Source organism: Leptosomus discolor, chromosome 15 (assembly GCF_034619465.1).
Source record: "Leptosomus discolor isolate bLepDis1 chromosome 15, bLepDis1.hap2, whole genome shotgun sequence".
Taxonomy (NCBI): Eukaryota; Metazoa; Chordata; class Aves; order Leptosomiformes; family Leptosomidae; genus Leptosomus; species Leptosomus discolor.
In genome coordinates, this window is record NC_141405.1 from 10,387,502 (window position 1) to 10,458,636 (window position 71,135).

Sequence of the window (71,135 nt, forward strand, 5' to 3'; positions counted from 1 at the left end):
TCCCAGGCAGAGCCTGCCTGTCTCCGTGTGCCTCCCATCCATCGCCTTTTAAGCCTTCCCGTAGGAAACTGTGACTCCTTCGTCCTGCCCTTGTGTAGAGAGAGGCATTCTTTGTTGCAGAGGTGACTAAAATGAAAGAAACTCTCTTTCCCAAGGGTTTAATGATTTTAAAAATAAGGCAGTCTCTCTCAGCTCGCCTACACATGCAAAGTGATTAGGGTAGCCCAGGAGGAGCAATTAAACCTCTAGCCACGTGATCGCTTCTGTCGATGCTTTGTTCTAGAATAAAAGTGAGTTTATTTCATGCAAACATCCCATTTTTAAAGGAATAAAGTTGATTTCATGCTGTGACAAATAGGATTTAGCACATGCTTCAGGTCAAACTCCCCTCCCACCCAGGGATCTTGTTGTAGCACACCAGCGTCCCAATCTTTCACTGCGGCTCCGAGCCAGGCTGGGAGCAGTGGGGATGGGATGGTGTTAGGGGAAGGACACATCCCTGCAACACAGCACCTGGCTACAACAGCTATAGGGACTTATTCTGCCCGTGGGTGACACCTGTAACCATACAGAAACTTCACACCGAGCACAGCATACCCTCCTGAGTGTTTGTCCTTAGATGAGGTGTGTCAGGTACATTCGGTGGCCCCTCTGCATTATATTTCTGATAAAATTGACTGATAACCTTAATCTGAAAAGAGCAATGGCACCCACATGCCTTACACAGTTATTGGTAGCAAAATCTTCCTGTGTGACTCTTCCCCTTAGGGTTACTGCAAGGCTGGTGTTTACGAGCTGCTCTGAAAAGACTTTGTGGGATATCTCCTTTCCAAGTGCATTTGTTTTACAGCAGGTGAGCCAGAGATGTTTTTCTTCCTTTGCAAGTCCAGAGATGGCTGTTCTTTTTAGGTTGAAATGGGGGGGGGTGGGGTGGGGTGGGTGCAGGTGGGGGGTGAAATTTGGATATAGTCCAAATTTAAGCAAAGCTCAGCTCACCTGCGGACACCTCACTCAAGCTTTTACTGCAAGTGAAAATAGAGATGATGAGGATGGATTCCCTCACCCACAAACCGCGCTGGGTTGGTAGCAGCTGTGCATCCAAAGCTATCACGGCTGGTAATGGAACTTTTAAAGAGGAAATTACAGCAGGAATACTATAAGATCAGCAAAAACGCTGGCCAAAAGAAACAAATGAACATCAGAGAATCAGCAACTACAGTTTCATTGGACGGACAGACAAAATGAAGGCACAGTATCTGTCATTCTCCTTAGTAGCCATGATTTGTTTCTCTCTACATTCCAAGACCTGATGAGAGATACTGACAACAAAGTAAAATCCTTATATATAAAAATGCTTGGGATGCTGTCAGAAGGGATTTGCTTTCAAGAGTTTTAGGCCTGTCCAGGCGATGTGTGGGTGCTGTGTGCATCGCTCTTCGTATTTTAAGTTGCGTGTGTCACTGTAAGAAGTAGCGCAAGTGCAGGAGCTTACTGAGTGAGGTTGTCTTCTTCTGTCTCCTTTGTGCAGGACACATACCTGAATAGCGGCGTTCAAGAATGGAGCTGGTTGGATCTCCCTTAACTGCAACATATGCCCATCCAAGATCAACACCTACCAAGTTTCTGCCTGCCATCAGCACCATGGCTTCAAGCTATAAGAACCGTTTTCCTTACTACCCCTTGCCTCAGAGCTTCAGCCTCCCCCGGATGCCCAGAGCCTACTACAAAGCAGCTGCCATCAACCCAACTTTGGCTCCCTTTTCCAAAAGCTCCCAGGGGTTACCCCCAAGCAAGATGCTTCCTTTTGTTTCCAACAGAACAACCCTCTTCAGCCGGTACACCTCTGACGACTGGTACATGTCCAATCTGACCAACTACAAAGAGTCGGAGACTACCCGGCGCAATGCCGAGTGTCTGAGAGTCGATACCTCCCGTCTGATTCACGATAAATATCAGCAGACAAAGAAGACCCAAGTAGAAAGCACCAAAAACCTGGGAGATCGTGTCCAAGAGATAGAATTTTGGAAGTCAGAGCTCTGCCATGAGCTGGATGAGATGATCGGGGAAACGAACGCACTCACAGACTTGAAGAAAAGACTGGAGAGAGCCTTGGCTGAGACAGAGGCCCCTCTCCAGGTAAGCACCCTGTCCGGTGGGCTGCAAGCTGTAGCCTACTGCTGAAACATCTGCAGCCATTCAGACGCCCAATTAAGTTTCATTGCAGCTCCGTAACGTCTAGAAAGTTTTTATTAAGAGACCATTAGTTAAGTTAGTAATAAACAAATGCCTTGCCATCTGCTGCCTCCCCTATCAGTACGTACTGAGCCCATCAGAACAGTATTTGCTTAACCAAATATTTTTATAAGTGGTACATCCAAAATCCTGGTTTGGGAGACAAAAGCCCATGTCCTCCTACGAGGCTCTGGCGAGGTCAGCCTCAAGCCTGACACAGGTCCCTGCCTTCAGCTGTGGCTGCGCCAGGGACACGTGTGCTCCCCCACGTTGATTTAATGCTGATGTTGCAGCTCGGCTGCTCGTTGTCAGCTAAACCAGCTGCCCTGGGCACTTTTTTTCCCGTGCTGTCGTCTCTGTGCCCACCTACAATTTCATTTCTTACATTACTTGACATGGGGACCATCCCTGTAGGGATTTGCAACCAGCAGTGATGGCATGTCCCCAACAGGTCACTCAGGAGTGCTTGCTTCACCGGGAGAAGAGGATGGGCATTGACCTGGTCCATGATGATGTGGAGAAACAGCTCTTTGTGGTAAGTTTGTCAACACAGATCATGTGTTATTTTTACCTAAACTACTCTGAACAGGTTTTGCAGCCCTGTTCCCTCTCTGGCTCCTTAGTGCCTGTGAGGTGCTAAACTCTTCAAACCCCCAAAACCTGCAGGGCCAGGGGACGACGTTCCCCCACGCAGCAGCGTGCCCACACGGTGTGGGTAAGCCTTGCCCTGCCAGAGGCAGGAATAGCTGAAAACCAGCTGTGTGTTTGTGTAGCCTATCAGGGTCCTCTGTCCCTCTTCAAGGAGCTTGTGGGACTCTCCTGCCTTTCAGAGCCCTGCCGGCACAGGATCTATAAGTATCTGTCACATACATGTGATATATCTCTATATATCTGTGTCACATACATATATATTACGCACACATGCACACACACAGATATGGAGAAGGCAGTGTCTGCCCGACAGCTTGTCTGGTTTTCCCAACTATGTTACTTGGTCTAATAAAAGATATTACATCTACCCCCAGCTTTGCTTTGCTCAGAGCAGCGTGGCCGCAGTAAGACTGTGTGTGCTTAGGCAATGCATTTTATAGCAGTCCTAAAACCGCGCACTCCTGCCTGCCTTTATATAGGCTGCTTTAAATTATGAATAAAAAGCAAACACGATGAGAGCTGGCACAGAAGATGGGATCCTATCGCAGGGTACAACAAAATACAATCACTGCAAAGGCATCGCGAAACTGGGAAGGAAACTGCAGCCCCTGGGACTGTGAAGCCACTGCTCTGTTAGAAGATTTTTTCTTATGAGTCAGGCCCTAAAAAAATTGAAAGATTAGTTTAAGGGTCATGAGATTTTAAGAAAATAATTGGAGCTGGTTATCTCCACAATGGCATTTTGGATTTTAAGTGTTTAGGACATATTTAGGCCATGCTTTTCAGCTGGCTCCTGCAGACAGGAGGGCTTAAAAATTATGGTTTTGGAGCACTAATCACCTGCCTCCAGTAGCTGGGGCTTCACAAACGCGATAGATTTGTGCTGAAGTCAAGTGAGCTGAGAGCAGCACATGCCTTCCTCCGGTGGAGCTGGATGTTTCTTAGAAATGGCTTAGAAAGTTACACCAAACTCAAGTCCGTCTCCTCTTGTCCCAGATGGATGGGATTTCTCCTGGGGAAGAAAACATTTGGGGAGCAAAAAGGGCAGATGCTGATTGGGGATGGGGATGTGTAGCGCTGCTGGTCCAGAGAACCTCTATGCCTGTTCATATCAGGTCAGGATCTGTCCCTGTCTCCTATAGTGGAACTAATCATCACTTGACATTGATGTCAAGATGAGAAAACACTTGGCAACCCACCCTGAAAGTGAAGTGGGAGGCCATGGCTGTGGCCACAGCACCCTCCCATCCCCTCCTGGTCGCTGCGCCCAGGCTCAGCTGCACAAGTGAGCGCTCTGGGGTTGGGGGGCACTTTCTCCACTCCCTGCCAGTTTGCTTTGTCCTTGCTGTGTGCACGGTTGGAGAGGCCTGAGGGGATGAGTGTGACCAGGACAACTGAGCATGGATACTGATGGGGTCATGTTTTGCCTTTGCCCAGGAAGCCGACGTCATCAGATCCTGCCAGGAGAGGATGCAGCAGTACCTGGATAAGGCGAAAGCCCAGCTCGCGTAAGGAGGAGCTCCTTCTCTCATGCTGCATTTGCAGCTGCGATGTGAAACCCCGGCAGACCCCCACCTCTGCCCACACCCTACAGCCGTAAAACCTGGGCAGGCTCCATGGGAAGCGGGCAGTGGCGCCCACAGGAGCACGTAGCTGCCCAGGTGGGAGGAAACCATTCCACCCATACATCCCCACCCATGGCTCTTGTTTGTGTGTTGAAGGTCCAACAGGGCAGCCCAGCATGAGCTGGAGAGGGACCTGGCCAACAAGCAGACAGCCTACCGCATCGACGACAAGTGCCACCACCTGAGGAACACCTCCGATGGCATCAGCTACTTCCGAGGGGTGGAGCGGGTTGACGCCACGTGAGTGCACGCTGGGCAGCACGAGAGCACCGAGCTGTCCCTGGGATGCGCGGTGCCTCGCCCTGGCAGGGAACGGGTTGTCCCCAGCCCACTGTAAAGGCATGTGTCTCTGCATGGCACATCCATCCTGCCTGGAAACACCCATCTTGGAGGGGCCGTTTCTCCCTGCTCACCATAAAGGGAGAACAACCCTCTGCTTTCAGCTGGATGCTGAACACGCAGTGGGTGAAAGCGAGTCCCACCTAATTACACATTATATCAGGGTTCAGAGATCAGCCTGAAAATGAACTCAGCCCAACACCTCTGCACAGCTCATTAAGTTTATGCGTATTTTCAAAGATGTGTCAGTGCTTGCATGAGCGCTCTTGGTTGACGTGACGTCTGGGGGGTTCACCCCTGCATGGAGAGGGCCTGGCAGGGAGCCGAAATGACACAGAAGATAAAGAAATAGAGAGCATGGTCCTGGGATACGGTTCAGCTGCTTTTGGGTGCCAGGAATTCAGCTTCGGCTCTGCAGTAGATGAATGGTGACCTAAACCAGCACTCGCAGAGATATGCGCTAAGTGGCAAAGGGCTGAGGGAATATATCTGCTGCTCACAAGGACGCGTGCAGTTTATGGAGGGGCATAGATTGATTCAATCTTTCTAATATTTGAATAATTATTCACAGCTCAGACATATTGCAAATGAATTGCAAAGGATTGATGCTAAAATTCAGAGGGGGGCAAAATGTGCCGAGAACCAGCATGTTTTAAATGGGGCTTATGTGGTATTTAAGTCTTTTGTTGACCTTGTTCTGGCCTACTGCACAGGCGTGAACTTCATCGTGAATGCACAGACAGGGAAATGAATATTATCTAATGCTTGTTCAGTTTAGTATGAAACTGAGATAAGTTATGAGCAAAATTAATTGACTGCAATCTGCGCGTCGACGTGAAGCTGGGAATCACTTGGCACTTAGATGGCTCGAACGTGTAAATATGAGGTCTGACTAAAATCTTCATTTTTCTGGGGGAATCTTTGCTTTGTCTGGGCTTTCATAAGTACCACAGTTGTCTTCATGAACATGTCATCATTTCATAAGCATATCGAACAAATGGTGTCCAGGTGTTTTACCTTCATGTGGTCAAATTAAGAGCGTAGCTTTAACCTGCATTTAATCCACACTGCTCCCATGGCATGCCTGGCCATGGCCAGCTTCAGCAGCATGGGCTTACTGGAGGCCTCTCCTTCCTCCTCCCCAGGATCTCGGTGCCAGAGTCGTGGGCCAAGTTCTCGGACGACAACATTCTCCTCTCCCAGAGCGAACGGGCGGCCTCCGCCAAGCTGCGGGACAACCTCGAGAACCTGCTGGTGGTGACGGCCAACGAGATGTGGCGCCAGTTCAACAGGGTGAACGTCGCCTTTGCCAACCGCATCGCTGAGACAGCTGACGCCAAGAGCAAGATTCAGACCCACCTGGCCAAGGTAGCCTGAACCCCTCCCTTTCGGTGTGACACCGTCACTTCCCAGTGACACCACTCTCCACACAGACCTGGCCCAAGAAGAGGAACGGTTGCCACAAGGAGCTGGTTATAGTATCATTATCTGTTTGAAATTCCAAGTACTGGGGACATTCTCCTTGGAGCAGGACAAGTTGGCACTGTAACTTCCTCTCAAGGGACCCTTTATTTCCCTAGTGCCCAGCAGCAAAGGGATTTCAAGCAGAAGGTGGAAATGCTGTTTGCATCTCCTGGTAGTTACTTCAGAAGTGCTGGCTGCCCTGCAGAAAGTCTTTGCTGGGCCTCTACTGGGGTGCCTGCCGGGGGGTTTGCAGGCTCCCTTCTCCTCCAAGGACATGCTTTCAGGCTCAGTGCTCCAGGTTTGCTGCATGGTCAGCCGTGTGTTTCCCGCATGGCTCTGCCAAGCAGGGGAAGTGGAGATCAGTGATGGGCACCTGGCTCGGACTGCTGGGTCTCATGGAAAGCTTCCTGAAAAGAGCTTGACACGGTATCGATTAACTGAGCAGAGACTGGGCTTGCAGCTCTGCAGGCTGATGTCACGTCTTTAAATGAGGATCCATTAAAAACTTTCCCTCTATGAGTTGCTATTGATGGATGATCAATTCCTGCAAGCAGTAATTTTGGGTAGCTGGTAATTCAATAGATCCATCACTGCTCCAAAATCTCCTCCGATGTGACAGCAACAGCAAAGAGAGGCTTTTCCTTGAAAAGAAATCTGCTGGATCTGTGCCTTGGCATGTGTCAGAGCGACAGGGGTCTGAGCCCAGGGTCTGCTTATTCAACTTGGTTTTTTCTGCAGATGGACAGGAGAAAAGGGAAATGATGTGGTCACTTGAGAATATATCATTTAATTTATGAATGCGGTTTTTTCATGCCAGACACTGCAGGAAATCTTCCAGATCGAGATGAACATAGAAGCCATCCGAAAAGCCATTAGGGACAATGGGCTAGTGTTAAAAGTGGCTCAGACCCGGCTGGATGAGCGCACGCGGAGACCCAATGTGGAGCTGTGCCGGGACACTGCCCAGCTCCGGTAAGGCAGGACCCAGGGCTGGGAGGGTCCTTGAGGAGTGACTGGTCGTAGCGCTCAGGAGCATCACTGGATGACAAAATTAATCTTTTTTTTTTTTTTTTCCCCAAAGAGTCATTCCATAAGTGCACTGGTATAATCAAGAGCAATGATTAGGTATCCCGGCCTCGGGGTGGTAGAAGAGCTCTGCACCCACGAAGGAGGCTGTACGCCATGGCCGGGTACAGCCTGATACCACCCCGTGAAGGGATGGATTTTTCCCACTTGGGTAAACCTCACCTACTCTCCTGCCTGCTTCCCAGCTGTTGGATGGCTTAGTTTTGCAGTATAAGCCCTTTAATCTCTGACAGGCTTGTGTTGAGAGCACTTAGCTGCTTCCTTTTGGGTCACTGCAAGAAAGGATGCACCATGTGGAGAAGCAGTAAGGGCTGTCCTCACCTCCCCTGAGGACACTGGAAATCCTTTCAAGGACATAGTGAGCCCTTTGGGACTGCACCCCAAGGGGCCGTGGAGGAGCAGGCTGCCCTGAGTGCCCAACAGCACCCCATGTGAGGGGTGAGGCACCCCAAACCTCACCCCTCCTCCTAGGAGCCCTCTGGGAATGACTCCACGTGAAGCTTTTTAGAAGCCATATAAACCCAGCCCTTGCATGCCATTGGGTTTTTCCATCCTCCACTTGTTTCACATTCACTTTTAGCCTCTCCCAGCTCCCCCATTTTGCTGTGTGTGCATCCGTGGGTGTGGGGAGGAACGCTGCACAGGGAAATCCGGGTGGGTGAACCAACAAACCCGCAAAACCAAACAGGAACAGGAAACCACAGCTGCTCTTCCCTCTTCTCGGTGGCACAAGCTGCTCCAGGAGATGAGGCTGCACATCGCCGAAGCCTTAGAGCAAACTTAACCATGCCTGCCCACGGAGGTCTGGAGGAGCTCTGCCCTCGCCTTTCCCGTGCATCTGCCAGAAATGAGGGGTTGAGTTACTCCGAGCACACTGAAGGGGGAAATCCTGTCCCCAAGGGGCCCATCACCAACGCCGTGCTAGAAACCACCCCCGTGACGGGACTGTTAATGGGCATTTCTTGCTGTTTTCCAGCCTCGTCAATGAGGTCCATGAAATCAATGAGACGATCCAGAGCCTTCAGCAGCGGCTGAGAGACGCCGAGAACATACTGCAAATGCTGGTGCATGCCAAGTCGATCTTGGAGCATGACCTGGCCACCAAAGCCAACTCGCTGTTCATTGACCAGGAGAAGTGCATGGGGATGCGCAAGACCTTTCCCAACACTGCACGGCTGCTGGGTTACTTTTAGGCTGGGCTCAGCTGAACCCACGCTATCTGTTGCAGGAGTATTCCCAGTTTTGCTAGGACGCATTCCCAGTTTTGCTAAGATGCTTTGAAAATACATGATTAGACTTTCACTTCCTCATGAAAGCCCTGAGTAGAAATTAAACGATCACTTTGTGTGTTACATGGTCTACCAGGATTTTTTATTCCTTTGGTTTTTCACTTTCCGTTGCTTTTCCACAGTGTGCCAGAAAGTAGCTGAAAATATCCTGTATGTGACTGAGAGTAAATCCACCCACAGCGATTCATTCCTACCCTTTCAGTCTGTGATTTTAGGAGAAAAACTCTCATGTCCTCCTCGCTTTGAGCCTGTCTGATGCGGAAAAAGCACAAGGGGAAGTAAAGCTAGTTGTCAGAGTAATTAGCTGTTGACATCTTTAATGTATTTTTAATGGTTCAGGAGAAGAAACACAAACTATCTAGTAAAGCATTACAGTATGTTCTGTTCCTAAACAGAAAAACTTGCATTTTAAGCTGATGTCTAGTGATCATTTTCTTGCTTTTGAAAAATTTTAAATGTCATCTAAAATGTCAGTGCTGGGGTCTTAAAACAAAGAAGTGCTTTTGGCTAGCTAATTGAAGAAAATGCTGCGGTTTTAATCTTGGTGAGTATGGATTGGTTCCTAATTTAACCTCTTGCAAGTAGTTTGTTGGTGGAAGCACCAAAGCACTTTGAAGATAAAGGAACAAATCAGTCCTTAAGTCAGCCACCTCGACTGCCATAGTACCTGCTCTCTGGCTGTAAATTTTACCAAGTGTTTGAATTTTCAGAGGATAAGTCTTTAATCAATCTGAAGTTCAGTGTGACAGTCACTTTGCAAATTGTCCCGTCAGACTCACGTGTCAGACACTCTCGACTCTTTTAACCTAAGCAGAGCTGAGCTCAGCCTAAAGCCTGTAGGCACCAAGAATCCTAAAGGAGCAGAAGTTCAAGTCCCTTCTCTTCCCTCGGGAATCCAGGGCATGGACCTCCTGGCCCAGCGTGGGGACTCTCAGGAGCTGAGAGCATCTTCTCTCGTCTCATACCCCCAGATGACTCCAGCTCACAGCACAGGTCCAGACAGACCTGCCTGCCCTCCCTGCTCTCCCAGGGGCAGCCCCCGAGAGCTGTAACCTGTGCCAAGGTCCTGCCCTGGCCCCAGCATCTTGGCAGGATCTCTCTTCAGAGCTGCAGCCCTAAACAGGAAGCAATTGTCTATTTTTTTTTTTTCTTTCTTTTTTACTAGCACTTTTGTCTCACAGAGACTAAAGATAGGTTTCCTCTACTTTGTGTGTATCTTGGAGCCAGAGTCTGTCGGAGACAGCAGCCACCCTTTCTAAAGAGACGATATAACCGCAAGCAAGAAAAACTGTCCAGCTCATCGCACCTTCCCTTTCTGCACTTATCTCCCTCCCCAAAATAAGCCGATGGCATGCTGAACTCATAGGGACTTCCAGTTTTTGTTGGCACCCTCGCTAGCCTTTGTGCTGCTTTGAGCTGTTACTCTCCCTGTGTTCCTTTACTGAAAGCTTTCATAAACCCTGGTGATTTTGGCTGCTCGGCTGTTTTGAAGCCCCGCTCCAGATGGCTGGTTTTCAGGCAGAGCTGCCTGTTTTCTGTTTTGAGAATTGGGTCCCGTGAATTGTCTCGAGCTGAGCGCTGGGAAACGGAGGCACCCCAGTCCCTTTCTGAAAGACTCATGCTTTTAAGTGACTTGAGCGAAATCCTGGCATCAGCGACAGCTTCACATTCATTTCATTTCCACCTTCATTTTTGAGTCACATAAAAAGATACCTGAGCTCTGTTGTACTATGAGGGCACACCAATATCAGCACCCAAACTCTCCTATTTTCTCCAATTTTGCTTTCAGAGTCCCCCATCTTTCCCCCTAGCCCAACTCCTTTAAGGCTTTCTCCTAATTGACAGTGTTTATGTGGTGTTGCAATTATCCAGCTCTAAATTTTATCTTCCCGTCCTACCCTCTTGATGCTTCTTTACACAAGATAGGCTGTGGGAGCGTAGCTCGCTGAAAACAGGCATGGAATGCTAGAGGGCCTGCACAAGGAAAACTCTGTTGAACAGTTTGTCTAAGCTAACATAGTAGGCCTCAAGGACGCTTCGACCTTGAGGGTCAGAATAGAAGAATTAGAAGCTAACATCCATATGAGGCGGAACGCATTAGTATTAATAGTAAAGTGATAGGTAGAAGCAGATGACTGATGTATGTATAGCACAATTGGAGTTTATGAAAAACTGCAAGTCATGATGACTTTGGAAAATTATGCTATATAAGAAAGTGCATCTGCACAATAAAAGGAGTTTCCTGATATAACTCGTATTGAGTCTTTTGTGGATTCTCCAACTCCCGTCTCCGCAATTGGCAACGCATTTCTTTCCTCCATTTGAGCCATGACCAGAGGAATTTCAGTTGCAGCTTCTCTAATTTCTTTCACAAATACTTTCCCCTTTCCTGCAGCAGATTTCCCAGACATTAGAGAATTCCCAGGTCCCTTTGGGCTTTGATTCTCTCCATGCCAGTTTTCCGTAAGTTGACAATATTGATGTTACTTCTGGTAGCTGACACTCTAAAATCTCCCTCAAGCAATTTAGTCATCTAACCCTATGTGTGCTTCAGTTTGAGTCTGTTTTTTCCCCCTCTCACAGTGTGTCCTATGCCCATCCCATGGCAGGAGCCAGCCCTGCCACAAAACTCCTGTAAAATGGGTCTCTAGGGAGAGGGTTTGGGGTGAAATTCTAACAGACACATGGCTTGTGGCAGGGTCTCCTGCACAGGGATGGATTTTCCTCCCATGACTGAGCTGCTGGTGAGTAAAGCTGCTCGGTTCAGTCACTGCAGGGTTGGTTTTGGGGTTGTAGCCAAGCAGCCTTTATCTTTGACGTACACCAGGTGCATTAAACCACTGTCCTGCCTTCCTGCTTCTGATGCATGAGATGCTTTTGCTTTCGTATCATTAAATGATTTGCTTTCATAGATCACTTCTATATAGCATCCCCGGCTGCCTCAGCTGCCTTTCTGCACTGATGTGATGTTTCCTTTCTTTAAATGCCTTCAGTCCGAAGAACGACGTGCCCGCTTTTATCGCTCTTTATTGCTGCTTTATTGCTGGCTTTATCAGCCAAGTTGCTAGGAAAGTTAGTTTGTGGAAATTCCTTTGCCTCCCACAGCTATATTCCCACCCTCCTGCATCATTCCAACAGACCCTGCAAAGCTGGGCTTGTAAACTAATTGTTTACTGACTGGAGGAAAGAAAATAAATTAATAAAATCAGGACAGCGTTGCTTCATGCAAGGGAAGCTTCATGTTGGTGCAGGACCCAGTTGAACAGTTGAGGCCAGTCCATCAAGAGGCTATTTAGAAAAGAGGCTTGGGTGCTCTGTTGTCCAAGAAGGGAAAAATCATTGAATGTCCTGCAGAATTCTGATAGGAATTTGGGTGAAATGAATGCTTGCCAAAAACCATGTTAACAGTGTATTGCATAACTAATGCAGATTATTATGCTCGAGGGAAACAGACTTCCCAAAACGGCATCAGCAGTCAGAAAAAAAACCAAAACAAACTCATTGCGATTATTTAAAAAAAAAAAAAAAAAAAAGGAGAGAGAGAAAACTGGCAAAATTCTGAGGAAAATTTTGGCAGTATAGGACCATAGAAATGGCTGTGCTGGCTCAGATCAAAGTCCAGAAAGCTCCAGATTCAGCCTCTGACAGAGCCAACAGGAGACGCTTAGATAAAAGCACCAGAGCAAGGCAAGCACCCTGTGATACTTTCCCAGTCTACTTTCCCAGCTTCCAGCAATTAGTATCTCAAGGACTTCCTGAGCTGACAGGGCTGTCTTTGAATTTAATATCCCCCGATGGATTTGTTTCACAGGGTCTTGTTCCAGTTGTTCTTCGAGCCCGTGCAGACTTGCAGCATCCACTGTGTCCCTCAGTGGGGAGCTGCAGGGGATGGAGTATCATCACCCTCGGGGCATCGGCAGCCGCTTTTGGCACCCTGGAGGAGATTAAAAAAGGGCTCAGGCCTTGGACCGCTGAAGCCAAAAGTGTAAAACTCAATAGCTCGGACAAAAATGTGGCTCAAAGCTGTTTTAGATCTGTGTCCTCTGTAGGTTCAACACAGGAGATCACAGCGGGTTGGCTCCTCTTATATGCTGTCAGCATGCAGGAGATGAGCGCGAATCACAATTTCTGAAAGTATCTGAATATGTTCTGACACAGTCATGTCCCCGCCAGGAAGCTTGGTTGGGATTTTTTTGGTTTTGGAGTCAGTGGGTGAATGTTGGTTTCGTTGAAGCCAGTGGGCTTTTCTCCAGTGCTTTCAGTCTGACTCTATCAGTGACGACAACTGGCTTAGAGTCGAAAGTAAAAAGTTGGATGAAGTCGGGTTTTGGGCATGAACGCAGACAGGACTAAAATATTTTAGAAATTTTTCTTGGTTTGGTGGAAAAGAAATGGCAGGAAAAGTAAGTCAATGTCTCCAAGATGTATTAGACCTCTTGTTTTAGAAGTTTGCTGAAGTTAAATGTCTCCCCTTCTGTTTTTCTTCTGCTTGAAATGGCTTTTCAGATAGCCATTCCACCAGTTTTATCAGAAAAGGTACAAGACCACTCTTTCAGTGCATTTTGATCCAAACGGCGTTTTACGCTGGAGAAAAGGCCCATTCCTCTCACAGCCCTGCTGCGTGGTAGCCGTGAGGCTCAGTAACCCGCAGCAGCACCCCTTCCTGGGGCATGCGTCTGCCTCCTCCCCGGCCGCCTGGCTGAGACCCAGCCGCGCTCGGTGCACATCCCTCCGTGTGCTGGGGAAAGGGCAAGAGCCTGGCAGCCCTCTGAGCTCTGCTCTCGCTGCCAGCTGGGGGCCAGCTCTCAAAGTGGAGAGCATTCCCCCAGCCCTTCAGCTGGAAATACTTATTTAGTAGTTATTTTCTCTCTGGGTGTGTGTATTTTTATATATTTTTATTTGTTTGTTTGTTTGTTTGGAGGAGCATTATAGGTTCTCCATAAAATGTGAGTCAAACCATATATTGCTCTCCTTACTTCCCTAGTCGCACAGTTGTCTGAAACGAGGATTTTTTTCCCCGTTGTTCTGTCCCCAGCCCCACGTGAGCTGCGGGCTCGCTGATGGCAACGCAGGTTTCTGCCCCTTCCCCTTTGCATTTCAAATCCTCCATTGCTAGTGGTCTGAATCAACAGGGTAGGGAAGAGGACGGAAATCCCTAAAATTGTGATGACAGAGCAAAGTCTTGGGGTTAAACAAGTTCATCCCCAAGAAAATCTTGTCTTTTTGTGTAGTTTGAAAATGCTTTTTTGAAGAGTGGTTTCATTCACCCGGCCCGGGGAAGGGGATGGTGTAGTGTATGCTGGACCGATGGTGGCAGAGCCCGTGATGGGCTGGTTCAGGTGATGCCGCAGACACAGGTAAATGAGGCTTAGACCCTTCTCAGCAAAGTCATCAAAGTCCACCACTGCCTTGTCAGACTAGCATCTGAGCTAAAGTGATATAAACCCCACTTTCCCTCCTGAATTATCATTATTTTATTCTAGAAATTCAAGCTGAAGCATTGTAAGAGTTTTAAGTTATCCCACGGAATAGATTCAAAGTGAGAAATCCACATTTTTTTACCCAGTGTTTACACAACCTGTCAATCTTACAGTATTCTCAGCACAGCCTGTGGCAAATCTTGTTTGTACACAAAATATTTTTCAAATTTATCGTGGCGCCTGCTTTTATTTAGGCGGTGATGACCACTGCCAGCCACACTCGTATGGAGGCTGAGCTGGGGCAGCTGGGCAGCTTTCGAGCCCCTTGATGGGGAGCACTGTGCAATTCCCTGGCCTGTGCCGGGTCGGGCGGCAGCGACGTCTCTCCAGCAAAACCCCAAGGGCTCTGCTGTGGCCATCCTCACTTTCTCCTCTCCTGGCCCGGACAGTCGCCATCCGGCACCTCCTGCTTTCCCTGCAGTGCTCTCACGTGAGCTCCCTGGAGCAGCACGGCCCCCTGTCCCGAGAGCTGCCATGAGAGCACGTGCTCAGCAGATGTTTTTCCAAGGCCCTGCTCTGTTAAGTTGATGCACCTTTCCAAGAAAAGAAGTGTCTGAGGAGCACGGGAGTGATGTGCTCTTCTCCCTGGGTTTCCTCCACAGTTTCTAATCCACAACTCTCAGCCAAAATAGGCTTTGTTACCCGCAGGCTACTCTTTTCCCTGATTTGAGTTTCAGATATTTCTCTGGTGCTTAAAAAGCTGCTTTTGGCACCCTTTTCAGAACTGGAGCCGAGGTGGTTTTGCTCTCCCACCTTCACGGAGGAGCTCGGGTGCAGTTATGTGACCCCCACGCCTCCCGCCTGCCTTTCACCACTGTGCATCTCCCCGCTCTGCTTTTGGGGAACGGGTCAGGTAATTTGTCCAGAGACACAGCAGCCCAGATCACAGACCTACAAACCCGAATCAGAAGATCGCCTCTAACGGCAGGCTAGATCGCAGCCCTTGGGGACAAGACCCTTCTCGCTCTGTGTTTGCACAGCCCAGAGCGTGACGCCATCAGCACTACCAGGGTCCTCCCGTTTCAGTGCCTGTTCTCAGGCTAAAGCCTGAAATAACTGGGGAAGGACCCTCTCCAGGAATCATCCCTGATGTCGCTGCGTGACTGGTGTGTGATGCCCTGATGCTGCATGAGGCTGTGTCATGGTGGAGCTCCTGGGGACACTGTGCATCTTCTCACCTGGGGTGCCAGCGCCTGGTGCACCCACCCGCCCCAGTGGAGCCTCTGCTGGGCCACGGGCTGGCCCAGGAACACCAGTGCAGGCACTGGGTTGCCCATGAGGGCACTACTTTGCCCATCAGGAGCACTGGGTGGCACACGGTTGCCCATGGGTGGCACTAGGATGCCCAACGGCTGTACTGGGTTGCCCGTTGATGGCACCGGGGGTTGTCCAGGGACAGGATCAGGTTGTCCAGCAAAGGCAGTAGGTTGCACAGAGTCTGCACTAAGTTGCCCAGGAGTGGCACTGGGTTGCCCACTGAGGGCAGTGAGTTCATAGGATCATAGAATCACAGAATGGTTTGGGTTGGAAGGGACCTCAAAGATCATCTTGTTCCAACCCCCCTGCCATGGGCAGGGACACCTCCCACCAGACCAGGTTGCTCAAGGCTCCATCCAGCCTGGCCTTGAGCACTGCCAGGGATGGAGGATCATAGAATATCTCAAGTTAGAAGGGACCCATAAGGATCAGCGAGTCCAACTCCCTGCTCCTTGCAGGACTACCTAAAACTAAACCCCATGACTGAGAGCATTGTCCAGCTGCTCAACACTTGCCCAACAGCTGCACCTGCTTGCCCAGGGGCTGCACAAAGCTGCCCAGCGAGAGCGGTAGGTTGCCCAGGGCAGGAACTAGGGTGCCATACGAGGGTATTTTCTTGCCCAGGGCTGGCCCTGGGTTGCCCATCGAGAGCGCTGTGTTGCCCGAGGGCTGCATCAGGTTGCCATGGCAGCTGCAGGGAGTCGGCCCGGGCAACACCCGGTCACCCGCTTCTTATGTCACTGACGGCACCGGGGACGCTGCAGTGCCTGGCAGAGCTGCCACCGAGCCTGGCAGCACAGCAGTGAGCAGCAGCCCCCGGGGCACCCTCAAGCCTCCGCAGTGCACCCCGCATCCAAGCAGCTAAGGGTGAGCAAGGGGAGGACTAAAAAAGCAGAGATATTTCTCCTGATCTTCTGCATTATCTCTTATGTCGCCTAAGTGTACCCCAGCTAGGTGGTTGGAGGCTCCCGTGGTGTGTCTGTGTTCAGGGGTGGCAGAAAGTAGCACCCTGGGATGACTTATCCCAAGAGGGTGCAGGGACATTTATTTCAGCTGGAAATGCAGGGGAAAGTAACCCTGGTCCATTCCCAAGTTCTTAAATATGTGTCTGTCAGTGGCTGAAAGGGAATAATTTATTTGCAGGGGTAGGAGCCAGGGAAGCAGTCTCCCACTCTCGGAATGCTGTTTCTCACGTATAAATAAGTGGCACGGAGTTAAGGAAAGTGCAGTCGCCTGTCCCTAGCAGGGACAAAAGGGCTGAAGTGACTGGTTTGTGGGAACCGACACACACAGTGGTTTTTGTTGGACCTGAGCACAGACGTTTCATCCTCAGCTCTGCCAAACTGGCTCGGAGGGTTGTGTTTGTGAAAGTTTTTCTGCTAAATTTGAGGGTGTGAGTTTCCCGCTGCCTATCCCACAGCCTCTTCAGCCAGGCTGGATCCTGGGGCGAGACTCGGTGCCCACAGCTATGCTGCTCTCAAGTCAGGTACTGGGGCAGCCCATGCCAGCATGGCCAAAATTGCTCAAGGCTTGCAAATACTGTCCTCAAAGTTCAGTGATTTCCCAGCTGCGGGCTGTACACTTTTGCCCTCTGACTCATCCCTATTTTTCTCCGATTTGCCCGAACTGAAGGTCCTGTTATTCTCCGGTATTCGCCGTTCTCTAATTTAATAGCTGCATTCTGAGACATTGTTCATCTGAATGCACCAAACTGCTACAGGCACAGGTGACGCAAGAAGTCTCTTAGGTCACCTGTCCCCATAGCTAGATGTTGGAAAACGTGCAGTTTAATGAGTCAATGGGCTGCGAGCGTCCGGCATGAAGGAGGGTTACCCTCGGTGTACAGCAACAGCAGCTCCCAGGCAGAGCCTGCCTGTCTCCGTGTGCCTCCCATCCATCGCCTTTTAAGCCTTTAGGAAGGAAAGTAGGAAACTGTGACTCCTTCGTCCTGCCCTTGTGTAGAGAGAGGCATTCTTTGTTGCAGAGGTGACTAAAATGAAAGAAACTCTCTTTCCCAAGGGTTTAATGATTTTAAAAATAAGGCAGTCTCTCTCAGCTCGCCTACACATGCAAAGTGATTAGGGTAGCCCAGGAGGAGCAATTAAACCTCTAGCCACGTGATCGCTTCTGTCGATGCTTTGTTCTAGAATAAAAGTGAGTTTATTTCATGCAAACATCCCATTTTTAAAGGAATAAAGTTGATTTCATGCTGTGACAAATAGGATTTAGCACATGCTTCAGGTCAATCTCCCCTCCCACCCAGGGATCTTGTTGTAGCACACCAGCGTCCCAATCTTTCACTGCGGCTCCGAGCCAGGCTGGGAGCAGTGGGGATGGGATGGTGTTAGGGGAAGGACACATCCCTGCAACACAGCACCTGGCTACAACAGCTATAGGGACTTATTCTGCCCGTGGGTGACACCTGTAACCATACAGAAACTTCACACCGAGCACAGCATACCCTCCTGAGTGTTTGTCCTTAGATGAGGTGTGTCAGGTACATTCGGTGGCCCCTCTGCATTATATTTCTGATAAAATTGACTGATAACCTTAATCTGAAAAGAGCAATGGCACCCACATGCCTTACACAGTTATTGGTAGCAAAATCTTCCTGTGTGACTCTTCCCCTTAGGGTTACTGCAAGGCTGGTGTTTACGAGCTGCTCTGAAAAGACTTTGTGGGATATCTCCTTTCCAAGTGCATTTGTTTTACAGCAGGTGAGCCAGAGATGTTTTTCTTCCTTTGCAAGTCCAGAGATGGCTGTTCTTTTTAGGTTGAAATGGGGGGGGGTGGGGTGGGGTGGGTGCAGGGGTGGGGTGAAATTTGGATATAGTCCAAATTTAAGCAAAGCTCAGCTCACCTGCGGACACCTCACTCAAGCTTTTACTGCAAGTGAAAATAGAGATGATGAGGATGGATTCCCTCACCCACAAACCGCGCTGGGTTGGTAGCAGCTGTGCATCCAAAGCTATCACGGCTGGTAATGGAACTTTTAAAGAGGAAATTACAGCAGGAATACTATAAGATCAGCAAAAACGCTGGCCAAAAGAAACAAATGAACATCAGAGAATCAGCAACTACAGTTTCATTGGACGGACAGACAAAATGAAGGCACAGTATCTGTCATTCTCCTTAGTAGCCATGATTTGTTTCTCTCTACATTCCAAGACCTGATGAGAGATACTGACAACAAAGTAAAATCCTTATATATAAAAATGCTTGGGATGCTGTCAGAAGGGATTTGCTTTCAAGAGTTTTAGGCCTGTCCAGGCGATGTGTGGGTGCTGTGTGCATCGCTCTTCGTATTTTAAGTTGCGTGTGTCGCTGTAAGAAGTAGCGCAAGTGCAGGAGCTTACTGAGTGAGGTTGTCTTCTTCTGTCTCCTTTGTGCAGGACACATACCTGAATAGCGGCGTTCAAGAATGGAGCTGGTTGGATCTCCCTTAACTGCAACATATGCCCATCCAAGATCAACACCTACCAAGTTTCTGCCTGCCATCAGCACCATGGCTTCAAGCTATAAGAACCGTTTTCCTTACTACCCCTTGCCTCAGAGCTTCAGCCTCCCCCGGATGCCCAGAGCCTACTACAAAGCAGCTGCCATCAACCCAACTTTGGCTCCCTTTTCCAAAAGCTCCCAGGGGTTACCCCCAAGCAAGATGCTTCCTTTTGTTTCCAACAGAACAACCCTCTTCAGCCGGTACACCTCTGACGACTGGTACATGTCCAATCTGACCAACTACAAAGAGTCGGAGACTACCCGGCGCAATGCCGAGTGTCTGAGAGTCGATACCTCCCGTCTGATTCACGATAAATATCAGCAGACAAAGAAGACCCAAGTAGAAAGCACCAAAAACCTGGGAGATCGTGTCCAAGAGATAGAATTTTGGAAGTCAGAGCTCTGCCATGAGCTGGATGAGATGATCGGGGAAACGAACGCACTCACAGACTTGAAGAAAAGACTGGAGAGAGCCTTGGCTGAGACAGAGGCCCCTCTCCAGGTAAGCACCCTGTCCGGTGGGCTGCAAGCTGTAGCCTACTGCTGAAACATCTGCAGCCATTCAGACGCCCAATTAAGTTTCATTGCAGCTCCGTAACGTCTAGAAAGTTTTTATTAAGAGACCATTAGTTAAGTTAGTAATAAACAAATGCCTTGCCATCTGCTGCCTCCCCTATCAGTACGTACTGAGCCCATCAGAACAGTATTTGCTTAACCAAATATTTTTATAAGTGGTACATCCAAAATCCTGGTTTGGGAGACAAAAGCCCATGTCCTCCTACGAGGCTCTGGCGAGGTCAGCCTCAAGCCTGACACAGGTCCCTGCCTTCAGCTGTGGCTGCGCCAGGGACACGTGTGCTCCCCCACGTTGATTTAATGCTGATGTTGCAGCTCGGCTGCTCGTTGTCAGCTAAACCAGCTGCCCTGGGCACTTTTTTTCCCGTGCTGTCGTCTCTGTGCCCACCTACAATTTCATTTCTTACATTACTTGACATGGGGACCATCCCTGTAGGGATTTGCAACCAGCAGTGATGGCATGTCCCCAACAGGTCACTCAGGAGTGCTTGCTTCACCGGGAGAAGAGGATGGGCATTGACCTGGTCCATGATGATGTGGAGAAACAGCTCTTTGTGGTAAGTTTGTCAACACAGATCATGTGTTATTTTTACCTAAACTACTCTGAACAGGTTTTGCAGCCCTGTTCCCTCTCTGGCTCCTTAGTGCCTGTGAGGTGCTAAACTCTTCAAACCCCCAAAACCTGCAGGGCCAGGGGACGACGTTCCCCCACGCAGCAGCGTGCCCACACGGTGTGGGTAAGACTTGCCCTGCCAGAGGCAGGAATAGCTGAAAACCAGCTGTGTGTTTGTGTAGCCTATCAGGGTCCTCTGTCCCTCTTCAAGGAGCTTGTGGGACTCTCCTGCCTTTCAGAGCCCTGCCGGCACAGGATCTATAAGTATCTGTCACATACATGTGATATATCTCTATATATCTGTGTCACATACATATATATTACGCACACATGCACACACACAGATATGGAGAAGGCAGTGTCTGCCCGACAGCTTGTCTGGTTTTCCCAACTATGTTACTTGGTCTAATAAAAGATATTACATCTACCCCCAGCTTTGCTTTGCTCAGAGCAGCGTGGCCGCAGTAAGACTGTGTGTGCTTAGGCAATGCATTTTATAGCAGTCCTAAAACCGCGCACTCCTGCCTGCCTTTATATAGGCTGCTTTAAATTATGAATAAAAAGCAAACACGATGAGAGCTGGCACAGAAGATGGGATCCTATCGCAGGGTACAACAAAATACAATCACTGCAAAGGCATCGCGAAACTGGGAAGGAAACTGCAGCCCCTGGGACTGTGAAGCCACTGCTCTGTTAGAAGATTTTTTCTTATGAGTCAGGCCCTAAAAAAATTGAAAGATTAGTTTAAGGGTCATGAGATTTTAAGAAAATAATTGGAGCTGGTTATCTCCATAATGGCATTTTGGATTTTAAGTGTTTCGGACATATTTAGGCCATGCTTTTCAGCTGGCTCCTGCAGACAGGAGGGCTTAAAAATTATGGTTTTGGAGCACTAATCACCTGCCTCCAGTAGCTGGGGCTTCACAAACGCGATAGATTTGTGCTGAAGTCAAGTGAGCTGAGAGCAGCACATGCCTTCCTCCGGTGGAGCTGGATGTTTCTTAGAAATGGCTTAGAAAGTTACACCAAACTCAAGTCCGTCTCCTCTTGTCCCAGATGGATGGGATTTCTCCTGGGGAAGAAAACATTTGGGGAGCAAAAAGGGCAGATGCTGATTGGGGATGGGGATGTGTAGCGCTGCTGGTCCAGAGAACCTCTATGCCTGTTCATATCAGGTCAGGATCTGTCCCTGTCTCCTATAGTGGAACTAATCATCACTTGACATTGATGTCAAGATGAGAAAACACTTGGCAACCCACCCTGAAAGTGAAGTGGGAGGCCATGGCTGTGGCCACAGCACCCTCCCATCCCCTCCTGGTCGCTGCGCCCAGGCTCAGCTGCACAAGTGAGCGCTCTGGGGTTGGGGGGCACTTTCTCCACTCCCTGCCAGTTTGCTTTGTCCTTGCTGTGTGCACGGTTGGAGAGGCCTGAGGGGATGAGTGTGACCAGGACAACTGAGCATGGATACTGATGGGGTCATGTTTTGCCTTTGCCCAGGAAGCCGACGTCATCAGATCCTGCCAGGAGAGGATGCAGCAGTACCTGGATAAGGCGAAAGCCCAGCTCGCGTAAGGAGGAGCTCCTTCTCTCATGCTGCATTTGCAGCTGCGATGTGAAACCCCGGCAGACCCCCACCTCTGCCCACACCCTACAGCCGTAAAACCTGGGCAGGCTCCATGGGAAGCGGGCAGTGGCGCCCACAGGAGCACGTAGCTGCCCAGGTGGGAGGAAACCATTCCACCCATACATCCCCACCCATGGCTCTTGTTTGTGTGTTGAAGGTCCAACAGGGCAGCCCAGCATGAGCTGGAGAGGGACCTGGCCAACAAGCAGACAGCCTACCGCATCGACGACAAGTGCCACCACCTGAGGAACACCTCCGATGGCATCAGCTACTTCCGAGGGGTGGAGCGGGTTGACGCCACGTGAGTGCACGCTGGGCAGCACGAGAGCACCGAGCTGTCCCTGGGATGCGCGGTGCCTCGCCCTGGCAGGGAACGGGTTGTCCCCAGCCCACTGTAAAGGCATGTGTCTCTGCATGGCACATCCATCCTGCCTGGAAACACCCATCTTGGAGGGGCCGTTTCTCCCTGCTCACCATAAAGGGAGAACAACCCTCTGCTTTCAGCTGGATGCTGAACACGCAGTGGGTGAAAGTGAGTCCCACCTAATTACACATTATATCAGGGTTCAGAGATCAGCCTGAAAATGAACTCAGCCCAACACCTCTGCACAGCTCATTAAGTTTATGCGTATTTTCAAAGATGTGTCAGTGCTTGCATGAGCGCTCTTGGTTGACGTGACGTCTGGGGGGTTCACCCCTGCATGGAGAGGGCCTGGCAGGGAGCCGAAATGACACAGAAGATAAAGAAATAGAGAGCATGGTCCTGGGATACGGTTCAGCTGCTTTTGGGTGCCAGGAATTCAGCTTCGGCTCTGCAGTAGATGAATGGTGACCTAAACCAGCACTCGCAGAGATATGCGCTAAGTGGCAAAGGGCTGAGGGAATATATCTGCTGCTCACAAGGACGCGTGCAGTTTATGGAGGGGCATAGATTGATTCAATCTTTCTAATATTTGAATAATTATTCACAGCTCAGACATATTGCAAATGAATTGCAAAGGATTGATGCTAAAATTCAGAGGGGGGCAAAATGTGCCGAGAACCAGCATGTTTTAAATGGGGCTTATGTGGTATTTAAGTCTTTTGTTGACCTTGTTCTGGCCTACTGCACAGGCGTGAACTTCATCGTGAATGCACAGACAGGGAAATGAATATTATCTAATGCTTGTTCAGTTTAGTATGAAACTGAGATAAGTTATGAGCAAAATTAATTGACTGCAATCTGCGCGTCGACGTGAAGCTGGGAATCACTTGGCACTTAGATGGCTCGAACGTGTAAATATGAGGTCTGACTAAAATCTTCATTTTTCTGGGGGAATCTTTGCTTTGTCTGGGCTTTCATAAGTACCACAGTTGTCTTCATGAACATGTCATCATTTCATAAGCATATCGAACAAATGGTGTCCAGGTGTTTTACCTTCATGTGGTCAAATTAAGAGCGTAGCTTTAACCTGCATTTAATCCACACCGCTCCCATGGCATGCCTGGCCATGGCCAGCTTCAGCAGCATGGGCTTACTGGAGGCCTCTCCTTCCTCCTCCCCAGGATCTCGGTGCCAGAGTCGTGGGCCAAGTTCTCGGACGACAACATTCTCCTCTCCCAGAGCGAACGGGCGGCCTCCGCCAAGCTGCGGGACAACCTCGAGAACCTGCTGGTGGTGACGGCCAACGAGATGTGGCGCCAGTTCAACAGGGTGAACGTCGCCTTTGCCAACCGCATCGCTGAGACAGCTGACGCCAAGAGCAAGATTCAGACCCACCTGGCCAAGGTAGCCTGAACCCCTCCCTTTCGGTGTGACACCGTCACTTCCCAGTGACACCACTCTCCACACAGACCTGGCCCAAGAAGAGGAATGGTTGCTACAAGGAGCTGGTTATAGTATCATTATCTGTTTGAAATTCCAAGTACTGGGGACATTCTCCTTGGAGCAGGACAAGTTGGCACTGTAACTTCCTCTCAAGGGACCCTTTATTTCCCTAGTGCCCAGCAGCAAAGGGATTTCAAGCAGAAGGTGGAAATGCTGTTTGCATCTCCTGGTAGTTACTTCAGAAGTGCTGGCTGCCCTGCAGAAAGTCTTTGCTGGGCCTCTACTGGGGTGCCTGCCGGGGGGTTTGCAGGCTCCCTTCTCCTCCAAGGACATGCTTTCAGGCTCAGTGCTCCAGGTTTGCTGCATGGTCAGCCGTGTGTTTCCCGCATGGCTCTGCCAAGCAGGGTAAGTGGAGATCAGTGATGGGCACCTGGCTCGGACTGCTGGGTCTCATGGAAAGCTTCCTGAAAAGAGCTTGACACGGTATCGATTAACTGAGCAGAGACTGGGCTTGCAGCTCTGCAGGCTGATGTCACGTCTTTAAATGAGGATCCATTAAAAACTTTCCCTCTATGAGTTGCTATTGATGGATGATCAATTCCTGCAAGCAGTAATTTTGGGTAGCTGGTAATTCAATAGATCCATCACTGCTCCAAAATCTCCTCCGATGTGACAGTAACAGCAAAGAGAGGCTTTTCCTTGAAAAGAAATCTGCTGGATCTGTGCCTTGGCATGTGTCAGAGCGACAGGGGTCTGAGCCCAGGGTCTGCTTATTCAACTTGGTTTTTTCTGCAGATGGACAGGAGAAAAGGGAAATGATGTGGTCACTTGAGAATATATCATTTAATTTATGAATGCGGTTTTTTCATGCCAGACACTGCAGGAAATCTTCCAGATCGAGATGAACATAGAAGCCATCCGAAAAGCCATTAGGGACAATGGGCTAGTGTTAAAAGTGGCTCAGACCCGGCTGGATGAGCGCACGCGGAGACCCAATGTGGAGCTGTGCCGGGACACTGCCCAGCTCCGGTAAGGCAGGACCCAGGGCTGGGAGGGTCCTTGAGGAGTGACTGGTCGTAGCGCTCAGGAGCATCACTGGATGACAAAATTAATCTTTTTTTTTTTTTTTTCCCCAAAGAGTCATTCCATAAGTGCACTGGTATAATCAAGAGCAATGATTAGGTATCCCGGCCTCGGGGTGGTAGAAGAGCTCTGCACCCACGAAGGAGGCTGTACGCCATGGCCGGGTACAGCCTGATACCACCCTGTGAAGGGATGGATTTTTCCCACTTGGGTAAACCTCACCTACTCTCCTGCCTGCTTCCCAGCTGTTGGATGGCTTAGTTTTGCAGTATAAGCCCTTTAATCTCTGACAGGCTTGTGTTGAGAGCACTTAGCTGCTTCCTTTTGGGTCACTGCAAGAAAGGATGCACCATGTGGAGAAGCAGTAAGGGCTGTCCTCACCTCCCCTGAGGACACTGGAAATCCTTTCAAGGACATAGTGAGCCCTTTGGGACTGCACCCCAAGGGGCCGTGGAGGAGCAGGCTGCCCTGAGTGCCCAACAGCACCCCATGTGAGGGGTGAGGCACCCCAAACCTCACCCCTCCTCCTAGGAGCCCTCTGGGAATGACTCCACGTGAAGCTTTTTAGAAGCCATATAAACCCAGCCCTTGCATGCCATTGGGTTTTTCCATCCTCCACTTGTTTCACATTCACTTTTAGCCTCTCCCAGCTCCCCCATTTTGCTGTGTGTGCATCCGTGGGTGTGGGGAGGAACGCTGCACAGGGAAATCCGGGTGGGTGAACCAACAAACCCGCAAAACCAAACAGGAACAGGAAACCACAGCTGCTCTTCCCTCTTCTCGGTGGCACAAGCTGCTCCAGGAGATGAGGCTGCACATCGCCGAAGCCTTAGAGCAAACTTAACCATGCCTGCCCACGGAGGTCTGGAGGAGCTCTGCCCTCGCCTTTCCCGTGCATCTGCCAGAAATGAGGGGTTGAGTTACTCCGAGCACACTGAAGGGGGAAATCCTGTCCCCAAGGGGCCCATCACCAACGCCGTGCTAGAAACCACCCCCGTGACGGGACTGTTAATGGGCATTTCTTGCTGTTTTCCAGCCTCGTCAATGAGGTCCATGAAATCAATGAGACGATCCAGAGCCTTCAGCAGCGGCTGAGAGACGCCGAGAACATACTGCAAATGCTGGTGCATGCCAAGTCGATCTTGGAGCATGACCTGGCCACCAAAGCCAACTCGCTGTTCATTGACCAGGAGAAGTGCATGGGGATGCGCAAGACCTTTCCCAACACTGCACGGCTGCTGGGTTACTTTTAGGCTGGGCTCAGCTGAACCCACGCTATCTGTTGCAGGAGTATTCCCAGTTTTGCTAGGACGCATTCCCAGTTTTGCTAAGATGCTTTGAAAATACATGATTAGACTTTCACTTCCTCATGAAAGCCCTGAGTAGAAATTAAACGATCACTTTGTGTGTTACATGGTCTACCAGGATTTTTTATTCCTTTGGTTTTTCACTTTCCGTTGCTTTTCCACAGTGTGCCAGAAAGTAGCTGAAAATATCCTGTATGTGACTGAGAGTAAATCCACCCACAGCGATTCATTCCTACCCTTTCAGTCTGTGATTTTAGGAGAAAAACTCTCATGTCCTCCTCGCTTTGAGCCTGTCTGATGCGGAAAAAGCACAAGGGGAAGTAAAGCTAGTTGTCAGAGTAATTAGCTGTTGACATCTTTAATGTATTTTTAATGGTTCAGGAGAAGAAACACAAACTATCTAGTAAAGCATTACAGTATGTTCTGTTCCTAAACAGAAAAACTTGCATTTTAAGCTGATGTCTAGTGATCATTTTCTTGCTTTTGAAAAATTTTAAATGTCATCTAAAATGTCAGTGCTGGGGTCTTAAAACAAAGAAGTGCTTTTGGCTAGCTAATTGAAGAAAATGCTGCGGTTTTAATCTTGGTGCGTATGGATTGGTTCCTAATTTAACCTCTTGCAAGTAGTTTGTTGGTGGAAGCACCAAAGCACTTTGAAGATAAAGGAACAAATCAGTCCTTAAGTCAGCCACCTCGACTGCCATAGTACCTGCTCTCTGGCTGTAAATTTTACCAAGTGTTTGAATTTTCAGAGGATAAGTCTTTAATCAATCTGAAGTTCAGTGTGAAAGTCACTTTGCAAATTGTCCCGTCAGACTCACGTGTCAGACACTCTCGACTCTTTTAACCTAAGCAGAGCTGAGCTCAGCCTAAAGCCTGTAGGCACCAAGAATCCTAAAGGAGCAGAAGTTCAAGTCCCTTCTCTTCCCTCGGGAATCCAGGGCATGGACCTCCTGGCCCAGCGTGGGGACTCTCAGGAGCTGAGAGCATCTTCTCTCGTCTCGTACCCCCAGATGACTCCAGCTCACAGCACAGGTCCAGACAGACCTGCCTGCCCTCCCTGCTCTCCCAGGGGCAGCCCCCGAGAGCTGTAACCTGTGCCAAGGTCCTGCCCTGGCCCCAGCATCTTGGCAGGATCTCTCTTCAGAGCTGCAGCCCTAAACAGGAAGCAATTGTCTATTTTTTTTTTTTTCTTTCTTTTTTACTGGCACTTTTGTCTCACGGAGACTAAAAATAGGTTTCCTCTACTTTGTGTGTATCTTGGAGCCAGAGTCTGTCGGAGACAGCAGCCACCCTTTCTAAAGAGACGATATAACCGCAAGCAAGAAAAACTGTCCAGCTCATCGCACCTTCCCTTTCTGCACTTATCTCCCTCCCCAAAATAAGCCGATGGCATGCTGAACTCATAGGGACTTCCAGTTTTTGTTGGCACCCTCGCTAGCCTTTGTGCTGCTTTGAGCTGTTACTCTCCCTGTGTTCCTTTACTGAAAGCTTTCATAAACCCTGGTGATTTTGGCTGCTCGGCTGTTTTGAAGCCCCGCTCCAGATGGCTGGTTTTCAGGCAGAGCTGCCTGTTTTCTGTTTTGAGAATTGGGTCCCGTGAATTGTCTCGAGCTGAGCGCTGGGAAACGGAGGCACCCCAGTCCCTTTCTGAAAGACTCATGCTTTTAAGTGACTTGAGCGAAATCCTGGCATCAGCGACAGCTTCACATTCATTTCATTTCCACCTTCATTTTTGAGTCACATAAAAAGATACCTGAGCTCTGTTGTACTATGAGGGCACACCAATATCAGCACCCAAACTCTCCTATTTTCTCCAATTTTGCTTTCAGAGTCCCCCATCTTTCCCCCTAGCCCAACTCCTTTAAGGCTTTCTCCTAATTGACAGTGTTTATGTGGTGTTGCAATTATCCAGCTCTAAATTTTATCTTCCCGTCCTACCCTCTTGATGCTTCTTTACACAAGATAGGCTGTGGGAGCGTAGCTCGCTGAAAACAGGCATGGAATGCTAGAGGGCCTGCACAAGGAAAACTCTGTTGAACAGTTTGTCTAAGCTAACATAGTAGGCCTCAAGGACGCTTCGACCTTGAGGGTCAGAATAGAAGAATTAGAAGCTAACATCCATATGAGGCGGAACGCATTAGTATTAATAGTAAAGTGATAGGTAGAAGCAGATGACTGATGTATGTATAGCACAATTGGAGTTTATGAAAAACTGCAAGTCATGATGACTTTGGAAAATTATGCTATTTAAGAAAGTGCATCTGCACAATAAAAGGAGTTTCCTGATATAACTCGTATTGAGTCTTTTGTGGATTCTCCAACTCCCGTCTCCGCAACTCTCAGCCAGTCGCACACTTGATCTATACTCCTCTATGTGTACATGACAGCCCTTGTAACGACCTTCCCTTTGTATCGCCATATCTCTACATTAGGTGGGGGAAAAAAAAAAAAAAAAAAAGCTTTCCAAACTACTAGCTATTAACTGGAGCTATTTAAGATGACCCAGCCAAATCAAGGAAAAAAGGTTTACCATAGGGAGCCATTCTGAAGTCATCCCACTTCATGGGGAGAATTATGTAGGTCACCAAAAAGCCTTTCATTCCTGACCTGCTGGTGCAGCAGTGGCACAGCGAGTACAGAGTAAAGGAAAAGTAACAGCAGTCACCAGTGAAGGCTGAAATCCCAGCACTCGCACAACTCCAATTCCAGGCACTTCAGTGGAACAGATTTCACTCACATGCATCTCAGCTGAGAAGGTAAAAAAGGGACAGCAGACTCAATACTGCAAGTTTGTGACTCAGAGATAAAAAGGGAAACGAAATGCTACCGTCGGAGCCTGCCTGCTGCTCCCAGCCACACCTGCTGAGGCATAAAAAAGCAAACAAAAAGCTTACCACGCCTCCAGCACCAAGAGTCCAACCACAACACCTGCTTTAGAAATTCTTTGTGCCATATGTCCCTCCGTCCCAAGGATGACGTGAACAACCTTTCACATCAGTTAATTGCAGTGCTCGTGCAGTAGGTAACACTTTTATGGCTTTTTATTTCCAACATCCTGCAGCTGTGGTCCGATAGCGCTCACGGTACCAGATCCCTAAATAGCAGCAGCCAAAAAATCCCAGGAACCTGCTTTCACAGCTGAATTGCAAAGTCTTTTCTTAACAGGACAGACACCAGAGCACACACCTCAGCCACTCTGACACTGAATTAGTCTGCTTTTCACCCTGCCACAGGCAGGACTCTGCCCCCCCCGCCCGCCCTTTTCTTGCCTGCTGGACAGAGAAAGCAATGCTCTGCCCCATTCCAGCTCTCCAGTTCTACGCCAACCACACTGCGAGACGTACAGAATAAACCCAGATATTCAACAAATCCAACGCAGGGTCAGAGAAGCAGCTTTCAGAGACTTTGCTGCTTTCAGCCAAGTTATCATCAGAATGAGACTGAGCTCCTCTAAGCCTACAAACTTAAAGGAGGCTTCTACAGAAGAAGCAGCAAGCCCTGAGCTGTCCTGGTCTCAACATTTCTACTCTTTTCTCATGAAAGATCTTTCATTTTTATTACTTCCTATGCAGAGTGGCAATTAAGAACATAATACCTTTGCACGACAAGCTCCCAGCCTGAGAACTGAAAAGCGGGGCAGACCTCAGAGAGGAAGAAGCAGAGTTATTTTACAGAGCGTCAGCAACACAGCGAGCAAAATATCCCATGTAATCCCTGCCCTGGAGCACCTGAAGGCCATACATAAGCAATTGCTGGGGGTCCCGACCATCCACCTTCAGGTCTCTGCTGATAACAGCAAAGGAAGAGGTAGATACTGGGGCAATTTGAGAGAGGACCCCCTCCCCAAAAGTAAGGCAATCCTAAATAGACCCCAAGCTTTAGGGAGCCAGCCCAGAACAGCAGGAAATAAAGTTAAAATGAACTATCTTGCATTCCAGAAGCCCCCAGCCGGCAGCACACCAACCGCCTCGGGGCTCCGGTGGGAAGGGAAGACAAAGAGCGGGATAAAAGAAAATGGATGCATCCCCGGGGTGCTGGGCAGCATCCCGGGGGCCTCGTCCCCGCAGCTCCCCCCGCCCGGACTCCAGCCCTCGGCGCCGATACCCGCTGCCCTGCACCAGGGCTGGCGCAGCCAGGGCGGCCGGGACACCGTGGGCCTCCCCCGGGCCCGGCGGGCTGAGGTAGTGTGGGCCGAGCGCCCCCCCCACAGTCCTCCCCATCTCCACGAGCTGAGGTGGTGTGGCCCGCGTTCCCCCCCCCCCCCCCCGCCTCCCCACGGGCTGAGGTGTTGCGGCCCGGAGCGCTCACGTGACCGGGTGTTGATGTGTCGCCTGGCAACGGGAACATGGCGCAGACAGCAGCGGGTGACTGTGGGGCTGGGCCGCGGCCGGGCCTTGAACCGCCCGGCCCTCGGCCGCCCGGCCTCCCCGGCCCCGCGGGTGCCCGTGCCCAGCCCTGCGGCGGCCTGCAGCTGGCGGGCCCCGGGGAGCTGGGCTGGTTCTCACTCTTCCCTCCGCTCTGGTTGCAGGCACAGGCCATCCCCAGCCCAGCAATATGGAGGAGGCCGCCGGTGCCGCAGCAGAGGGCTCTGGGGTGGAATCCGGCTCCGCTACGCAGGATATCGGCCGAGTTCCGTCGTATCTTGCTATGGAGGTGATTTCCTTCAGAACGTTCGCGGGGCAGCATGGTGTTCCTACGCTCTCCTTGCAGAGTGATGGCTTCGTGAAAGCAGTTTCAATAGGGAGAAGTAAAACAAGGGAGCGGTTGTTGAAGTCTTGCCCTGCCTATTAAAAAAACAAAGTTAAATGTCGTTGTAGTTCTGTGTGTCAGCAGCGTCCTGAAGCATGTGCTTCTCACTCAGCTCCCAGATGGCTGTAGGCATGTTAAACGGGAGCTTGCCCCCATCTCACAGACACACGTACGGGGGCTGTGTTCGAGGTTGGTGGTGATAAGTTTTTTCTGTCTGTTCGTACTGCACGATATTTGAATTTGGCAAATGATGGCACGGGATAAAACAGTGTCTCTTTAAAAAGAAGATAATAGTTTGGCTACCTGTAGCACCAGCTGGAGGACTACAATCCCTAAGGGCATTTTTTTAAAAAATAGATGTGAGCCAGAAACACATCTGAAATTAAAAGTGGTGTGTAGAATTTTTGTCAGGATCTTTACCGTCTTCATGCTGCCTGGGTGACTTTTTTTGTGAACGAGATTAAATTTCAGAATTAAACTCCCATGACAAAAAGCAGTTGTTACAGCACCGTAGCATGAGCATTAAATAAAATGCACAACCTGCTGTAACGCTGCTATTCTGCTTTTTGCCTGTGTGCGTGCTAGGCAGTAGAGGCGGAGAATGGGAGCGACAATGAAGAAGCAGGGTCCGTTCCTCCGCAGGACCAAAAAGAGACATTGCCACCAGCAGAAAGAGGAGCTACAGAGCTGTTTGTTAGTTCTGCAGAGGTGAGACACTAATAACACACACAATCTTATGCACAGAAGGCATGGCCGGTATTTGTAAATTCAAATTCTCCTGGGGCGGTTTTGTTGCTGCCAACACAAACCCGACCAGAACCGAACAGAGAGAAGCTAACTGGTCAGGCACAAAGTCTACAAAAGCTGTGACAGAGCTGGAGAGGTTCCTCTGTTGTGCTGCATGTGGGTAAAGGTGGCTTTTGAATCGGCAGAGGCACAGCTTTGCCAGTGTATCTGTGGGCTGAGTTTAGAACAAGGCCCTCTTGCCGATTCTGTGTCTGCATCGTTCTTGTCTCGTGATGACAGAAATAAGCAGATTGTCAGGGCAGACTGAAAAGCTGTTTCAGGTGGTGGATTTTACGTTTCAGAAAAAATCCCCTGAGACTTTCTTGGACAAAGTCAAATTAGACAGTTGTCCTCCTGCGTTGGGTGACATGGAGAAGCCAGTAACTGAGAGAGAAAACCCTCCCCTTCCTTCAGGAGCTCCTCAGCAGGTGTCTGCGTGGTCAGCCTTTATCTTTGACGTACACCAGGTGCATTAAACCTCTGTCCTGCCTTCCTGCTTCTGATGCATGAGATGCTTTTGCTTTCGTATCATTAAATGATTTGCTTTCATAGATCACTTCTATATAGCATCCCCGGCTGCCTCAGCTGCCTTTCTGCACTGATGTGATGTTTCCTTTCTTTAAATGCCTTCAGTCCGAAGAACGACGTGCCCGCTTTTATCGCTCTTTATTGCTGCTTTATTGCTGGCTTTATCAGCCAAGTTGCTAGGAAAGTTAGTTTGTGGAAATTCCTTTGCCTCCCACAGCTATATTCCCACCCTCCTGCATCATTCCAACAGACCCTGCAAAGCTGGGCTTGTAAACTAATTGTTTACTGACTGGAGGAAAGAAAATAAATTAATAAAATCAGGACAGCGTTGCTTCATGCAAGGGAAGCTTCATGTTGGTGCAGGACCCAGTTGAACAGTTGAGGCCAGTCCATCAAGAGGCTATTTAGAAAAGAGGCTTGGGTGCTCTGTTGTCCAAGAAGGGAAAAATCATTGAATGTCCTGCAGAATTCTGATAGGAATTTGGGTGAAATGAATGCTTGCCAAAAACCATGTTAACAGTGTATTGCATAACTAATGCAGATTATTATGCTCGAGGGAAACAGACTTCCCAAAACGGCATCAGCAGTCAGAAAAAAAAAAACCCAAACTCATTCAAACTCATTGCTATTATTAAAAAAAAAAAAAAAAAAAAAAAGGAGAGAGAGAAAACTGGCAAAATTCTGAGGAAAATTTTGGCAGTATAGGACCATAGAAATGGCTGTGCTGGCTCAGATCAAAGTCCAGAAAGCTCCAGATTCAGCCTCTGACAGAGCCAACAGGAGACGCTTAGATAAAAGCACCAGAGCAAGGCAAGCACCCTGTGATACTTTCCCAGTCTACTTTCCCAGCTTCCAGCAATTAGTATCTCAAGGACTTCCTGAGCTGACAGGGCTGTCTTTGAATTTAATATCCCCCGATGGATTTGTTTCACAGGGTCTTGTTCCAGTTGTTCTTCGAGCCCGTGCAGACTTGCAGCATCCACTGTGTCCCTCAGTGGGGAGCTGCAGGGGATGGAGTATCATCACCCTCGGGGCATCGGCAGCCGCTTTTGGCACCCTGGAGGAGATTAAAAAAGGGCTCAGGCCTTGGACCGCTGAAGCCAAAAGTGTAAAACTCAATAGCTTGGACAAAAATGTGGCTCAAAGCTGTTTTAGATCTGTGTCCTCTGTAGGTTCAACACAGGAGATCACAGCGGGTTGGCTCCTCTTATATGCTGTCAGCATGCAGGAGATGAGCGCGAATCACAATTTCTGAAAGTATCTGAATATGTTCTGACACAGTCATGTCCCCGCCAGGAAGCTTGGTTGGGATTTTTTTGGTTTTGGAGTCAGTGGGTGAATGTTGGTTTCGTTGAAGCCAGTGGGCTTTTCTCCAGTGCTTTCAGTCTGACTCTATCAGTGACGACAACTGGCTTAGAGTCGAAAGTAAAAAGTTGGATGAAGTCGGGTTTTGGGCATGAACGCAGACAGGACTAAAATATTTTAGAAATTTTTCTTGGTTTGGTGGAAAAGAAATGGCAGGAAAAGTAAGTCAATGTCTCCAAGATGTATTAGACCTCTTGTTTTAGAAGTTTGCTGAAGTTAAATGTCTCCCCTTCTGTTTTTCTTCTGCTTGAAATGGCTTTTCAGATAGCCATTCCACCAGTTTTATCAGAAAAGGTACAAGACCACTCTTTCAGTGCATTTTGATCCAAACGGCGTTTTACGCTGGAGAAAAGGCCCATTCCTCTCACAGCCCTGCTGCGTGGTAGCCGTGAGGCTCAGTAACCCGCAGCAGCACCCCTTCCTGGGGCATGCGTCTGCCTCCTCCCCGGCCGCCTGGCTGAGACCCAGCCGCGCTCGGTGCACATCCCTCCGTGTGCTGGGGAAAGGGCAAGAGCCTGGCAGCCCTCTGAGCTCTGCTCTCGCTGCCAGCTGGGGGCCAGCTCTCAAAGTGGAGAGCATTCCCCCAGCCCTTCAGCTGGAAATACTTATTTAGTAGTTATTTTCTCTCTGGGTGTGTGTATTTTTATATATTTTTATTTGTTTGTTTGTTTGTTTGGAGGAGCATTATAGGTTCTCCATAAAATGTGAGTCAAACCATATATTGCTCTCCTTACTTCCCTAGTCGCACAGTTGTCTGAAACGAGGATTTTTTTCCCCGTTGTTCTGTCCCCAGCCCCACGTGAGCTGCGGGCTCGCTGATGGCAACGCAGGTTTCTGCCCCTTCCCCTTTGCATTTCAAATCCTCCGTTGCTAGTGGTCTGAATCAACAGGGTAGGGAAGAGGACGGAAATCCCTAAAATTGTGATGACAGAGCAAAGTCTTGGGGTTAAACAAGTTCATCCCCAAGAAAATCTTGTCTTTTTGTGTAGTTTGAAAATGCTTTTTTGAAGAGTGGTTTCATTCACCCGGCCCGGGGAAGGGGATGGTGTAGTGTATGCTGGACCGATGGTGGCAGAGCCCGTGATGGGCTGGTTCAGGTGATGCCGCAGACACAGGTAAATGAGGCTTAGACCCTTCTCAGCAAAGTCATCAAAGTCCACCACTGCCTTGTCAGACTAGCATCTGAGCTAAAGTGATATAAACCCCACTTTCCCTCCTGAATTATCATTATTTTATTCTAGAAATTCAAGCTGAAGCATTGTAAGAGTTTTAAGTTATCCCACGGAATAGATTCAAAGTGAGAAATCCACATTTTTTTACCCAGTGTTTACACAACCTGTCAATCTTACAGTATTCTCAGCACAGCCTGTGGCAAATCTTGTTTGTACACAAAATATTTTTCAAATTTATCGTGGCGCCTGCTTTTATTTAGGCGGTGATGACCACTGCCAGCCACACTCGTATGGAGGCTGAGCTGGGGCAGCTGGGCAGCTTTCGAGCCCCTTGATGGGGAGCACTGTGCAATTCCCTGGCCTGTGCCGGGTCGGGCGGCAGTGACGTCTCTCCAGCAAAACCCCAAGGGCTCTGCTGTGGCCATCCTCACTTTCTCCTCTCCTGGCCCGGACAGTCGCCATCCGGCACCTCCTGCTTTCCCTGCAGTGCTCTCACGTGAGCTCCCTGGAGCAGCACGGCCCCCTGTCCCGAGAGCTGCCATGAGAGCACGTGCTCAGCAGATGTTTTTCCAAGGCCCTGCTCTGTTAAGTTGATGCACCTTTCCAAGAAAAGAAGTGTCTGAGGAGCACGGGAGTGATGTGCTCTTCTCCCTGGGTTTCCTCCACAGTTTCTAATCCACAACTCTCAGCCAAAATAGGCTTTGTTACCCGCAGGCTACTCTTTTCCCTGATTTGAGTTTCAGATATTTCTCTGGTGCTTAAAAAGCTGCTTTTGGCACCCTTTTCAGAACTGGAGCCGAGGTGGTTTTGCTCTCCCACCTTCACGGAGGAGCTCGGGTGCAGTTATGTGACCCCCACGCCTCCCGCCTGCCTTTCACCACTGTGCATCTCCCCGCTCTGCTTTTGGGGAACGGGTCAGGTAATTTGTCCAGAGACACAGCAGCCCAGATCACAGACCTACAAACCCGAATCAGAAGATCGCCTCTAACGGCAGGCTAGATCGCAGCCCTTGGGGACAAGACCCTTCTCGCTCTGTGTTTGCACAGCCCAGAGCGTGACGCCATCAGCACTACCAGGGTCCTCCCGTTTCAGTGCCTGTTCTCAGGCTAAAGCCTGAAATAACTGGGGAAGGACCCTCTCCAGGAAACATCCCTGATGTCGCTGCGTGACTGGTGTGTGATGCCCTGATGCTGCATGAGGCTGTGTCATGGTGGAGCTCCTGGGGACACTGTGCATCTTCTCACCTGGGGTGCCAGCGCCTGGTGCACCCACCCGCCCCAGTGGAGCCTCTGCTGGGCCACGGGCTGGCCCAGGAACACCAGTGCAGGCACTGGGTTGCCCATGAGGGCACTACTTTGCCCATCAGGAGCACTGGGTGGCACACGGTTGCCCATGGGTGGCACTAGGATGCCCAACGGCTGTACTGGGTTGCCCGTTGATGGCACCGGGGGTTGTCCAGGGACAGGATCAGGTTGTCCAGCAAAGGCAGTAGGTTGCACAGAGTCTGCACTAAGTTGCCCAGGAGTGGCACTGGGTTGCCCACTGAGGGCACTGAGTTCATAGGATCATAGAATCACAGAATGGTTTGGGTTGGAAGGGACCTCAAAGATCATCTTGTTCCAACCCCCCTGCCATGGGCAGGGACACCTCCCACCAGACCAGGTTGCTCAAGGCTCCATCCAGCCTGGCCTTGAGCACTGCCAGGGATGGAGGATCATAGAATATCTCAAGTTAGAAGGGACCCATAAGGATCAGCGAGTCCAACTCCCTGCTCCTTGCAGGACTACCTAAAACTAAACCCCATGACTGAGAGCATTGTCCAGCTGCTCAACACTTGCCCAACAGCTGCACCTGCTTGCCCAGGGGCTGCACAAAGCTGCCCAGCGAGAGCGGTAGGTTGCCCAGGGCAGGAACTAGGGTGCCATACGAGGGTATTTTCTTGCCCAGGGCTGGCCCTGGGTTGCCCATCGAGAGCGTTGTGTTGCCCGAGGGCTGCATCAGGTTGCCATGGCAGCTGCAGGGAGTCGGCCCGGGCAACACCCGGTCACCCGCTTCTTATGTCACTGACGGCACCGGGGACGCTGCAGTGCCTGGCAGAGCTGCCACCGAGCCTGGCAGCACAGCAGTGAGCAGCAGCCCCCGGGGCACCCTCAAGCCTCCGCAGTGCACCCCGCATCCAAGCAGCTAAGGGTGAGCAAGGGGAGGACTAAAAAAGCAGAGATATTTCTCCTGATCTTCTGCATTATCTCTTATGTCGCCTAAGTGTACCCCAGCTAGGTGGTTGGGGGCTCCCGTGGTGTGTCTGTGTTCAGGGGTGGCAGAAAGTAGCACCCTGGGATGACTTATCCCAAGAGGGTGCAGGGACATTTATTTCAGCTGGAAATGCAGGGAAAAGTAACCCTGGTCCATTCCCAAGTTCTTAAATATGTGTCTGTCAGTGGCTGAAAGGGAATAATTTATTTGCAGGGGTAGGAGCCAGGGAAGCAGTCTCCCACTCTCGGAATGCTGTTTCTCACGTATAAATAAGTGGCACGGAGTTAAGGAAAGTGCAGTCGCCTGTCCCTAGCAGGGACAAAAGGGCTGAAGTGACTGGTTTGTGGGAACCGACACACACAGTGGTTTTTGTTGGACCTGAGCACAGACGTTTCATCCTCAGCTCTGCCAAACTGGCTCGGAGGGTTGTGTTTGTGAAAGTTTTTCTGCTAAATTTGAGGGTGTGAGTTTCCCGCTGCCTATCCCACAGCCTCTTCAGCCAGGCTGGATCCTGGGGCGAGACTCGGTGCCCACAGCTATGCTGCTCTCAAGTCAGGTACTGGGGCAGCCCATGCCAGCATGGCCAAAATTGCTCAAGGCTTGCAAATACTGTCCTCAAAGTTCAGTGATTTCCCAGCTGCGGGCTGTACACTTTTGCCCTCTAACTCATCCCTATTTTTCTCCGATTTGCCCGAACTGAAGGTCCTGTTATTCTCCTGTATTCGCCGTTCTCTAATTTAATAGCTGCATTCTGAGACATTGTTCATCTGAATGCACCAAACTGCTACAGGCACAGGTGACGCAAGAAGTCTCTTAGGTCACCTGTCCCCATAGCTAGATGTTGGAAAACGTGCAGTTTAATGAGTCAATGGGTCAATGGGCTGCGAGCGTCCGGCATGAAGGAGGGTTACCCTCGGTGTACAGCAACAGCAGCTCCCAGGCAGAGCCTGCCTGTCTCCGTGTGCCTCCCATCCATCGCCTTTTAAGCCTTTAGGAAGGAAAGTAGGAAACTGTGACTCCTTCGTCCTGCCCTTGTGTAGAGAGAGGCATTCTTTGTTGCAGAGGTGACTAAAATGAAAGAAACTCTCTTTCCCAAGGGTTTAATGATTTTAAAAATAAGGCAGTCTCTCTCAGCTCGCCTACACATGCAAAGTGATTAGGGTAGCCCAGGAGGAGCAATTAAACCTCTAGCCACGTGATCGCTTCTGTCGATGCTTTGTTCTAGAATAAAAGTGAGTTTATTTCATGCAAACATCCCATTTTTAAAGGAATAAAGTTGATTTCATGCTGTGACAAATAGGATTTAGCACATGCTTCAGGTCAAACTCCCCTCCCACCCAGGGATCTTGTTGTAGCACACCAGCGTCCCAATCTTTCACTGCGGCTCCGAGCCAGGCTGGGAGCAGTGGGGATGGGATGGTGTTAGGGGAAGGACACATCCCTGCAACACAGCACCTGGCTACAACAGCTATAGGGACTTATTCTGCCCGTGGGTGACACCTGTAACCATACAGAAACTTCACACCGAGCACAGCATACCCTCCTGAGTGTTTGTCCTTAGATGAGGTGTGTCAGGTACATTCGGTGGCCCCTCTGCATTATATTTCTGATAAAATTGACTGATAACCTTAATCTGAAAAGAGCAATGGCACCCACATGCCTTACACAGTTATTGGTAGCAAAATCTTCCTGTGTGACTCTTCCCCTTAGGGTTACTGCAAGGCTGGTGTTTACGAGCTGCTCTGAAAAGACTTTGTGGGATATCTCCTTTCCAAGTGCATTTGTTTTACAGCAGGTGAGCCAGAGATGTTTTTCTTCCTTTGCAAGTCCAGAGATGGCTGTTCTTTTTAGGTTGAAATGGGGGGGGGGGGGGGGTGCAGGGGTGGGGTGAAATTTGGATATAGTCCAAATTTAAGCAAAGCTCAGCTCACCTGCGGACACCTCACTCAAGCTTTTACTGCAAGTGAAAATAGAGATGATGAGGATGGATTCCCTCACCCACAAACCACGCTGGGTTGGTAGCAGCTGTGCATCCAAAGCTATCACGGCTGGTAATGGAACTTTTAAAGAGGAAATTACAGCAGGAATACTATAAGATCAGCAAAAACGCTGGCCAAAAGAAACAAATGAACATCAGAGAATCAGCAACTACAGTTTCATTGGACGGACAGACAAAATGAAGGCACAGTATCTGTCATTCTCCTTAGTAGCCATGATTTGTTTCTCTCTACATTCCAAGACCTGATGAGAGATACTGACAACAAAGTAAAATCCTTATATATAAAAATGCTTGGGATGCTGTCAGAAGGGATTTGCTTTCAAGAGTTTTAGGCCTGTCCAGGCGATGTGTGGGTGCTGTGTGCATCGCTCTTCGTATTTTAAGTTGCGTGTGTCGCTGTAAGAAGTAGCGCAAGTGCAGGAGCTTACTGAGTGAGGTTGTCTTCTTCTGTCTCCTTTGTGCAGGACACATACCTGAATAGCGGCGTTCAAGAATGGAGCTGGTTGGATCTCCCTTAACTGCAACATATGCCCATCCAAGATCAACACCTACCAAGTTTCTGCCTGCCATCAGCACCATGGCTTCAAGCTATAAGAACCGTTTTCCTTACTACCCCTTGCCTCAGAGCTTCAGCCTCCCCCAGATGCCCAGAGCCTACTACAAAGCAGCTGCCATCAACCCAACTTTGGCTCCCTTTTCCAAAAGCTCCCAGGGGTTACCCCCAAGCAAGATGCTTCCTTTTGTTTCCAACAGAACAACCCTCTTCAGCCGGTACACCTCTGACGACTGGTACATGTCCAATCTGACCAACTACAAAGAGTCGGAGACTACCCGGCGCAATGCCGAGTGTCTGAGAGTCGATACCTCCCGTCTGATTCACGATAAATATCAGCAGACAAAGAAGACCCAAGTAGAAAGCACCAAAAACCTGGGAGATCGTGTCCAAGAGATAGAATTTTGGAAGTCAGAGCTCTGCCATGAGCTGGATGAGATGATCGGGGAAACGAACGCACTCACAGACTTGAAGAAAAGACTGGAGAGAGCCTTGGCTGAGACAGAGGCCCCTCTCCAGGTAAGCACCCTGTCCGGTGGGCTGCAAGCTGTAGCCTACTGCTGAAACATCTGCAGCCATTCAGACGCCCAATTAAGTTTCATTGCAGCTCCGTAACGTCTAGAAAGTTTTTATTAAGAGACCATTAGTTAAGTTAGTAATAAACAAATGCCTTGCCATCTGCTGCCTCCCCTATCAGTACGTACTGAGCACATCAGAACAGTATTTGCTTAACCAAATATTTTTATAAGTGGTACATCCAAAATCCTGGTTTGGGAGACAAAAGCCCATGTCCTCCTACGAGGCTCTGGCGAGGTCAGCCTCAAGCCTGACACAGGTCCCTGCCTTCAGCTGTGGCTGCGCCAGGGACACGTGTGCTCCCCCACGTTGATTTAATGCTGATGTTGCAGCTCGGCTGCTCGTTGTCAGCTAAACCAGCTGCCCTGGGCACTTTTTTTCCCGTGCTGTCGTCTCTGTGCCCACCTACAATTTCATTTCTTACATTACTTGACATGGGGACCATCCCTGTAGGGATTTGCAACCAGCAGTGATGGCATGTCCCCAACAGGTCACTCAGGAGTGCTTGCTTCACCGGGAGAAGAGGATGGGCATTGACCTGGTCCATGATGATGTGGAGAAACAGCTCTTTGTGGTAAGTTTGTCAACACAGATCATGTGTTATTTTTACCTAAACTACTCTGAACAGGTTTTGCAGCCCTGTTCCCTCTCTGGCTCCTTAGTGCCTGTGAGGTGCTAAACTCTTCAAACCCCCAAAACCTGCAGGGCCAGGGGACGACGTTCCCCCACGCAGCAGCGTGCCCACACGGTGTGGGTAAGACTTGCCCTGCCAGAGGCAGGAATAGCTGAAAACCAGCTGTGTGTTTGTGTAGCCTATCAGGGTCCTCTGTCCCTCTTCAAGGAGCTTGTGGGACTCTCCTGCCTTTCAGAGCCCTGCCGGCACAGGATCTATAAGTATCTGTCACATACATGTGATATATCTCTATATATCTGTGTCACATACATATATATTACGCACACATGCACACACACAGATATGGAGAAGGCAGTGTCTGCCCGACAGCTTGTCTGGTTTTCCCAACTATGTTACTTGGTCTAATAAAAGATATTACATCTACCCCCAGCTTTGCTTTGCTCAGAGCAGCGTGGCCGCAGTAAGACTGTGTGTGCTTAGGCAATGCATTTTATAGCAGTCCTAAAACCGCGCACTCCTGCCTGCCTTTATATAGGCTGCTTTAAATTATGAATAAAAAGCAAACACGATGAGAGCTGGCACAGAAGATGGGATCCTATCGCAGGGTACAACAAAATACAATCACTGCAAAGGCATCGCGAAACTGGGAAGGAAACTGCAGCCCCTGGGACTGTGAAGCCACTGCTCTGTTAGAAGATATTTTCTTATGAGTCAGGCCCTAAAAAAATTGAAAGATTAGTTTAAGGGTCATGAGATTTTAAGAAAATAATTGGAGCTGGTTATCTCCACAATGGCATTTTGGATTTTAAGTGTTTCGGACATATTTAGGCCATGCTTTTCAGCTGGCTCCTGCAGACAGGAGGGCTTAAAAATTATGGTTTTGGAGCACTAATCACCTGCCTCCAGTAGCTGGGGCTTCACAAACGCGATAGATTTGTGCTGAAGTCAAGTGAGCTGAGAGCAGCACATGCCTTCCTCCGGTGGAGCTGGATGTTTCTTAGAAATGGCTTAGAAAGTTACACCAAACTCAAGTCCGTCTCCTCTTGTCCCAGATGGATGGGATTTCTCCTGGGGAAGAAAACATTTGGGGAGCAAAAAGGGCAGATGCTGATTGGGGATGGGGATGTGTAGCGCTGCTGGTCCAGAGAACCTCTATGCCTGTTCATATCAGGTCAGGATCTGTCCCTGTCTCCTATAGTGGAACTAATCATCACTTGACATTGATGTCAAGATGAGAAAACACTTGGCAACCCACCCTGAAAGTGAAGTGGGAGGCCATGGCTGTGGCCACAGCACCCTCCCATCCCCTCCTGGTCGCTGCGCCCAGGCTCAGCTGCACAAGTGAGCGCTCTGGGGTTGGGGGGCACTTTCTCCACTCCCTGCCAGTTTGCTTTGTCCTTGCTGTGTGCACGGTTGGAGAGGCCTGAGGGGATGAGTGTGACCAGGACAACTGAGCATGGATACTGATGGGGTCATGTTTTGCCTTTGCCCAGGAAGCCGACGTCATCAGATCCTGCCAGGAGAGGATGCAGCAGTACCTGGATAAGGCGAAAGCCCAGCTCGCGTAAGGAGGAGCTCCTTCTCTCATGCTGCATTTGCAGCTGCGATGTGAAACCCCGGCCGACCCCCACCTCTGCCCACACCCTACAGCCGTAAAACCTGGGCAGGCTCCATGGGAAGCGGGCAGTGGCGCCCACAGGAGCACGTAGCTGCCCAGGTGGGAGGAAACCATTCCACCCATACATCCCCACCCATGGCTCTTGTTTGTGTGTTGAAGGTCCAACAGGGCAGCCCAGCATGAGCTGGAGAGGGACCTGGCCAACAAGCAGACAGCCTACCGCATCGACGACAAGTGCCACCACCTGAGGAACACCTCCGATGGCATCAGCTACTTCCGAGGGTTGGAGCGGGTTGACGCCACGTGAGTGCACGCTGGGCAGCACGAGAGCACCGAGCTGTCCCTGGGATGCGCGGTGCCTCGCCCTGGCAGGGAACGGGTTGTCCCCAGCCCACTGTAAAGGCATGTGTCTCTGCATGGCACATCCATCCTGCCTGGAAACACCCATCTTGGAGGGGCCGTTTCTCCCTGCTCACCATAAAGGGAGAACAACCCTCTGCTTTCAGCTGGATGCTGAACACGCAGTGGGTGAAAGCGAGTCCCACCTAATTACACATTATATCAGGGTTCAGAGATCAGCCTGAAAATGAACTCAGCCCAACACCTCTGCACAGCTCATTAAGTTTATGCGTATTTTCAAAGATGTGTCAGTGCTTGCATGAGCGCTCTTGGTTGACGTGACGACTGGGGGGTTCACCCCTGCATGGAGAGGGCCTGGCAGGGAGCCGAAATGACACAGAAGATAAAGAAATAGAGAGCATGGTCCTGGGATACGGTTCAGCTGCTTTTGGGTGCCAGGAATTCAGCTTCGGCTCTGCAGTAGATGAATGGTGACCTAAACCAGCACTCGCAGAGATATGCGCTAAGTGGCAAAGGGCTGAGGGAATATATCTGCTGCTCACAAGGACGCGTGCAGTTTATGGAGGGGCATAGATTGATTCAATCTTTCTAATATTTGAATAATTATTCACAGCTCAGACATATTGCAAATGAATTGCAAAGGATTGATGCTAAAATTCAGAGGGGGGCAAAATGTGCCGAGAACCAGCATGTTTTAAATGGGGCTTATGTGGTATTTAAGTCTTTTGTTGACCTTGTTCTGGCCTACTGCACAGGCGTGAACTTCATCGTGAATGCACAGACAGGGAAATGAATATTATCTAATGCTTGTTCAGTTTAGTATGAAACTGAGATAAGTTATGAGCAAAATTAATTGACTGCAATCTGCGCGTCGACGTGAAGCTGGGAATCACTTGGCACTTAGATGGCTCGAACGTGTAAATATGAGGTCTGACTAAAATCTTCATTTTTCTGGGGGAATCTTTGCTTTGTCTGGGCTTTCATAAGTACCACAGTTGTCTTCATGAACATGTCATCATTTCATAAGCATATCGAACAAATGGTGTCCAGGTGTTTTACCTTCATGTGGTCAAATTAAGAGCGTAGCTTTAACCTGCATTTAATCCACACTGCTCCCATGGCATGCCTGGCCATGGCCAGCTTCAGCAGCATGGGCTTACTGGAGGCCTCTCCTTCCTCCTCCCCAGGATCTCGGTGCCAGAGTCGTGGGCCAAGTTCTCGGACGACAACATTCTCCTCTCCCAGAGCGAACGGGCGGCCTCCGCCAAGCTGCGGGACAACCTCGAGAACCTGCTGGTGGTGACGGCCAACGAGATGTGGCGCCAGTTCAACAGGGTGAACGTCGCCTTTGCCAACCGCATCGCTGAGACAGCTGACGCCAAGAGCAAGATTCAGACCCACCTGGCCAAGGTAGCCTGAACCCCTCCCTTTCGGTGTGACACCGTCACTTCCCAGTGACACACAGACCTGGCCCAAGAAGAGGAACGGTTGCCACAAGGAGCTGGTTATAGTATCATTATCTGTTTGAAATTCCAAGTACTGGGGACATTCTCCTTGGAGCAGGACAAGTTGGCACTGTAACTTCCTCTCAAGGGATCCTTTATTTCCCTAGTGCCCAGCAGCAAAGGGATTTCAAGCAGAAGGTGGAAATGCTGTTTGCATCTCCTGGTAGTTACTTCAGAAGTGCTGGCTGCCCTGCAGAAAGTCTTTGCTGGGCCTCTACTGGGGTGCCTGCCGGGGGGTTTGCAGGCTCCCTTCTCCTCCAAGGACATGCTTTCAGGCTCAGTGCTCCAGGTTTGCTGCATGGTCAGCCGTGTGTTTCCCGCATGGCTCTGCCAAGCAGGGGAAGTGGAGATCAGTGATGGGCACCTGGCTCGGACTGCTGGGTCTCATGGAAAGCTTCCTGAAAAGAGCTTGACACGGTATCGATTAACTGAGCAGAGACTGGGCTTGCAGCTCTGCAGGCTGATGTCACGTCTTTAAATGAGGATCCATTAAAAACTTTCCCTCTATGAGTTGCTATTGATGGATGATCAATTCCTGCAAGCAGTAATTTTGGGTAGCTGGTAATTCAATAGATCCATCACTGCTCCAAAATCTCCTCCGATGTGACAGTAACAGCAAAGAGAGGCTTTTCCTTGAAAAGAAATCTGCTGGATCTGTGCCTTGGCATGTGTCAGAGCGACAGGGGTCTGAGCCCAGGGTCTGCTTATTCAACTTGGTTTTTTCTGCAGATGGACAGGAGAAAAGGGAAATGATGTGGTCACTTGAGAATATATCATTTAATTTATGAATGCGTTTTTTTCATGCCAGACACTGCAGGAAATCTTCCAGATCGAGATGAACATAGAAGCCATCCGAAAAGCCATTAGGGACAATGGGCTAGTGTTAAAAGTGGCTCAGACCCGGCTGGATGAGCGCACGCGGAGACCCAATGTGGAGCTGTGCCGGGACACTGCCCAGCTCCGGTAAGGCAGGACCCAGGGCTGGGAGGGTCCTTGAGGAGTGACTGGTCGTAGCGCTCAGGAGCATCACTGGATGACAAAATTAATCTTTTTTTTTTTTTTTTCCCCAAAGAGTCATTCCATAAGTGCACTGGTATAATCAAGAGCAATGATTAGGTATCCCGGCCTCGGGGTGGTAGAAGAGCTCTGCACCCACGAAGGAGGCTGTACGCCATGGCCGGGTACAGCCTGATACCACCCCGTGAAGGGATGGATTTTTCCCACTTGGGTAAACCTCACCTACTCTCCTGCCTGCTTCCCAGCTGTTGGATGGCTTAGTTTTGCAGTATAAGCCCTTTAATCTCTGACAGGCTTGTGTTGAGAGCACTTAGCTGCTTCCTTTTGGGTCACTGCAAGAAAGGATGCACCATGTGGAGAAGCAGTAAGGGCTGTCCTCACCTCCCCTGAGGACACTGGAAATCCTTTCAAGGACATAGTGAGCCCTTTGGGACTGCACCCCAAGGGGCCGTGGAGGAGCAGGCTGCCCTGAGTGCCCAACAGCACCCCATGTGAGGGGTGAGGCACCCCAAACCTCACCCCTCCTCCTAGGAGCCCTCTGGGAATGACTCCACGTGAAGCTTTTTAGAAGCCATATAAACCCAGCCCTTGCATGCCATTGGGTTTTTCCATCCTCCACTTGTTTCACATTCACTTTTAGCCTCTCCCAGCTCCCCCATTTTGCTGTGTGTGCATCCGTGGGTGTGGGGAGGAACGCTGCACAGGGAGATCCGGGTGGGTGAACCAACAAACCCGCAAAACCAAACAGGAACAGGAAACCACAGCTGCTCATCCCTCTTCTCGGTGGCACAAGCTGCTCCAGGAGATGAGGCTGCACATCGCCGAAGCCTTAGAGCAAACTTAACCATGCCTGCCCACGGAGGTCTGGAGGAGCTCTGCCCTCGCCTTTCCCGTGCATCTGCCAGAAATGAGGGGTTGAGTTACTCCGAGCACACTGAAGGGGGAAATCCTGTCCCCAAGGGGCCCATCACCAACGCCGTGCTAGAAACCACCCCCGTGACGGGACTGTTAATGGGCATTTCTTGCTGTTTTCCAGCCTCGTCAATGAGGTCCATGAAATCAATGAGACGATCCAGAGCCTTCAGCAGCGGCTGAGAGACGCCGAGAACATACTGCAAATGCTGGTGCATGCCAAGTCGATCTTGGAGCATGACCTGGCCACCAAAGCCAACTCGCTGTTCATTGACCAGGAGAAGTGCATGGGGATGCGCAAGACCTTTCCCAACACTGCACGGCTGCTGGGTTACTTTTAGGCTGGGCTCAGCTGAACCCACGCTATCTGTTGCAGGAGTATTCCCAGTTTTGCTAGGACGCATTCCCAGTTTTGCTAAGATGCTTTGAAAATACATGATTAGACTTTCACTTCCTCATGAAAGCCCTGAGTAGAAATTAAACGATCACTTTGTGTGTTACATGGTCTACCAGGATTTTTTATTCCTTTGGTTTTTCACTTTCCGTTGCTTTTCCACAGTGTGCCAGAAAGTAGCTGAAAATATCCTGTATGTGACTGAGAGTAAATCCACCCACAGCGATTCATTCCTACCCTTTCAGTCTGTGATTTTAGGAGAAAAACTCTCATGTCCTCCTCGCTTTGAGCCTGTCTGATGCGGAAAAAGCACAAGGGGAAGTAAAGCTAGTTGTCAGAGTAATTAGCTGTTGACATCTTTAATGTATTTTTAATGGTTCAGGAGAAGAAACACAAACTATCTAGTAAAGCATTACAGTATGTTCTGTTCCTAAACAGAAAAACTTGCATTTTAAGCTGATGTCTAGTGATCATTTTCTTGCTTTTGAAAAATTTTAAATGTCATCTAAAATGTCAGTGCTGGGGTCTTAAAACAAAGAAGTGCTTTTGGCTAGCTAATTGAAGAAAATGCTGCGGTTTTAATCTTGGTGAGTATGGATTGGTTCCTAATTTAACCTCTTGCAAGTAGTTTGTTGGTGGAAGCACCAAAGCACTTTGAAGATAAAGGAACAAATCAGTCCTTAAGTCAGCCACCTCGACTGCCATAGTACCTGCTCTCTGGCTGTAAATTTTACCAAGTGTTTGAATTTTCAGAGGATAAGTCTTTAATCAATCTGAAGTTCAGTGTGACAGTCACTTTGCAAATTGTCCCGTCAGACTCACGTGTCAGACACTCTCGACTCTTTTAACCTAAGCAGAGCTGAGCTCAGCCTAAAGCCTGTAGGCACCAAGAATCCTAAAGGAGCAGAAGTTCAAGTCCCTTCTCTTCCCTCGGGAATCCAGGGCATGGACCTCCTGGCCCAGCGTGGGGACTCTCAGGAGCTGAGAGCATCTTCTCTCGTCTCGTACCCCCAGATGACTCCAGCTCACAGCACAGGTCCAGACAGACCTGCCTGCCCTCCCTGCTCTCCCAGGGGCAGCCCCCGAGAGCTGTAACCTGTGCCAAGGTCCTGCCCTGGCCCCAGCATCTTGGCAGGATCTCTCTTCAGAGCTGCAGCCCTAAACAGGAAGCAATTGTCTATTTTTTTTTTTTCTTTCTTTTTTACTAGCACTTTTGTCTCACAGAGACTAAAGATAGGTTTCCTCTACTTTGTGTGTATCTTGGAGCCAGAGTCTGTCGGAGACAGCAGCCACCCTTTCTAAAGAGACGATATAACCGCAAGCAAGAAAAACTGTCCAGCTCATCGCACCTTCCCTTTCTGCACTTATCTCCCTCCCCAAAATAAGCCGATGGCATGCTGAACTCATAGGGACTTCCAGTTTTTGTTGGCACCCTCGCTAGCCTTTGTGCTGCTTTGAGCTGTTACTCTCCCTGTGTTCCTTTACTGAAAGCTTTCATAAACCCTGGTGATTTTGGCTGCTCGGCTGTTTTGAAGCCCCGCTCCAGATGGCTGGTTTTCAGGCAGAGCTGCCTGTTTTCTGTTTTGAGAATTGGGTCCCGTGAATTGTCTCGAGCTGAGCGCTGGGAAACGGAGGCACCCCAGTCCCTTTCTGAAAGACTCATGCTTTTAAGTGACTTGAGCGAAATCCTGGCATCAGCGACAGCTTCACATTCATTTCATTTCCACCTTCATTTTTGAGTCACATAAAAAGATACCTGAGCTCTGTTGTACTATGAGGGCACACCAATATCAGCACCCAAACTCTCCTATTTTCTCCAATTTTGCTTTCAGAGTCCCCCATCTTTCCCCCTAGCCCAACTCCTTTAAGGCTTTCTCCTAATTGACAGTGTTTATGTGGTGTTGCAATTATCCAGCTCTAAATTTTATCTTCCCGTCCTACCCTCTTGATGCTTCTTTACACAAGATAGGCTGTGGGAGCGTAGCTCGCTGAAAACAGGCATGGAATGCTAGAGGGCCTGCACAAGGAAAACTCTGTTGAACAGTTTGTCTAAGCTAACATAGTAGGCCTCAAGGACGCTTCGACCTTGAGGGTCAGAATAGAAGAATTAGAAGCTAACATCCATATGAGGCGGAACGCATTAGTATTAATAGTAAAGTGATAGGTAGAAGCAGATGACTGATGTATGTATAGCACAATTGGAGTTTATGAAAAACTGCAAGTCATGATGACTTTGGAAAATTATGCTATATAAGAAAGTGCATCTGCACAATAAAAGGAGTTTCCTGATATAACTCGTATTGAGTCTTTTGTGGATTCTCCAACTCCCGTCTCCGCAATTGGCAACGCATTTCTTTCCTCCATTTGAGCCATGACCAGAGGAATTTCAGTTGCAGCTTCTCTAATTTCTTTCACAAATACTTTCCCCTTTCCTGCAGCAGATTTCCCAGACATTAGAGAATTCCCAGGTCCCTTTGGGCTTTGATTCTCTCCATGCCAGTTTTCCGTAAGTTGACAATATTGATGTTACTTCTGGTAGCTGACACTCTAAAATCTCCCTCAAGCAATTTAGTCATCTAACCCTATGTGTGCTTCAGTTTGAGTCTGTTTTTTCCCCCTCTCACAGTGTGTCCTATGCCCATCCCATGGCAGGAGCCAGCCCTGCCACAAAACTCCTGTAAAATGGGTCTCTAGGGAGAGGGTTTGGGGTGAAATTCTAACAGACACATGGCTTGTGGCAGGGTCTCCTGCACAGGGATGGATTTTCCTCCCATGACTGAGCTGCTGGTGAGTAAAGCTGCTCGGTTCAGTCACTGCAGGGTTGGTTTTGGGGTTGTAGCCAAGCAGCCTTTATCTTTGACGTACACCAGGTGCATTAAACCACTGTCCTGCCTTCCTGCTTCTGATGCATGAGATGCTTTTGCTTTCGTATCATTAAATGATTTGCTTTCATAGATCACTTCTATATAGCATCCCCGGCTGCCTCAGCTGCCTTTCTGCACTGATGTGATGCTTCCTTTCTTTAAATGCCTTCAGTCCGAAGAACGACATGCCCGCTTTTATCGCTCTTTATTGCTGCTTTATTGCTGGCTTTATCAGCCAAGTTGCTAGGAAAGTTAGTTTGTGGAAATTCCTTTGCCTCCCACAGCTATATTCCCACCCTCCTGCATCATTCCAACAGACCCTGCAAAGCTGGGCTTGTAAACTAATTGTTTACTGACTGGAGGAAAGAAAATAAATTAATAAAATCAGGACAGCGTTGCTTCATGCAAGGGAAGCTTCATGTTGGTCCAGGACCCAGTTGAACAGTTGAGGCCAGTCCATCAAGAGGCTATTTAGAAAAGAGGCTTGGGTGCTCTGTTGTCCAAGAAGGGAAAAATCATTGAATGTCCTGCAGAATTCTGATAGGAATTTGGGTGAAATGAATGCTTGCCAAAAACCATGTTAACAGTGTATTGCATAACTAATGCAGATTATTATGCTCGAGGGAAACAGACTTCCCAAAACGGCATCAGCAGTCAGAAAAAAAACCAAAACAAACTCATTGCGATTATTAAAAAAAAAAAAAAAAAAAAAAGGAGAGAGAGAAAACTGGCAAAATTCTGAGGAAAATTTTGGCAGTATAGGACCATAGAAATGGCTGTGCTGGCTCAGATCAAAGTCCAGAAAGCTCCAGATTCAGCCTCTGACAGAGCCAACAGGAGACGCTTAGATAAAAGCACCAGAGCAAGGCAAGCACCCTGTGATACTTTCCCAGTCTACTTTCCCAGCTTCCAGCAATTAGTATCTCAAGGACTTCCTGAGCTGACAGGGCTGTCTTTGAATTTAATATCCCCCGATGGATTTGTTTCACAGGGTCTTGTTCCAGTTGTTCTTCGAGCCCGTGCAGACTTGCAGCATCCACTGTGTCCCTCAGTGGGGAGCTGCAGGGGATGGAGTATCATCACCCTCGGGGCATCGGCAGCCGCTTTTGGCACCCTGGAGGAGATTAAAAAAGGGCTCAGGCCTTGGACCGCTGAAGCCAAAAGTGTAAAACTCAATAGCTCGGACAAAAATGTGGCTCAAAGCTGTTTTAGATCTGTGTCCTCTGTAGGTTCAACACAGGAGATCACAGCGGGTTGGCTCCTCTTATATGCTGTCAGCATGCAGGAGATGAGCGCGAATCACAATTTCTGAAAGTATCTGAATATGTTCTGACACAGTCATGTCCCCGCCAGGAAGCTTGGTTGGGATTTTTTTGGTTTTGGAGTCAGTGGGTGAATGTTGGTTTCGTTGAAGCCAGTGGGCTTTTCTCCAGTGCTTTCAGTCTGACTCTATCAGTGACGACAACTGGCTTAGAGTCGAAAGTAAAAAGTTGGATGAAGTCGGGTTTTGGGCATGAACGCAGACAGGACTAAAATATTTTAGAAATTTTTCTTGGTTTGGTGGAAAAGAAATGGCAGGAAAAGTAAGTCAATGTCTCCAAGATGTATTAGACCTCTTGTTTTAGAAGTTTGCTGAAGTTAAATGTCTCCCCTTCTGTTTTTCTTCTGCTTGAAATGGCTTTTCAGATAGCCATTCCACCAGTTTTATCAGAAAAGGTACGAGACCACTCTTTCAGTGCATTTTGATCCAAACGGCGTTTTACGCTGGAGAAAAGGCCCATTCCTCTCACAGCCCTGCTGCGTGGTAGCCGTGAGGCTCAGTAACCCGCAGCGGCACCCCTTCCTGGGGCATGCGTCTGCCTCCTCCCCGGCCGCCTGGCTGAGACCCAGCCGCGCTCGGTGCACATCCCTCCGTGTGCTGGGGAAAGGGCAAGAGCCTGGCAGCCCTCTGAGCCCTGCTCTCGCTGCCAGCTGGGGGCCAGCTCTCAAAGTGGAGAGCATTCCCCCAGCCCTTCAGCTGGAAATACTTATTTAGTAGTTATTTTCTCTCTGGGTGTGTGTATTTTTATATATTTTTATTTGTTTGTTTGTTTGTTTGGAGGAGCATTATAGGTTCTCCATAAAATGTGAGTCAAACCATATATTGCTCTCCTTACTTCCCTAGTCGCACAGTTGTCTGAAACGAGGATTTTTTTCCCCGTTGTTCTGTCCCCAGCCCCACGTGAGCTGCGGGCTCGCTGATGGCAATGCAGGTTTCTGCCCCTTCCCCTTTGCATTTCAAATCCTCCGTTGCTAGTGGTCTGAATCAACAGGGTAGGGAAGAGGACGGAAATCCCTAAAATTGTGATGACAGAGCAAAGTCTTGGGGTTAAACAAGTTCATCCCCAAGAAAATCTTGTCTTTTTGTGTAGTTTGAAAATGCTTTTTTGAAGAGTGGTTTCATTCACCCGGCCCGGGGAAGGGGATGGTGTAGTGTATGCTGGACCGATGGTGGCAGAGCCCGTGATGGGCTGGTTCAGGTGATGCCGCAGACACAGGTAAATGAGGCTTAGACCCTTCTCAGCAAAGTCATCAAAGTCCACCACTGCCTTGTCAGACTAGCATCTGAGCTAAAGTGATATAAACCCCACTTTCCCTCCTGAATTATCATTATTTTATTCTAGAAATTCAAGCTGAAGCATTGTAAGAGTTTTAAGTTATCCCACGGAATAGATTCAAAGTGAGAAATCCACATTTTTTTACCCAGTGTTTACACAACCTGTCAATCTTACAGTATTCTCAGCACAGCCTGTGGCAAATCTTGTTTGTACACAAAACATTTTTCAAATTTATCGTGGCGCCTGCTTTTATTTAGGCGGTGATGACCACTGCCAGCCACACTCGTATGGAGGCTGAGCTGGGGCAGCTGGGCAGCTTTCGAGCCCCTTGATGGGGAGCACTGTGCAATTCCCTGGCCTGTGCCGGGTCGGGCGGCAGTGACGTCTCTCCAGCAAAACCCCAAGGGCTCTGCTGTGGCCATCCTCACTTTCTCCTCTCCTGGCCCGGACAGTCGCCATCCGGCACCTCCTGCTTTCCCTGCAGTGCTCTCACGTGAGCTCCCTGGAGCAGCACGGCCCCCTGTCCCGAGAGCTGCCATGAGAGCACGTGCTCAGCAGATGTTTTTCCAAGGCCCTGCTCTGTTAAGTTGATGCACCTTTCCAAGAAAAGAAGTGTCTGAGGAGCACGGGAGTGATGTGCTCTTCTCCCTGGGTTTCCTCCACAGTTTCTAATCCACAACTCTCAGCCAAAATAGGCTTTGTTACCCGCAGGCTACTCTTTTCCCTGATTTGAGTTTCAGATATTTCTCTGGTGCTTAAAAAGCTGCTTTTGGCACCCTTTTCAGAACTGGAGCCGAGGTGGTTTTGCTCTCCCACCTTCACGGAGGAGCTCGGGTGCAGTTATGTGACCCCCACGCCTCCCGCCTGCCTTTCACCACTGTGCATCTCCCCGCTCTGCTTTTGGGGAACGGGTCAGGTAATTTGTCCAGAGACACAGCAGCCCAGATCACAGACCTACAAACCCGAATCAGAAGATCGCCTCTAACGGCAGGCTAGATCGCAGCCCTTGGGGACAAGACCCTTCTCGCTCTGTGTTTGCACAGCCCAGAGCGTGACGCCATCAGCACTACCAGGGTCCTCCCGTTTCAGTGCCTGTTCTCAGGCTAAAGCCTGAAATAACTGGGGAAGGACCCTCTCCAGGAAACATCCCTGATGTCGCTGCGTGACTGGTGTGTGATGCCCTGATGCTGCATGAGGCTGTGTCATGGTGGAGCTCCTGGGGACACTGTGCATCTTCTCACCTGGGGTGCCAGCGCCTGGTGCACCCACCCGCCCCAGTGGAGCCTCTGCTGGGCCACGGGCTGGCCCAGGAACACCAGTGCAGGCACTGGGTTGCCCATGAGGGCACTACTTTGCCCATCAGGAGCACTGGGTGGCACACGGTTGCCCATGGGTGGCACTAGGATGCCCAACGGCTGTACTGGGTTGCCCGTTGATGGCACCGGGGGTTGTCCAGGGACAGGATCAGGTTGTCCAGCAAAGGCAGTAGGTTGCACAGAGTCTGCACTAAGTTGCCCAGGAGTGGCACTGGGTTGCCCACTGAGGGCACTGAGTTCATAGGATCATAGAATCACAGAATGGTTTGGGTTGGAAGGGACCTCAAAGATCATCTTGTTCCAACCCCCCTGCCATGGGCAGGGACACCTCCCACCAGACCAGGTTGCTCAAGGCTCCATCCAGCCTGGCCTTGAGCACTGCCAGGGATGGAGGATCATAGAATATCTCAAGTTAGAAGGGACCCATAAGGATCAGCGAGTCCAACTCCCTGCTCCTTGCAGGACTACCTAAAACTAAACCCCATGACTGAGAGCATTGTCCAGCTGCTCAACACTTGCCCAACAGCTGCACCTGCTTGCCCAGGGGCTGCACAAAGCTGCCCAGCGAGAGCGGTAGGTTGCCCAGGGCAGGAACTAGGGTGCCATACGAGGGTATTTTCTTGCCCAGGGCTGGCCCTGGGTTGCCCATCGAGAGCGCTGTGTTGCCCGAGGGCTGCATCAGGTTGCCATGGCAGCTGCAGGGAGTCGGCCCGGGCAACACCCGGTCACCCGCTTCTTATGTCACTGACGGCACCGGGGACGCTGCAGTGCCTGGCAGAGCTGCCACCAAGCCTGGCAGCACAGCAGTGAGCAGCAGCCCCCGGGGCACCCTCAAGCCTCCGCAGTGCACCCCGCATCCAAGCAGCTAAGGGTGAGCAAGGGGAGGACTAAAAAAGCAGAGATATTTCTCCTGATCTTCTGCATTATCTCTTATGTCGCCTAAGTGTACCCCAGCTAGGTGGTTGGGGGCTCCCGTGGTGTGTCTGTGTTCAGGGGTGGCAGAAAGTAGCACCCTGGGATGACTTATCCCAAGAGGGTGCAGGGACATTTATTTCAGCTGGAAATGCAGGGGAAAGTAACCCTGGTCCATTCCCAAGTTCTTAAATATGTGTCTGTCAGTGGCTGAAAGGGAATAATTTATTTGCAGGGGTAGGAGCCAGGGAAGCAGTCTCCCACTCTCGGAATGCTGTTTCTCACGTATAAATAAGTGGCACGGAGCTAAGGAAAGTGCAGTCGCCTGTCCCTAGCAGGGACAAAAGGGCTGAAGTGACTGGTTTGTGGGAACCGACACACACAGTGGTTTTTGTTGGACCTGAGCACAGACGTTTCATCCTCAGCTCTGCCAAACTGGCTCGGAGGGTTGTGTTTGTGAAAGTTTTTCTGCTAAATTTGAGGGTGTGAGTTTCCCGCTGCCTATCCCACAGCCTCTTCAGCCAGGCTGGATCCTGGGGCGAGACTCGGTGCCCACAGCTATGCTGCTCTCAAGTCAGGTACTGGGGCAGCCCATGCCAGCATGGCCAAAATTGCTCAAGGCTTGCAAATACTGTCCTCAAAGTTCAGTGATTTCCCAGCTGCGGGCTGTACACTTTTGCCCTCTGACTCATCCCTATTTTTCTCCGATTTGCCCGAACTGAAGGTCCTGTTATTCTCCTGTATTCGCCGTTCTCTAATTTAATAGCTGCATTCTGAGACATTGTTCATCTGAATGCACCAAACTGCTACAGGCACAGGTGACGCAAGAAGTCTCTTAGGTCACCTGTCCCCATAGCTAGATGTTGGAAAACGTGCAGTTTAATGAGTCAATGGGCTGCGAGCGTCCGGCATGAAGGAGGGTTACCCTCGGTGTACAGCAACAGCAGCTCCCAGGCAGAGCCTGCCTGTCTCCGTGTGCCTCCCATCCATCGCCTTTTAAGCCTTCCCGTAGGAAACTGTGACTCCTTCGTCCTGCCCTTGTGTAGAGAGAGGCATTCTTTGTTGCAGAGGTGACTAAAATGAAAGAAACTCTCTTTCCCAAGGGTTTAATGATTTTAAAAATAAGGCAGTCTCTCTCAGCTCGCCTACACATGCAAAGTGATTAGGGTAGCCCAGGAGGAGCAATTAAACCTCTAGCCACGTGATCGCTTCTGTCGATGCTTTGTTCTAGAATAAAAGTGAGTTTATTTCATGCAAACATCCCATTTTTAAAGGAATAAAGTTGATTTCATGCTGTGACAAATAGGATTTAGCACATGCTTCAGGTCAAACTCCCCTCCCACCCAGGGATCTTGTTGTAGCACACCAGCGTCCCAATCTTTCACTGCGGCTCCGAGCCAGGCTGGGAGCAGTGGGGATGGGATGGTGTTAGGGGAAGGACACATCCCTGCAACACAGCACCTGGCTACAACAGCTATAGGGACTTATTCTGCCCGTGGGTGACACCTGTAACCATACAGAAACTTCACACCGAGCACAGCATACCCTCCTGAGTGTTTGTCCTTAGATGAGGTGTGTCAGGTACATTCGGTGGCCCCTCTGCATTATATTTCTGATAAAATTGACTGATAACCTTAATCTGAAAAGAGCAATGGCACCCACATGCCTTACACAGTTATTGGTAGCAAAATCTTCCTGTGTGACTCTTCCCCTTAGGGTTACTGCAAGGCTGGTGTTTACGAGCTGCTCTGAAAAGACTTTGTGGGATATCTCCTTTCCAAGTGCATTTGTTTTACAGCAGGTGAGCCAGAGATGTTTTTCTTCCTTTGCAAGTCCAGAGATGGCTGTTCTTTTTAGGTTGAAATGGGGGGGGGTGGGGTGGGGTGGGTGCAGGTGGGGGGTGAAATTTGGATATAGTCCAAATTTAAGCAAAGCTCAGCTCACCTGCGGACACCTCACTCAAGCTTTTACTGCAAGTGAAAATAGAGATGATGAGGATGGATTCCCTCACCCACAAACCGCGCTGGGTTGGTAGCAGCTGTGCATCCAAAGCTATCACGGCTGGTAATGGAACTTTTAAAGAGGAAATTACAGCAGGAATACTATAAGATCAGCAAAAACGCTGGCCAAAAGAAACAAATGAACATCAGAGAATCAGCAACTACAGTTTCATTGGACGGACAGACAAAATGAAGGCACAGTATCTGTCATTCTCCTTAGTAGCCATGATTTGTTTCTCTCTACATTCCAAGACCTGATGAGAGATACTGACAACAAAGTAAAATCCTTATATATAAAAATGCTTGGGATGCTGTCAGAAGGGATTTGCTTTCAAGAGTTTTAGGCCTGTCCAGGCGATGTGTGGGTGCTGTGTGCATCGCTCTTCGTATTTTAAGTTGCGTGTGTCGCTGTAAGAAGTAGCGCAAGTGCAGGAGCTTACTGAGTGAGGTTGTCTTCTTCTGTCTCCTTTGTGCAGGACACATACCTGAATAGCGGCGTTCAAGAATGGAGCTGGTTGGATCTCCCTTAACTGCAACATATGCCCATCCAAGATCAACACCTACCAAGTTTCTGCCTGCCATCAGCACCATGGCTTCAAGCTATAAGAACCGTTTTCCTTACTACCCCTTGCCTCAGAGCTTCAGCCTCCCCCGGATGCCCAGAGCCTACTACAAAGCAGCTGCCATCAACCCAACTTTGGCTCCCTTTTCCAAAAGCTCCCAGGGGTTACCCCCAAGCAAGATGCTTCCTTTTGTTTCCAACAGAACAACCCTCTTCAGCCGGTACACCTCTGACGACTGGTACATGTCCAATCTGACCAACTACAAAGAGTCGGAGACTACCCGGCGCAATGCCGAGTGTCTGAGAGTCGATACCTCCCGTCTGATTCACGATAAATATCAGCAGACAAAGAAGACCCAAGTAGAAAGCACCAAAAACCTGGGAGATCGTGTCCAAGAGATAGAATTTTGGAAGTCAGAGCTCTGCCATGAGCTGGATGAGATGATCGGGGAAACGAACGCACTCACAGACTTGAAGAAAAGACTGGAGAGAGCCTTGGCTGAGACAGAGGCCCCTCGCCAGGTAAGCACCCTGTCCGGTGGGCTGCAAGCTGTAGCCTACTGCTGAAACATCTGCAGCCATTCAGACGCCCAATTAAGTTTCATTGCAGCTCCGTAACGTCTAGAAAGTTTTTATTAAGAGACCATTAGTTAAGTTAGTAATAAACAAATGCCTTGCCATCTGCTGCCTCCCCTATCAGTACGTACTGAGCCCATCAGAACAGTATTTGCTTAACCAAATATTTTTATAAGTGGTACATCCAAAATCCTGGTTTGGGAGACAAAAGCCCATGTCCTCCTACGAGGCTCTGGCGAGGTCAGCCTCAAGCCTGACACAGGTCCCTGCCTTCAGCTGTGGCTGCGCCAGGGACACGTGTGCTCCCCCACGTTGATTTAATGCTGATGTTGCAGCTCGGCTGCTCGTTGTCAGCTAAACCAGCTGCCCTGGGCACTTTTTTTCCCGTGCTGTCGTCTCTGTGCCCACCTACAATTTCATTTCTTACATTACTTGACATGGGGACCATCCCTGTAGGGATTTGCAACCAGCAGTGATGGCATGTCCCCAACAGGTCACTCAGGAGTGCTTGCTTCACCGGGAGAAGAGGATGGGCATTGACCTGGTCCATGATGATGTGGAGAAACAGCTCTTTGTGGTAAGTTTGTCAACACAGATCATGTGTTATTTTTACCTAAACTACTCTGAACAGGTTTTGCAGCCCTGTTCCCTCTCTGGCTCCTTAGTGCCTGTGAGGTGCTAAACTCTTCAAACCCCCAAAACCTGCAGGGCCAGGGGACGACGTTCCCCCACGCAGCAGCGTGCCCACACGGTGTGGGTAAGCCTTGCCCTGCCAGAGGCAGGAATAGCTGAAAACCAGCTGTGTGTTTGTGTAGCCTATCAGGGTCCTCTGTCCCTCTTCAAGGAGCTTGTGGGACTCTCCTGCCTTTCAGAGCCCTGCCGGCACAGGATCTATAAGTATCTGTCACATACATGTGATATATCTCTATATATCTGTGTCACATACATATATATTACGCACACATGCACACACACAGATATGGAGAAGGCAGTGTCTGCCCGACAGCTTGTCTGGTTTTCCCAACTATGTTACTTGGTCTAATAAAAGATATTACATCTACCCCCAGCTTTGCTTTGCTCAGAGCAGCGTGGCCGCAGTAAGACTGTGTGTGCTTAGGCAATGCATTTTATAGCAGTCCTAAAACCGCGCACTCCTGCCTGCCTTTATATAGGCTGCTTTAAATTATGAATAAAAAGCAAACACGATGAGAGCTGGCACAGAAGATGGGATCCTATCGCAGGGTACAACAAAATACAATCACTGCAAAGGCATCGCGAAACTGGGAAGGAAACTGCAGCCCCTGGGACTGTGAAGCCACTGCTCTGTTAGAAGATTTTTTCTTATGAGTCAGGCCCTAAAAAAATTGAAAGATTAGTTTAAGGGTCATGAGATTTTAAGAAAATAATTGGAGCTGGTTATCTCCACAATGGCATTTTGGATTTTAAGTGTTTAGGACATATTTAGGCCATGCTTTTCAGCTGGCTCCTGCAGACAGGAGGGCTTAAAAATTATGGTTTTGGAGCACTAATCACCTGCCTCCAGTAGCTGGGGCTTCACAAACGCGATAGATTTGTGCTGAAGTCAAGTGAGCTGAGAGCAGCACATGCCTTCCTCCGGTGGAGCTGGATGTTTCTTAGAAATGGCTTAGAAAGTTACACCAAACTCAAGTCCGTCTCCTCTTGTCCCAGATGGATGGGATTTCTCCTGGGGAAGAAAACATTTGGGGAGCAAAAAGGGCAGATGCTGATTGGGGATGGGGATGTGTAGCGCTGCTGGTCCAGAGAACCTCTATGCCTGTTCATATCAGGTCAGGATCTGTCCCTGTCTCCTATAGTGGAACTAATCATCACTTGACATTGATGTCAAGATGAGAAAACACTTGGCAACCCACCCTGAAAGTGAAGTGGGAGGCCATGGCTGTGGCCACAGCACCCTCCCATCCCCTCCTGGTCGCTGCGCCCAGGCTCAGCTGCACAAGTGAGCGCTCTGGGGTTGGGGGGCACTTTCTCCACTCCCTGCCAGTTTGCTTTGTCCTTGCTGTGTGCACGGTTGGAGAGGCCTGAGGGGATGAGTGTGACCAGGACAACTGAGCATGGATACTGATGGGGTCATGTTTTGCCTTTGCCCAGGAAGCCGACGTCATCAGATCCTGCCAGGAGAGGATGCAGCAGTACCTGGATAAGGCGAAAGCCCAGCTCGCGTAAGGAGGAGCTCCTTCTCTCATGCTGCATTTGCAGCTGCGATGTGAAACCCCGGCAGACCCCCACCTCTGCCCACACCCTACAGCCGTAAAACCTGGGCAGGCTCCATGGGAAGCGGGCAGTGGCGCCCACAGGAGCACGTAGCTGCCCAGGTGGGAGGAAACCATTCCACCCATACATCCCCACCCATGGCTCTTGTTTGTGTGTTGAAGGTCCAACAGGGCAGCCCAGCATGAGCTGGAGAGGGACCTGGCCAACAAGCAGACAGCCTACCGCATCGACGACAAGTGCCACCACCTGAGGAACACCTCCGATGGCATCAGCTACTTCCGAGGGGTGGAGCGGGTTGACGCCACGTGAGTGCACGCTGGGCAGCACGAGAGCACCGAGCTGTCCCTGGGATGCGCGGTGCCTCGCCCTGGCAGGGAACGGGTTGTCCCCAGCCCACTGTAAAGGCATGTGTCTCTGCATGGCACATCCATCCTGCCTGGAAACACCCATCTTGGAGGGGCCGTTTCTCCCTGCTCACCATAAAGGGAGAACAACCCTCTGCTTTCAGCTGGATGCTGAACACGCAGTGGGTGAAAGCGAGTCCCACCTAATTACACATTATATCAGGGTTCAGAGATCAGCCTGAAAATGAACTCAGCCCAACACCTCTGCACAGCTCATTAAGTTTATGCGTATTTTCAAAGATGTGTCAGTGCTTGCATGAGCGCTCTTGGTTGACGTGACGTCTGGGGGGTTCACCCCTGCATGGAGAGGGCCTGGCAGGGAGCCGAAATGACACAGAAGATAAAGAAATAGAGAGCATGGTCCTGGGATACGGTTCAGCTGCTTTTGGGTGCCAGGAATTCAGCTTCGGCTCTGCAGTAGATGAATGGTGACCTAAACCAGCACTCGCAGAGATATGCGCTAAGTGGCAAAGGGCTGAGGGAATATATCTGCTGCTCACAAGGACGCGTGCAGTTTATGGAGGGGCATAGATTGATTCAATCTTTCTAATATTTGAATAATTATTCACAGCTCAGACATATTGCAAATGAATTGCAAAGGATTGATGCTAAAATTCAGAGGGGGGCAAAATGTGCCGAGAACCAGCATGTTTTAAATGGGGCTTATGTGGTATTTAAGTCTTTTGTTGACCTTGTTCTGGCCTACTGCACAGGCGTGAACTTCATCGTGAATGCACAGACAGGGAAATGAATATTATCTAATGCTTGTTCAGTTTAGTATGAAACTGAGATAAGTTATGAGCAAAATTAATTGACTGCAATCTGCGCGTCGACGTGAAGCTGGGAATCACTTGGCACTTAGATGGCTCGAACGTGTAAATATGAGGTCTGACTAAAATCTTCATTTTTCTGGGGGAATCTTTGCTTTGTCTGGGCTTTCATAAGTACCACAGTTGTCTTCATGAACATGTCATCATTTCATAAGCATATCGAACAAATGGTGTCCAGGTGTTTTACCTTCATGTGGTCAAATTAAGAGCGTAGCTTTAACCTGCATTTAATCCACACTGCTCCCATGGCATGCCTGGCCATGGCCAGCTTCAGCAGCATGGGCTTACTGGAGGCCTCTCCTTCCTCCTCCCCAGGATCTCGGTGCCAGAGTCGTGGGCCAAGTTCTCGGACGACAACATTCTCCTCTCCCAGAGCGAACGGGCGGCCTCCGCCAAGCTGCGGGACAACCTCGAGAACCTGCTGGTGGTGACGGCCAACGAGATGTGGCGCCAGTTCAACAGGGTGAACGTCGCCTTTGCCAACCGCATCGCTGAGACAGCTGACGCCAAGAGCAAGATTCAGACCCACCTGGCCAAGGTAGCCTGAACCCCTCCCTTTCGGTGTGACACCGTCACTTCCCAGTGACACCACTCTCCACACAGACCTGGCCCAAGAAGAGGAACGGTTGCCACAAGGAGCTGGTTATAGTATCATTATCTGTTTGAAATTCCAAGTACTGGGGACATTCTCCTTGGAGCAGGACAAGTTGGCACTGTAACTTCCTCTCAAGGGACCCTTTATTTCCCTAGTGCCCAGCAGCAAAGGGATTTCAAGCAGAAGGTGGAAATGCTGTTTGCATCTCCTGGTAGTTACTTCAGAAGTGCTGGCTGCCCTGCAGAAAGTCTTTGCTGGGCCTCTACTGGGGTGCCTGCCGGGGGGTTTGCAGGCTCCCTTCTCCTCCAAGGACATGCTTTCAGGCTCAGTGCTCCAGGTTTGCTGCATGGTCAGCCGTGTGTTTCCCGCATGGCTCTGCCAAGCAGGGGAAGTGGAGATCAGTGATGGGCACCTGGCTCGGACTGCTGGGTCTCATGGAAAGCTTCCTGAAAAGAGCTTGACACGGTATCGATTAACTGAGCAGAGACTGGGCTTGCAGCTCTGCAGGCTGATGTCACGTCTTTAAATGAGGATCCATTAAAAACTTTCCCTCTATGAGTTGCTATTGATGGATGATCAATTCCTGCAAGCAGTAATTTTGGGTAGCTGGTAATTCAATAGATCCATCACTGCTCCAAAATCTCCTCCGATGTGACAGCAACAGCAAAGAGAGGCTTTTCCTTGAAAAGAAATCTGCTGGATCTGTGCCTTGGCATGTGTCAGAGCGACAGGGGTCTGAGCCCAGGGTCTGCTTATTCAACTTGGTTTTTTCTGCAGATGGACAGGAGAAAAGGGAAATGATGTGGTCACTTGAGAATATATCATTTAATTTATGAATGCGGTTTTTTCATGCCAGACACTGCAGGAAATCTTCCAGATCGAGATGAACATAGAAGCCATCCGAAAAGCCATTAGGGACAATGGGCTAGTGTTAAAAGTGGCTCAGACCCGGCTGGATGAGCGCACGCGGAGACCCAATGTGGAGCTGTGCCGGGACACTGCCCAGCTCCGGTAAGGCAGGACCCAGGGCTGGGAGGGTCCTTGAGGAGTGACTGGTCGTAGCGCTCAGGAGCATCACTGGATGACAAAATTAATCTTTTTTTTTTTTTTTTCCCCAAAGAGTCATTCCATAAGTGCACTGGTATAATCAAGAGCAATGATTAGGTATCCCGGCCTCGGGGTGGTAGAAGAGCTCTGCACCCACGAAGGAGGCTGTACGCCATGGCCGGGTACAGCCTGATACCACCCCGTGAAGGGATGGATTTTTCCCACTTGGGTAAACCTCACCTACTCTCCTGCCTGCTTCCCAGCTGTTGGATGGCTTAGTTTTGCAGTATAAGCCCTTTAATCTCTGACAGGCTTGTGTTGAGAGCACTTAGCTGCTTCCTTTTGGGTCACTGCAAGAAAGGATGCACCATGTGGAGAAGCAGTAAGGGCTGTCCTCACCTCCCCTGAGGACACTGGAAATCCTTTCAAGGACATAGTGAGCCCTTTGGGACTGCACCCCAAGGGGCCGTGGAGGAGCAGGCTGCCCTGAGTGCCCAACAGCACCCCATGTGAGGGGTGAGGCACCCCAAACCTCACCCCTCCTCCTAGGAGCCCTCTGGGAATGACTCCACGTGAAGCTTTTTAGAAGCCATATAAACCCAGCCCTTGCATGCCATTGGGTTTTTCCATCCTCCACTTGTTTCACATTCACTTTTAGCCTCTCCCAGCTCCCCCATTTTGCTGTGTGTGCATCCGTGGGTGTGGGGAGGAACGCTGCACAGGGAGATCCGGGTGGGTGAACCAACAAACCCGCAAAACCAAACAGGAACAGGAAACCACAGCTGCTCATCCCTCTTCTCGGTGGCACAAGCTGCTCCAGGAGATGAGGCTGCACATCGCCGAAGCCTTAGAGCAAACTTAACCATGCCTGCCCACGGAGGTCTGGAGGAGCTCTGCCCTCGCCTTTCCCGTGCATCTGCCAGAAATGAGGGGTTGAGTTACTCCGAGCACACTGAAGGGGGAAATCCTGTCCCCAAGGGGCCCATCACCAACGCCGTGCTAGAAACCACCCCCGTGACGGGACTGTTAATGGGCATTTCTTGCTGTTTTCCAGCCTCGTCAATGAGGTCCATGAAATCAATGAGACGATCCAGAGCCTTCAGCAGCGGCTGAGAGACGCCGAGAACATACTGCAAATGCTGGTGCATGCCAAGTCGATCTTGGAGCATGACCTGGCCACCAAAGCCAACTCGCTGTTCATTGACCAGGAGAAGTGCATGGGGATGCGCAAGACCTTTCCCAACACTGCACGGCTGCTGGGTTACTTTTAGGCTGGGCTCAGCTGAACCCACGCTATCTGTTGCAGGAGTATTCCCAGTTTTGCTAGGACGCATTCCCAGTTTTGCTAAGATGCTTTGAAAATACATGATTAGACTTTCACTTCCTCATGAAAGCCCTGAGTAGAAATTAAACGATCACTTTGTGTGTTACATGGTCTACCAGGATTTTTTATTCCTTTGGTTTTTCACTTTCCGTTGCTTTTCCACAGTGTGCCAGAAAGTAGCTGAAAATATCCTGTATGTGACTGAGAGTAAATCCACCCACAGCGATTCATTCCTACCCTTTCAGTCTGTGATTTTAGGAGAAAAACTCTCATGTCCTCCTCGCTTTGAGCCTGTCTGATGCGGAAAAAGCACAAGGGGAAGTAAAGCTAGTTGTCAGAGTAATTAGCTGTTGACATCTTTAATGTATTTTTAATGGTTCAGGAGAAGAAACACAAACTATCTAGTAAAGCATTACAGTATGTTCTGTTCCTAAACAGAAAAACTTGCATTTTAAGCTGATGTCTAGTGATCATTTTCTTGCTTTTGAAAAATTTTAAATGTCATCTAAAATGTCAGTGCTGGGGTCTTAAAACAAAGAAGTGCTTTTGGCTAGCTAATTGAAGAAAATGCTGCGGTTTTAATCTTGGTGAGTATGGATTGGTTCCTAATTTAACCTCTTGCAAGTAGTTTGTTGGTGGAAGCACCAAAGCACTTTGAAGATAAAGGAACAAATCAGTCCTTAAGTCAGCCACCTCGACTGCCATAGTACCTGCTCTCTGGCTGTAAATTTTACCAAGTGTTTGAATTTTCAGAGGATAAGTCTTTAATCAATCTGAAGTTCAGTGTGACAGTCACTTTGCAAATTGTCCCGTCAGACTCACGTGTCAGACACTCTCGACTCTTTTAACCTAAGCAGAGCTGAGCTCAGCCTAAAGCCTGTAGGCACCAAGAATCCTAAAGGAGCAGAAGTTCAAGTCCCTTCTCTTCCCTCGGGAATCCAGGGCATGGACCTCCTGGCCCAGCGTGGGGACTCTCAGGAGCTGAGAGCATCTTCTCTCGTCTCGTACCCCCAGATGACTCCAGCTCACAGCACAGGTCCAGACAGACCTGCCTGCCCTCCCTGCTCTCCCAGGGGCAGCCCCCGAGAGCTGTAACCTGTGCCAAGGTCCTGCCCTGGCCCCAGCATCTTGGCAGGATCTCTCTTCAGAGCTGCAGCCCTAAACAGGAAGCAATTGTCTATTTTTTTTTTTTCTTTCTTTTTTACTAGCACTTTTGTCTCACAGAGACTAAAGATAGGTTTCCTCTACTTTGTGTGTATCTTGGAGCCAGAGTCTGTCGGAGACAGCAGCCACCCTTTCTAAAGAGACGATATAACCGCAAGCAAGAAAAACTGTCCAGCTCATCGCACCTTCCCTTTCTGCACTTATCTCCCTCCCCAAAATAAGCCGATGGCATGCTGAACTCATAGGGACTTCCAGTTTTTGTTGGCACCCTCGCTAGCCTTTGTGCTGCTTTGAGCTGTTACTCTCCCTGTGTTCCTTTACTGAAAGCTTTCATAAACCCTGGTGATTTTGGCTGCTCGGCTGTTTTGAAGCCCCGCTCCAGATGGCTGGTTTTCAGGCAGAGCTGCCTGTTTTCTGTTTTGAGAATTGGGTCCCGTGAATTGTCTCGAGCTGAGCGCTGGGAAACGGAGGCACCCCAGTCCCTTTCTGAAAGACTCATGCTTTTAAGTGACTTGAGCGAAATCCTGGCATCAGCGACAGCTTCACATTCATTTCATTTCCACCTTCATTTTTGAGTCACATAAAAAGATACCTGAGCTCTGTTGTACTATGAGGGCACACCAATATCAGCACCCAAACTCTCCTATTTTCTCCAATTTTGCTTTCAGAGTCCCCCATCTTTCCCCCTAGCCCAACTCCTTTAAGGCTTTCTCCTAATTGACAGTGTTTATGTGGTGTTGCAATTATCCAGCTCTAAATTTTATCTTCCCGTCCTACCCTCTTGATGCTTCTTTACACAAGATAGGCTGTGGGAGCGTAGCTCGCTGAAAACAGGCATGGAATGCTAGAGGGCCTGCACAAGGAAAACTCTGTTGAACAGTTTGTCTAAGCTAACATAGTAGGCCTCAAGGACGCTTCGACCTTGAGGGTCAGAATAGAAGAATTAGAAGCTAACATCCATATGAGGCGGAACGCATTAGTATTAATAGTAAAGTGATAGGTAGAAGCAGATGACTGATGTATGTATAGCACAATTGGAGTTTATGAAAAACTGCAAGTCATGATGACTTTGGAAAATTATGCTATATAAGAAAGTGCATCTGCACAATAAAAGGAGTTTCCTGATATAACTCGTATTGAGTCTTTTGTGGATTCTCCAACTCCCGTCTCCGCAATTGGCAACGCATTTCTTTCCTCCATTTGAGCCATGACCAGAGGAATTTCAGTTGCAGCTTCTCTAATTTCTTTCACAAATACTTTCCCCTTTCCTGCAGCAGATTTCCCAGACATTAGAGAATTCCCAGGTCCCTTTGGGCTTTGATTCTCTCCATGCCAGTTTTCCGTAAGTTGACAATATTGATGTTACTTCTGGTAGCTGACACTCTAAAATCTCCCTCAAGCAATTTAGTCATCTAACCCTATGTGTGCTTCAGTTTGAGTCTGTTTTTTCCCCCTCTCACAGTGTGTCCTATGCCCATCCCATGGCAGGAGCCAGCCCTGCCACAAAACTCCTGTAAAATGGGTCTCTAGGGAGAGGGTTTGGGGTGAAATTCTAACAGACACATGGCTTGTGGCAGGGTCTCCTGCACAGGGATGGATTTTCCTCCCATGACTGAGCTGCTGGTGAGTAAAGCTGCTCGGTTCAGTCACTGCAGGGTTGGTTTTGGGGTTGTAGCCAAGCAGCCTTTATCTTTGACGTACACCAGGTGCATTAAACCACTGTCCTGCCTTCCTGCTTCTGATGCATGAGATGCTTTTGCTTTCGTATCATTAAATGATTTGCTTTCATAGATCACTTCTATATAGCATCCCCGGCTGCCTCAGCTGCCTTTCTGCACTGATGTGATGTTTCCTTTCTTTAAATGCCTTCAGTCCGAAGAACGACGTGCCCGCTTTTATCGCTCTTTATTGCTGCTTTATTGCTGGCTTTATCAGCCAAGTTGCTAGGAAAGTTAGTTTGTGGAAATTCCTTTGCCTCCCACAGCTATATTCCCACCCTCCTGCATCATTCCAACAGACCCTGCAAAGCTGGGCTTGTAAACTAATTGTTTACTGACTGGAGGAAAGAAAATAAATTAATAAAATCAGGACAGCGTTGCTTCATGCAAGGGAAGCTTCATGTTGGTGCAGGACCCAGTTGAACAGTTGAGGCCAGTCCATCAAGAGGCTATTTAGAAAAGAGGCTTGGGTGCTCTGTTGTCCAAGAAGGGAAAAATCATTGAATGTCCTGCAGAATTCTGATAGGAATTTGGGTGAAATGAATGCTTGCCAAAAACCATGTTAACAGTGTATTGCATAACTAATGCAGATTATTATGCTCGAGGGAAACAGACTTCCCAAAACGGCATCAGCAGTCAGAAAAAAAACCAAAACAAACTCATTGCGATTATTTAAAAAAAAAAAAAAAAAAAAAGGAGAGAGAGAAAACTGGCAAAATTCTGAGGAAAATTTTGGCAGTATAGGACCATAGAAATGGCTGTGCTGGCTCAGATCAAAGTCCAGAAAGCTCCAGATTCAGCCTCTGACAGAGCCAACAGGAGACGCTTAGATAAAAGCACCAGAGCAAGGCAAGCACCCTGTGATACTTTCCCAGTCTACTTTCCCAGCTTCCAGCAATTAGTATCTCAAGGACTTCCTGAGCTGACAGGGCTGTCTTTGAATTTAATATCCCCCGATGGATTTGTTTCACAGGGTCTTGTTCCAGTTGTTCTTCGAGCCCGTGCAGACTTGCAGCATCCACTGTGTCCCTCAGTGGGGAGCTGCAGGGGATGGAGTATCATCACCCTCGGGGCATCGGCAGCCGCTTTTGGCACCCTGGAGGAGATTAAAAAAGGGCTCAGGCCTTGGACCGCTGAAGCCAAAAGTGTAAAACTCAATAGCTCGGACAAAAATGTGGCTCAAAGCTGTTTTAGATCTGTGTCCTCTGTAGGTTCAACACAGGAGATCACAGCGGGTTGGCTCCTCTTATATGCTGTCAGCATGCAGGAGATGAGCGCGAATCACAATTTCTGAAAGTATCTGAATATGTTCTGACACAGTCATGTCCCCGCCAGGAAGCTTGGTTGGGATTTTTTTGGTTTTGGAGTCAGTGGGTGAATGTTGGTTTCGTTGAAGCCAGTGGGCTTTTCTCCAGTGCTTTCAGTCTGACTCTATCAGTGACGACAACTGGCTTAGAGTCGAAAGTAAAAAGTTGGATGAAGTCGGGTTTTGGGCATGAACGCAGACAGGACTAAAATATTTTAGAAATTTTTCTTGGTTTGGTGGAAAAGAAATGGCAGGAAAAGTAAGTCAATGTCTCCAAGATGTATTAGACCTCTTGTTTTAGAAGTTTGCTGAAGTTAAATGTCTCCCCTTCTGTTTTTCTTCTGCTTGAAATGGCTTTTCAGATAGCCATTCCACCAGTTTTATCAGAAAAGGTACAAGACCACTCTTTCAGTGCATTTTGATCCAAACGGCGTTTTACGCTGGAGAAAAGGCCCATTCCTCTCACAGCCCTGCTGCGTGGTAGCCGTGAGGCTCAGTAACCCGCAGCAGCACCCCTTCCTGGGGCATGCGTCTGCCTCCTCCCCGGCCGCCTGGCTGAGACCCAGCCGCGCTCGGTGCACATCCCTCCGTGTGCTGGGGAAAGGGCAAGAGCCTGGCAGCCCTCTGAGCTCTGCTCTCGCTGCCAGCTGGGGGCCAGCTCTCAAAGTGGAGAGCATTCCCCCAGCCCTTCAGCTGGAAATACTTATTTAGTAGTTATTTTCTCTCTGGGTGTGTGTATTTTTATATATTTTTATTTGTTTGTTTGTTTGTTTGGAGGAGCATTATAGGTTCTCCATAAAATGTGAGTCAAACCATATATTGCTCTCCTTACTTCCCTAGTCGCACAGTTGTCTGAAACGAGGATTTTTTTCCCCGTTGTTCTGTCCCCAGCCCCACGTGAGCTGCGGGCTCGCTGATGGCAACGCAGGTTTCTGCCCCTTCCCCTTTGCATTTCAAATCCTCCATTGCTAGTGGTCTGAATCAACAGGGTAGGGAAGAGGACGGAAATCCCTAAAATTGTGATGACAGAGCAAAGTCTTGGGGTTAAACAAGTTCATCCCCAAGAAAATCTTGTCTTTTTGTGTAGTTTGAAAATGCTTTTTTGAAGAGTGGTTTCATTCACCCGGCCCGGGGAAGGGGATGGTGTAGTGTATGCTGGACCGATGGTGGCAGAGCCCGTGATGGGCTGGTTCAGGTGATGCCGCAGACACAGGTAAATGAGGCTTAGACCCTTCTCAGCAAAGTCATCAAAGTCCACCACTGCCTTGTCAGACTAGCATCTGAGCTAAAGTGATATAAACCCCACTTTCCCTCCTGAATTATCATTATTTTATTCTAGAAATTCAAGCTGAAGCATTGTAAGAGTTTTAAGTTATCCCACGGAATAGATTCAAAGTGAGAAATCCACATTTTTTTACCCAGTGTTTACACAACCTGTCAATCTTACAGTATTCTCAGCACAGCCTGTGGCAAATCTTGTTTGTACACAAAATATTTTTCAAATTTATCGTGGCGCCTGCTTTTATTTAGGCGGTGATGACCACTGCCAGCCACACTCGTATGGAGGCTGAGCTGGGGCAGCTGGGCAGCTTTCGAGCCCCTTGATGGGGAGCACTGTGCAATTCCCTGGCCTGTGCCGGGTCGGGCGGCAGCGACGTCTCTCCAGCAAAACCCCAAGGGCTCTGCTGTGGCCATCCTCACTTTCTCCTCTCCTGGCCCGGACAGTCGCCATCCGGCACCTCCTGCTTTCCCTGCAGTGCTCTCACGTGAGCTCCCTGGAGCAGCACGGCCCCCTGTCCCGAGAGCTGCCATGAGAGCACGTGCTCAGCAGATGTTTTTCCAAGGCCCTGCTCTGTTAAGTTGATGCACCTTTCCAAGAAAAGAAGTGTCTGAGGAGCACGGGAGTGATGTGCTCTTCTCCCTGGGTTTCCTCCACAGTTTCTAATCCACAACTCTCAGCCAAAATAGGCTTTGTTACCCGCAGGCTACTCTTTTCCCTGATTTGAGTTTCAGATATTTCTCTGGTGCTTAAAAAGCTGCTTTTGGCACCCTTTTCAGAACTGGAGCCGAGGTGGTTTTGCTCTCCCACCTTCACGGAGGAGCTCGGGTGCAGTTATGTGACCCCCACGCCTCCCGCCTGCCTTTCACCACTGTGCATCTCCCCGCTCTGCTTTTGGGGAACGGGTCAGGTAATTTGTCCAGAGACACAGCAGCCCAGATCACAGACCTACAAACCCGAATCAGAAGATCGCCTCTAACGGCAGGCTAGATCGCAGCCCTTGGGGACAAGACCCTTCTCGCTCTGTGTTTGCACAGCCCAGAGCGTGACGCCATCAGCACTACCAGGGTCCTCCCGTTTCAGTGCCTGTTCTCAGGCTAAAGCCTGAAATAACTGGGGAAGGACCCTCTCCAGGAATCATCCCTGATGTCGCTGCGTGACTGGTGTGTGATGCCCTGATGCTGCATGAGGCTGTGTCATGGTGGAGCTCCTGGGGACACTGTGCATCTTCTCACCTGGGGTGCCAGCGCCTGGTGCACCCACCCGCCCCAGTGGAGCCTCTGCTGGGCCACGGGCTGGCCCAGGAACACCAGTGCAGGCACTGGGTTGCCCATGAGGGCACTACTTTGCCCATCAGGAGCACTGGGTGGCACACGGTTGCCCATGGGTGGCACTAGGATGCCCAACGGCTGTACTGGGTTGCCCGTTGATGGCACCGGGGGTTGTCCAGGGACAGGATCAGGTTGTCCAGCAAAGGCAGTAGGTTGCATAGAGTCTGCACTAAGTTGCCCAGGAGTGGCACTGGGTTGCCCACTGAGGGCAGTGAGTTCATAGGATCATAGAATCACAGAATGGTTTGGGTTGGAAGGGACCTCAAAGATCATCTTGTTCCAACCCCCCTGCCATGGGCAGGGACACCTCCCACCAGACCAGGTTGCTCAAGGCTCCATCCAGCCTGGCCTTGAGCACTGCCAGGGATGGAGGATCATAGAATATCTCAAGTTAGAAGGGACCCATAAGGATCAGCGAGTCCAACTCCCTGCTCCTTGCAGGACTACCTAAAACTAAACCCCATGACTGAGAGCATTGTCCAGCTGCTCAACACTTGCCCAACAGCTGCACCTGCTTGCCCAGGGGCTGCACAAAGCTGCCCAGCGAGAGCGGTAGGTTGCCCAGGGCAGGAACTAGGGTGCCATACGAGGGTATTTTCTTGCCCAGGGCTGGCCCTGGGTTGCCCATCGAGAGCGCTGTGTTGCCCGAGGGCTGCATCAGGTTGCCATGGCAGCTGCAGGGAGTCGGCCCGGGCAACACCC

General features: G+C 49.6%; 4 pseudogenes; all 4 read left to right on the forward strand.

Moving 5' to 3' along the window:
• Nucleotides 1–1,557: 1,557 nt before the first annotated feature.
• Nucleotides 1,558–8,605, forward strand: LOC147414402 (tektin-3-like; annotated as a pseudogene).
• A 10,239-nt stretch (nucleotides 8,606–18,844) lies between these two features.
• On the forward strand, nucleotides 18,845–25,892 carry LOC147414403 (tektin-3-like; annotated as a pseudogene).
• A 13,387-nt stretch (nucleotides 25,893–39,279) lies between these two features.
• Nucleotides 39,280–46,317, forward strand: LOC147414404 (tektin-3-like; annotated as a pseudogene).
• A 10,232-nt stretch (nucleotides 46,318–56,549) lies between these two features.
• LOC147414405 (tektin-3-like) lies at nucleotides 56,550–63,597 on the forward strand (annotated as a pseudogene).
• The last annotated feature ends 7,538 nt before the right edge of the window (nucleotides 63,598–71,135 follow it).